Below are 72,089 nucleotides of genomic sequence, written 5' to 3'. Positions count from 1 at the left end.
ACATTAATCTCTAGAAACCCTGTCCGGTAGCATGATTGCCGAACACATGATGCAGCAACCAAGGATGCAGAAAGCTACATCACACCACGGAACTCCCAGGTGGATTACGATAACGAGTGAAATACTTGCTTTAATATTATTCCTCAGCTTGCCCTTGGAGGGGACATAGTCCTACTTTTTGCTTATCGCACTACCTGTATCATTCTGCTCTAACGCACGTTCTTAATAAACAATGCATAGCATTAAGACTATTATTGCATTCTTCTTTTTATATATATAGATGTTCATTCATGACATCCAGCACCCGTACACTCTGGTACGGCCAATATGCTAGGGGCTTAAGCATACCCCACAATACGGCGTGAGAAGTCCGGACACTTTCAACAGTGTGGCACCCCGAACTTATAGCATTATATGCATCAGCTCCGGATCATGTCTTGAGTCAATAGTTGGGTTTGCCCGGCTCCCATGTTTTGGTACCTTACGTTCCGCTATATCGGCTAAGGTAGCACTGGGAGAACTACTGCGATTGTGCCCCGGTTCTGCTGGGCTAAGCACCTCAGTAGAGAAAGCTAAAACTGACCGTCATGATAAGGCGAGAGACTGGTCGCTCTTCGAGAGGTTTTCGAGTCCTTAAAGACTTATGCCGCTTAGAGCGAGGAGTCGGCCCTGTCCGGCTTAAGGCGTGTATCGCGCCCCGAGTTCGGCCTTCCGAATACTAGGGGCTTTGCCGAAATTTAAAATTATAGAATTCTATGGCTAAGTGAGAGTGATAACACATTATAGTCCGATTGCCTTGTTCGTTGTGCTGAGCACCTCCCTCGAAGGACCCAAAAATTGGAACAAGAGTGCTCAGGTTTATCCCGAACACCCCAGCACTCGTGGCATGGGGGCAGAAGCTGACGACTAGCCATCTCTCAAATTTGATAAACAACCGAACAGAAGGTAATATTTTAAATTCAAACAAGCGTTGCATAGCGCATATGAACATGTTTTCATGAGTACAGGATTACACGAGCGGGTTTACTCAAATATTGTATCTTTGGTACACTCGTCCGCTACGAGACAGGCACCCTTCAGGACACCCTCATAGTACATATCGGGGTGGCGTTGCTCCTTGCCCTCCGGCAGCCCTTCCTTGATCAGCTTCATGGCGTCTAGCTTGGCCCATTGCACCTTCACACGGGCGAAAGCCCGGCGTGCACCTTCAATGCAGACGGACCGCTTGACGACTTCTAGCCGTGGACAGGAATCCACAAGCCGCCTCACTAGGCCGAAGTAGCTGTTTGGAAGGGCGTCGCCAGGCCACAGCCGGACTATAAAGCCCTTCATGGCCTATTCGGCCGCCTTGTGTAGCTCGACCAGCTGCTTTAGCTGGTCGCTCATAGGTACCGGGTGTTCGGTCCCGGTATATTGGGCCCAGAACAACTTCTCCGTTGAGCTTCCCTCCTCGGCCTGGTAAAACATTGCGGCATCCGACACACTCCGGGGCAAATCTGTGAATGCTCCTGGAGAGCTCCGGATTCGGGTAAGTAACAAGTAATTTACTTTCACATGCTTGCTTTGCATATAGAATGCCTTACCCGCCGCTATCTTCTTCATCGCATCAATCTCCTGGAGGGCTTTGGCCTTGGCATTCTTTGTGCTCTCGAGGGCCGCGGCAAGCTCGGACTCTCGCGTCTTCAAGTCAAGCTCCAACGCCTCGTGCTTTGTCGTGAGAGTGTGGAGCTCTTGCTGCACCACACCCACCCGTGCCTCATGCCTTTCCCGCTCGGTGCGCTCCTTGGCTGCTTTGTTTTCGGCCTCGGATAGCGCTTGCTTCAGGGTCGCCACCTCGGTCGTGGCCCCTGGCAAATTTACGATGATCCTGTCATTTTGCAATCGCATTCTTTTTATACATATCCATAGACTAGGTACTACTTACCTTTGTTCTCCTCGAGCTGCCTCTTGGCAAGGCCGAGCTCATCCTTGGACCCTTTAAGGTCTTGCTTCAGTGCGGCGACCTCCACAGTCAGTGCAGCAGAGGCCAGCAGCGAAGCCTGCATACGCATATAGATATACTTATATTAGACTCCTGCGATATTGTTTGATCCTCTGTTCGGCTTTTCTTTGTGAACACCGAACAGAGCATCAGGGGCTACTGTCTATGCGGTAATATTTTTCCCATATTTCAAAAACTGACCTCAAAGCCTGTTAGAAGGCTTGCATAGGCTTCAGTCAATCCGCTCTTGGCGGACTGAACCTTCTGGACCACCGCACTCATAATAGTGCGGTGCTCCTCGTTGATGAAAGTGCTGCGAAGCACTCCTAGCAGATTGTCCGGTGCCTCTGGATGGACAGAGGTCACCGGCACAGGCGTCTTGCCCCTCTTGGAAGGAGGCCTCCTGCCCGAGTCCGGAACCACTGGAGGTTCCGGCGTAGTGTTCGGCTGAGGGCCGAACTCGGAGCCCTCGAGGGCCTTGTTCCCTCTGCTCCCAGAGTCCGGAAGGTCGCCTTGAGGCGCCTCCGGGATTGTCTCCCCTCAACCCGGTGCCTCTTGAGACAACACCTCGGCGTTGTCCGTAGGGCAAGGGGAGGTGGCGGTCGGAAGTGGACCGCTATCCATATCCAACGAGTCCAGGGAGCCGTCCGACGAGGATACGTCGATACGGGCTCGGGACGGTCTGCATAATCACGATTTGGCATTAGGAGAAGCAGTGCGACAAAGGAATGTTATGAGTTACTCTGGTATCCGAATACTTACGACTTCGCCAGGGGCTTGGCCCTGGGCAGCCATTCGTCTTCACCTTCGGCGGCGGTGGTGGAACTGTCCGGAAGGAGAGTCCTTCCTTTCTTGGACCCTTCGCCCCCCCCCCCAGTTGGGGCGGCCTTCCTTTTCTTGTCTCCCCCGACTGGAGGGGGAGCGTCTTCATCTTCCTCCTCGTCTTTGTGGGAGGAGTGCGCCGAGGAGTCCTCGGACGATGAGTCCGATATCACCTGGCGCCGGGAACTCTTTCGGGTTCCCTTGGCCTTCTTGGTCTTCTCCGGCACCTTGTAAGGAGCTGGAGTCAGCATCTCCGTCAGGAGAGCGTCTGCTGGGCCTTTGGGCAAAGGAGCCGGACAGTAGATCTATCCGGCCGTCTCCTGCCAGTCCTGTCAAAGGTACGGGAGCTTAGATCCCGCATAGAGTCAAACTATGGAAAACAAGTACTCCCTCCATCCCGAAAAACATGTCGCGAGGGCAAATTTGCAAAAAAAACCTCTGGTTTCTCCCGACCAAACCCGCGCTCCCTCGTCCTCCTCCTCCAGACAGAAGCCGCAGCTGCGCTGCTCACCGCCGCCGCAGCTGCGCTGCTCCCCGACGCTGCAGCTGCCCTGCTCCCCCGCTCCCCCGCCGCAGCTGCCTCCTGCTCCGCCACTTCAGCTGCCGCTCGCCTGCCTCCCCAAGCTTCCCCCTTCCTCAAAAAAACCTTCGATTTCCCCAGCTACCGCCATGCTCTGCTCCGGCTGCGTCGGAACTGGCGTCGGCAAGCCCGGAGGCACTGGATCCGGACCACCACCAACAACCTAAAGGGCAACGAGGCCGACAAGCCTGACGATGACAGGAGATGCAGCAAGCTAAACGCCGATGAGCCCAACGCCGACGGCAAGCTAAAGGCCGTCGATTTGCGAGCCTGGAAGACGACGACGATAGCTCCACAAGGAATACGATCGCGGCGGCGTCTTCTTTGCTGTTTCTCTGGTGGAAGACCCGTGCCTGCGACACCGCGGCTGGGCTGTCCACGGCACAAGTGGGTCGCGCCTGCTCACTTGGCAGCAGCGGTGGCGGCTACATGTTTTCTCCACTACTGCAGATCATCTCCAGGTCCTACTGCCTGGGTCTGAACCTCTCTTCTCTACTCTATGTTTACTGAATTTACACCATGTTTACTGAATTTTCTCCACTACTCTATGTTTACCGAACCACTAGTTTCTGAACCACTTCACTGAATGTGAGATGTACCACTGAATTTCACTTCTGCTAGTACTCCAAGAAGACTATGCCAACAGCAACTAAGAGGGCTTTGTTGAGTTCGTGCAATGTTCCAATTGAGGGAGGAGGTGGTAGACTGTTTGCAGATGTGGTTGTCTTGATGAGATTCAGTTTGATCAGACCATCCCAATGTCACTTTGCAATTGTTCTGCTTCTTTTCTGAGCTTGGAGCTGACAGTTATCTGGGATGATTGCATTGTAGCTGCCATTTCTTGTGGATAGCTTGTACGCCGACCCCGAGCGCAAGGTGACAATTCAATCATTAACCCGTTCTTTAGTACCATTTCAGTGATCCCGCAATAGTATCAACAGTAATGAGAAAATGCATATGCTTATCTGATGATCAATCCACACACATAGTCTACTTCAGTGAGTGAAGAGAAGTTTGTGGTGTTCTTGGGTCTCACTGAATGACTGACGGTGAACTCGGCTTAGGATGTCTTGGGCCTGTACCATGGATTAGGCCGCACACTCTTCAGTCCAGCCAGTGTAAGCACCATCACTGCATATTTCCCTTCAGAATTCTGATCATGCAACTGTTCATTCAAAAGCCACTAAAATATTGATCCCTGCGTGCAATGAAGGCTAAAATATACTCAAGGCTCGACTCCATCAATTCAGTTAAACATGGACATGACTGCAGCCCATTTAAACTTGGACTACAAATATTGGATGGATCCATTTAAATTGATAGAAAACTGAATATTCACTGTAGTCTCAGTTAACTGAATTTTCTGGAGCCATTTTCCTACTCACAAGTTGACAGAAAACTGTTTGAAACAAATTTGACAGTAGCAATAACCTATCTTTTCAATTGCTCCACTTCTCGTTTATTTACCGTATATCTGGTTGTTATGTAAGTCATTTTATTTAGTAAAGTATAGACAGTATTATTTCTTGAAAATTATTGTGTGACTATTCTGGAGATGGTCTTTAAGTGTTCCTATCTAGACTTCTTATTTTAGGCTTTTAGCTGATCAATTCCATGAGATATGCTAGATTTTAGCATCTGTATTGATGAACCTTTGATGAAACTAAAGAAAAACTGGAAGTGTCCTTGATAGCATTAAATGGACCTCTTAACTAAATAGAAGCGATTTCTTGTCATCCACTGTCCTTTTATTTCTTGTCATCCTCTTAACTAAATAGACCATATCATCTACTGATGATATGTGATTAGCAAAGGCCTTGCTTGCCTCATTAGTTGTTGTAGTTGTCAAGCAAAAATTTCAGTCCACTAACCCAAATTAGTTCAAATAACTAAAATTAATGCAAATCAATTCAAATCATTCAAATAAATCCAAATAACCCAAATTAATTCAAATAACCCAGATAATTCAATTAATCCAAATCACCCAGATAATTCCAATAAATTCCAACAAGGAGTTGATATACAAGGATTAGACAAGGTATACATAAGGACATGACATAAGGGCATCTTTGTCCCCTCTTGACACAAGATTACACAAGACATACACAAGGAGCACCTGACTACATGACATAAGGGCCTCTTTGCCCCCTTTTGACTACATTCTTTTCCTTTCTCTGGCCACTTCTTCCCTCCCCTTCCCTTTACTTTTCTTTATTTTCCCTTCTCTAGCTAATTCTTTCCTTTCATTTTCTTTTCCTATTGCAATTTCCATTTCTTCTATAAGGGCCCTAGTATCAACAACTACCCGACTGTCGCAATATACACCGGTTATTTCCATTCCAGCATTCTGAACGCGATCCTTGTGCAAGTGGGGCAACTTATATTGATTTCCTCCCTTGTCTTTCATAACTTCAAACATAACTGCTTCTAATGTGATAAAGCTTCTGTGCAACTTGTCGGGATCGTAGTTCTCAAATTCCTCTTCCACACCCTGTACCAGTTCCTGGATGTTTGTAGGTGACCTGCAGTCAGTTAGAGACTGGAGAGAGTTATGGAAGTAGAGGTCCAAACAATTTAACTCAGGGCTATTTGGGGGCTGTTGTAGCAATCGGATGTCAAGATCAGTTTGTTCCACAGCTTCCCGGAAAGCTACATCATTGGGAAGGACATGAGGCTTTGCGTTATCCTGTTGGATGAATATTGTTGCTCCCTCATCATCGTCAGGCCACTTATCCTGAATTGTCGGGATAACCTTATTGATTAGATAATCTCTGCACACTGGCCTGGTTACTTTCACCGATGTCAACACTTTTGTTCCCTTTTTTCTGTTCTGACTTGTCCGCTTCGCCTCAGTCTCTTCGACGAATGCCCAAATGCCGATCTTCCCATCGAATGTTAGCTCCCCCTCATTGTTATATCGAGGCCTGGCAACAGCTGTTAGGAACATTACCTTCCCAATGCTGTGAGTGTTTGACACGGTGCGCTTCGGTTCAGGTTCTCCTGGAAGTACATAGTAACTATTCTTCACTCTCGTCATGCCAAACCACTTCTCATCAATGTGAACCATATTCGTCATTGGTTTTAACATAGCCCAAGAAGTTGAGATCGAATTTTCATCGACCATGGACATACAAAATTTCAATCTCGCAAGCTTGTTCTCTAGCTTGAGGTGAGGCTTCACGGTGCTTGTGATGCGGTTGAGCTCATTCAACTGGAACCTCTTATGTAGGGTCGATCGGGCCACACCTAGAGACCGTGCCAGAGATCGAATTGTTCTTCTTTTATTCAGTGGGATTGTTGAAGTCCTCTCTAGATCCAGCTCCTTTCTCTTTCGGCCAGATCTTCCTGGCTTCTTGCTTGAGACATCTACTTCTTTGCCATCGGCAATTTGCTTTTTAGCCTCTTCCCAGATTCTTTCAACAGATCGTACACTTATGTCTAACAGGTTTGAGACTAGCAGCTTGTCATCTGGTTGAACAGACCCATCTCTGAGCTCGATTACCAGCAAGGCAAAGTAAACACCATGCCTCTCCTTATCTGACAATTCTCTTCTCTTGAAGTATCCAATTCATAACTTCATCCTCTTCCTCTTGAGCTTCATCCTCTTTCCCTTCATCTTCTTGAGGCATCCAATTCATATCTTCATCGTCTTCCTCTTGAGGCATCAAGTTCAAATCCATAGCTACATTCTCTGCCACTTGAGGTTCCTCCTTTTCAGGGATCCAATTCAAATTAATACCTTCATCGTCTTCCTCTTGAGGCATCAAGTTCAAATCAATGGTTTCATGTTCTTCCTCTTGAGGCATCAAATTCAAATCCATATTCATGTGTTCCTGCCATCAATGACAAAAGATGAGTACACCATGGTACCATAACAAGAATATACACACACAAAAAGAGTATTCTAAGATCAACAACATCATTTTTCTTCAGATTTGGAGTATTCTAAGATCAACAACACCATGGTACCATCAAATTCAAGTAATAACAGCAGACAACACAAAAACAGCAGCAACAACACATGTTTTCATAGTACTCCATAAATGATTCATTTCCATACATGTACTCCATGTTCCTAATAACCACCAGCAGCAGCTCTTGGTCAAGTACTCCTCATGTTCCTAATGAGGAGTACATGCAAACCAAGATAACCAACTTACAGTGAGAATCCCAACCTTGACCATGAATATCTCCTAAACTATAAGTCCAAATCAATTGATTCTTTTTGCATTATTATTTTTATTTAATTTCCAAGTTTGGGTTTTATTTGACCTACCTAGATGTTCTAGATAGAGTTTTCTTATTTTCCTCTTTATTGAAAATCCTTTGAAAAATTATTTCCAGAGAGAAATAATTCAGGAGGTGAATACCAGGAGTTTTATGACCCTCCATTTAAAACAGGGCAAGCCACTTCATCCACTTGCTTGATGGCAATTGCAAGGCCATGGCTTCCAACTTGCAGATTCACGGTTATTTTTTCCCTTTTATTGACTTGGCTTGTTATGCTTTTATTGTTTTCCTAAGTAGAGCTTGGTAGTGAGAAATAGACATCAGTAGGGTATTTTAAGAGTTAAACTTAATTGCCTTGGTTACTTTGGAGCTAGCATTCACTATGAAACTGGTATTTACTTTTGATAACATGAATCGTAATGAATAAAACAGTAGTGACAAGGAGACCCTTAGGGGTTGCTGGTATTGGTTCAATGGCAACAGTGCGAATGCTAAATGCTCATTTAGGCACCCAGTACGACCTCCTTTGTATTTATTTTGTTGACATAATATATGACCTCCACTGTTCTCTTTTCACTCAAAGCTAGTACTGCAGTTCTAGTCAGTTTAGTGCTTCAGTTAAACAGAGCAACATCATAAGCTATGGAAGTTTGTCTAATTGGCTTCTTCTTGTGGCTGGCAACAGTTGCTTTGCACAAAACCATACTACCCATTTACTCGAACACCCGAGCAGCTACGATTACAGTAATTAATAAGTGTGTGTACTTTCTTTTCAGCCACTGGATGACTTGCTCGGAGCATCGGCGACTCCGCGGGCACCTCAACAAACTGCCCTTGCACCCAATGGCACCGCAAATCTAGTTGTCCCTTTGTCCCATGGTTGTCCAAAACCTGATGATGGTTTTAACCAGCTAACCGGGTGATACTGGACAATTTTGAAAGTTTTAACATGGTTCACATGTACGGAATGAGGCTACTGTTTTATGAATACTGCTAGTGCTACAAACATGAATTGACATCATCTGAATTTTCTAGTGCTACAAAGTTTTAACCTGGACTGATTTATGAATGCTGCTAGTGCTACAAACCTGAATTGGCATCAACTGAATTTGCTAGTGCTACAAAGTTTTAACCTGGACTGTTTTATGAATGCTGCTAGTGCTACAACAATTTGCATCCTCTGAATTTTACAGTTTCACTCTGAATTGGCATCATCTGAATTAGCATCATCTGATCTCTGAATTAATCATGCTCTATTTAATTTTCTGATCAGTAATAGTAAATCAACACTACTCTGATGAATAAGTACTGTACCTTCTACAGAGTGTAGAGGAGTAGCAGCAATAGCAGCACGAGCAGGATCAGAGGAGAAGCAGCATGGGCAGGGTCACAGGAGGAGCAGCAGCACGGGCGGGGGAGAAGGAGCAGCAGCAGCAGCACGGGCAGATCTCCACTGGCGAGCTCCTGGTCCACCGGATTGTGGAGGCAAGCTCCGGCGATGCCAGTAGGGGATCGTGGCGGCGCACACGCGGGAGCTCCAGGAGGATGCGCAGGAGCACGAGGGTGGACACACACGAGCTTGAGGAGGATGCGCAGGGGCTCCAGGAGGGAAGCGCGCGGCCTCGAGGAAGACGTGGCAGGAGATTCCGACGAAGCCCGCAGGCAGCGGGAGGAGACCACGGCGGCGCAGGTCTGGGCTGCGGCGGCAGAGGAGGTGATTGGCGAAGGCGGCGAGAGCAGGTACTTGGCTATGGAGGAGGAGCTCAGCTGGGCTCGCCGGCCCCTGGCGAATCACGCAGCTGGGCGGCGCCGGCCCCTAGCGATGGGCAGGCGACGGGCAAAGGAAGAAGACGGGGCGGAGGGACTTGTTTGAAACGCTTTTGAAACCACGGGGTTTTTTTTGCAAAATTACCAGTGAACTACGCCCACGACATGTTTTTCGGGACGGATGGAGTATCCTGTAAGAGGTAAAACAGCTTACCGTGTTGGCTTGGCGCTTTGCGCAGAATCCGTGATCCTCGGTAGTGGGAGGGGGAACCTCGGCGCCCTTGAATAGTACCTTCCAGGCATCCTCGTGTGTTGTGTCGAAGAGCCTGTTCAGAGTTTGGTGCTGGGCCGGGTCGAACTCCCACAAGTTGAAAGCCCGTTGTTGACACGGGAGGATCCGGCGGATGAGCATGACCTGGACTACGTTGACGAGTTTGAGCTTCTTGCTCACCATGTTTTGGATACATGTTTGGAGTCCGGTCAGCTCTCCCGAACTACCCCAGGACAGGCCCTTCTCTTGCCAGGAGGTGAGCCGCGTGGGGATGCCAGATCGGAACTCGGGGGTCGCTGCCCATGCAGGGTCACGCGGCTCGGTGATATAGAACCACCCCGATTGCCACCCCTTTATGGTCTCCACGAAGGAGCCCTCGATCCATGTGACGTTGGGCATCTTGCCCACCATGGCGCCTCCGCACTCCGCCTGGCGGCCGCTCACTACCTTTGGCTTGACATTGAAGGTCTTCAGCCATAAGCCGAAGTGGGGCTTGATGCGGAGGAAAGCCTCGCACACGACGATAAACGCCGAGATGTTGAGGACGAAGTTCGGGGCCCGATCATGGAAATCCAGGCCGTAGTAGAATATGAGACCCCGGACGAATGGGTGGAGAGGGAATCCCAGTCCGTGGAGGAAATGGGTAAGGAACACTACCCTCTCGTGGGGCCTGGGGATGGGGATGAGCTACCCCTCATCTGGGAGCTGGTGCGCGATGTCGTCGGGCAGGTATCCGGCTCTCCTCAGCTTCTTGATGTGTCCCTCCGTGACGGTCCCACTCCAGACATGGTTGGAGAAGGTTGAGGTGGGAAATGCGGACTTGGGCGCTGGAGCTCGAGTGTGCGAAAATGGATGAGCAAAGGAGGAAGAAGGCGTGGATGAAAAGGTGAATCCTTGTCCCTTTATATGGACGGACGAAACTATGCGTCCCCACCATCCTGGTAAAACTCGCTTATCCCCCAAGCGCCGTAATCAATGGCACAGTTGGGTTACCCACGCCCGTATTGATGAGAATCCCGTAATAAGGGGAACACGATCTCTGCTTTGACAAGACGTGTCAAGAAACCGCCTCGCGTTATGAGCGGGGCTAGTCAAAGGAAACGGTTCGAATAATCACCGGCCTATGGCATAATGTTATATTGCCAAAACGTGTCGGCAAATTAGATTTGTGGAAATATTATTCTCTCTACGGTGGTATGTGGAAATTATTTTGCAGGGTCGGACACTATCCTTGTATTCAAATTCTTCCGTGATGTATTCGGAGGAGGAACCCGCCTTGCAATGCTGAAGACAATACTGCACGCCGGACTCATCGTCATTGAAGCCTGGTTCAGGGGCTACTGAGGGAGTCCTGGATTAGGGGGTCTCCGGACAGCCGGACTATATCCTTTGGCCGGACTGTTGGACTATGAAGATACAAGATTGAAGACTTCGTCCCGTGTCCGGATAGGACTCTACTTGGCGTGGAAGGCAAGCTAGGCAGTACGAATATGGACATCTCCTCCTTTGTAACCGACCTTGTGTAACCCTAACCCTCTCCGGTGTCTATATAAACCGGAGGATTTTAGTCCGTAGGACAACAACAGTCATACCATAGGCTAGCTTCTAGGGTTTAGCCTCTCCAATATCGTGGTAGATCAACTCTTGTAATACTCATATCATCAAGAATAAATCAAGAAGGACGTAGGGTTTTACCTCCATCAAGAGGTCCCGAACCTGGGTAAAACATCGTGTCCCCTGCCTCCTATTACCATCCACCTTAGACGCACAGTTCGGGACCCCCTACCCGAGATCCGCCAGTTTTGACACCGACAATCGATTCCACCATGGAGTACATATGGAGAAAAATGAGTGAATCTACACTCTAAAATGTATCTGTATACATTTGTATGTGATAGTAGTACAGTATGTTCCTTGTAGTGAAGATGACCAGGGACATTTGCAGTGTAGAGGTCTATACGGTCGGTTGTGATGGACACTTTGAACTCTTCAGGCCTCTTTGATTCGTAGGATTTTGTAAACATAGGAATAGGATTTGTAGTGGTCTGCCCACTTGAATCCTATAATATTAGCAAGGAAATGCGGGGAGCTATGTCACCTTTGAGAGTTACACTGATATTAACACTACCGCACCTTCAATTGAAGAGAGCTGGTATCCGAAGCCTTTCTAGCCATATCGGCAATAATAGCACATATATTCCAGCAAGTTCCACTTTGCTGATTTTACTCCTGATGCTTACGGTTTTCCCGTTATATCTACACTATGATCTGTGTTGTTGCTATGTGTCGCACTAGCAGCAGTCTAGTCTTGAAGCTAAACAACACACCAATCATAAGTCCAAAGCTTACTTCTTCAAATACGAAGATATGATACTAATATTAGTTAACAGACACACATTTAATTGGTCAGGTAATGCTCCCACTTTATTTTCCAAATGCATGTGGCCACATATAGAGAGTGGGCAACCAACATTGTATGCAATGCAGCGGAACCTCAAGAATATGCTTCATCTTCTGTTCTTTAACATGTTCCTCTTTTGTTAGTCTGTATTTAGTACGTACAGTATGTTCCTTGTCCGGAAGGGGAGCAGGGACATCTGTAGTCAACAGCTGATAGAGCTGGCCTGTAATCGATAGGCTTTCAATTAGTAGCGGCAATACAACACCGTATTTTCTAGCCAGTTCCACTTTCTCGATTGATATATCGTGGTTATGGTGTAGCCCATTTATGTACACTACGATCTGCCTAGTTGTTGTGTGCTCTTGTTATCATGGTTTGGCAATAAACTCTCTATACAGTATATTATGGACCTATCATCTGCCAACTATCCTTACTTTTGGAACCTATTTTTTGTGTACTTGTGCTAGATTATATTAATGCACGCACCATATTACATCACACATGATCTCTCTCATCAAAATCCAGTGATAGCACACAAGGGTTTACAGGGGCGCCCCTATATTGGAATATCCTCTGCATTACAAAGATAGTCTCACTACTATTTATGTTTTCATGGTTCTCAGATATTATACGTAATTAGAGTGAATATCAGAATCCGGGCATCAAAAGAATATTGTGGAACACTGCAACGACTTACAAAATTGGCACCAAGGCATTGAGTGCCATTATAGATGCAATGAGACTCATATGCTCCCCACCTATAGATTCTTGTTCAAAATATGATCCTAATGACTATTCTAACCTCGAGGAGTCAAAGGCAGATGGCTTGTCCTGTTCACCCATCAAGGTGCATATTCTAATTTGACAAGGTTTTATTGATTGCGAGTATCTTGCATATGTTCTCTTGCATTTCTTCTACTTTGTTGCACCGCCATGTGCTTAGTATACTCATCATATATGTCAACATGCCATACCATCCATTATCAATACATATTCCATTTGTCATCATACCATGTTTTCCACTCAAATGTTGTTCTTGTGCATCAGACATCAAAAAGGAAGAGGGTGATTGCCGAACCTGAAGGAGCACCAGCAAAGTCCTTGAAAAACATGGTGGTGCCGGAGAAATCATACAACACCCCACTTATATTGGTTGTACAACTAGTGACACAAAACATAGGACCGACTCCAGCAGACTGTACCCATACATCACTGGCCACACCACTAGCCCCACCACATAGGACCTGCACTCCAGCTAAAGGTATGCCGATTTTAGTTGCCATAGCACCAACTGTACCACAGAAAAATCCCACTCCAGCAAAAAGTACAGCAAGTCCACCAGCCGAAGACCTATCCCAACTGCAGAGACGGCCAATTCCTGCAGATTGGAACCCCATTCCCGTTATTCCTAGTTTTAAATACATTCCTTTTAATGTTGTTAGGGACTACGTGCATATATTCCCACCATGGGAAGATTATAGTGAAGACAAACACCATTTTCACATCTTCCTGTCCCACTTACGTGTAAGTGCTATTATTCATGGTAATTATTTTCCTGTTTTCTGCTGATTGAACACATCAATGATTTACATTACATTGTTGTAAGTAGGCGAGGGTCAATCTGGATAGTCATGACGAGCAATGCTTGCTTGCGCTTTTCAAGGAAGCATTGCAGCAGTATCGGTGTTACCTGAGGAAATCACACTTTGATGGCAATTCTATAAACGAATTTCTGGTGAAGTCTCTTGTGCTAAATTTAGAAGACATTGAATGGAAAAACCTTGTTATGCACCGGTCTCGTTCCCAGGATGAGGTACTGTCTATGATATCACATGACAATTTGAATTTCTACTTTTTCGCATGTGCCTTACGGATGTTTTTTTTGTAGGAAATCAGCTTGAAGAAGAATTCCAATTTGAAAAGAACGACGGGATATCGCAAATATGCTACCCGCTGCTTTGCTCTTGTTAGTACCTGTTGTCCTGTATCACTGTACTTGCATTCATACCTGGTTCATTATGTGACAGCAGTATGCATGATAGCTTGCTTATCAATTGTTCGCTCCAAATTATCTGATCTGTATGAATGGTTACATTAGTGTAGAATATATCCAATGCCAATGATTTTTTTAGCTCTGCATTGTTCTTGTAAGTACCTGCTGTCCTTTATTAGTGTGCTTATATTGACAGGTAGTTGTTCATGTACCATCACTCTGCAGCTTATTTTCCTTTGTCCTCCATTTTCTACGCATCAGATCTATATTTACCCTTACCATAAGGTTGGATAACGCCAATGATCCTGAAGAAGTTTAGCTCTGCATTGCTCTTGGTTGTACCTTTTGCCTGTATCACTGTACTTACATTTATAGCTACTTGGTCATCTAGCATCACTCTTCATCTTATCTTAAATATTCTCCATTTTTTCTTATATTATCACATCTATATTTACTCTTAACAAAATGTAGAATAAAGGCAATGCTTATGAAGAAGATTCTGTGGTAAACTTCTTGAATTGCCCCCCCCCCATCAGCATGGACAAGGGATTTATAGAGCCTGTCTTCACCAATAATGTAAGTTTGTCCTTCTCAAGCCTTCAAACTTTGTTGTGTATATTTGGTTAGGCATGACTGCAACATCTGTTTATTTTTGGTGTTTGCGTCAAATAGCATGTTTAAAGTTTATTATGTAGTTAATAAAGAAAAGTTTGTCCTTCTCAATTTAAGTTTTCAGTTGTACAACCAAGTTCCTTCTTCATACCATGTAAATTAAACTATACATAGCAAGTGATCTTCTTTTGCACTTCATGTATGCTTCTGTTCTTGATCCATAATCCAGTGGTGTGGTGAACCTACCCACTACAACACAATGTCATATCTGCAATGTCTTAACAGTGAACAATGTCATGTCATTCTACTATTATTTAAACCATCTCTTTATTTGCCAATCTGAAATGGGATAAATTGACAGCACACTAACCATTGATACTTATGAGTTCTTGATATGTAATCTAGTGGTGTCGTGAAGCTGTCAACTCCTTCACAATGTCATTTCCTGCCATGTCTTAACTTGAACAATGCCTTATTGTGTTAATGCTATATTAAATTGTGTCACTTTATTCGTTAGTAAGAAATGTGATGAATTGTCACCACTGATACTTATATGTTCAAAACCTGTCATCTGTCTGCTTGTTTATCTTTCAGAGTGAGGAGGATATAAGTGTAAAACAAGAATAGTTTCATCAGCTTGCTCAGCTGCTTGCGCTGCAGCTCCCGAGCAGGGCTAACCTTTCATAAACTCTATTGAAGTGCTGTCGGTTTTGTATATTATTTTGTCAGCGTGATTATTTGCACTGGTGGTGATCTTTGATGACCCACAAGTATAGGGGATCTATTGTAGTCCTTACGATAAGTAAGAGTGTCGAACCCAACGAGGAGCAGAAGGAAATGATAAGGGGTTTCCAGCAAGGTATTCTCTGCAAGTACTGAAATAAGTGGTAATAGATAGTTTTGTGATAGGATAATTTGTAACGAGCAACAAGTAACAAAAGTAAATAAAGTGCAGCAAGGTGGCCCAATCCTTTTTGTAGCAAAGGACAAGCCTGGACAAACTCTTATATAGAGAAAAGAGCTCCCGAGGACACATGGGAATATTGTCAAGCTAGTTTTCATCACGCTCATATGATTCGCGTTCGGTACTTTGATAATTTGGTATGTGGGTGGACTAGTGCTTGGGTACTGCCCTTACTTGGACAAGCATACCACTAATGATTAACCTCTATTGCAAGCATCCGCAACTACAACAAAAGTATTAAGGTAAACCTAACCATAGCACGAAACATATGGATCCAAATCGGCCCCTTACGAAGCAACACATAAACTAGGGTTTAAGCTTCTGTCACTCTAGCAACCCATCATCTACTTATTACTCCCCAATGCCTCACTCTAGGCCCAAACAATGGTAAAGTGTCATGTAGTCGACGTTCACATAACACCACTAGAGGAGAGACAACATACATCTCATCAAAATATCGAACGAATACCAAATTCGCATGACTACTAATAGCAAGACTTCTCCCATGTCCTCAGTAACAAAAGTAACTAATCGCAAAGCATAAACATGTTCATAATCAGAGGGGTATTAATATGCATATAGGATCTGAACATATGATCTTCCACCAATTAAACCAACTAGCATCAACTACAAGGAGTAATTAACACTACTAGCAACTTACTAGCACCAATCCCGAACTTGGAGACAAGAATTGGATACAAGAGATGAACTAGGGTTTTGAGAGGAGATGGTGCTGATGAAGATGTTGATGGAGATTGCCCTCTCCCAATGAGAGGAGCGTTGGTGATGACGATGGCGATGATTTCCCCCTCCGGGAGGGAAGTTTCCCCAGCAGAACAGCTCCGCCAGAGCCCTAGATTGGTTCCGCCAAGGTTCCGCCTCGTGGCGGCGGAGTTTCGTCTGAGAAGATGGCTTATGATTTTTTTCCCATCGAAAGACTTCATATAGCAGAAGATGGCCACCGGAGGGCCACCAGGGGGCCCACGAGGTAGGGGGCGCGCCCAGGGGGGTAGGGCGCGCCCCCACCCTCGTGGGCAGGGTGTGGCCCCCCTGGTGAGTTTCTTCCGTTGAGTATTTTTTATATATTCTGAAAATGTCTTCTATGAATTTTCAGGACTTTTGGAGCTGTGCAGAATAGGTCTCTAATATTTGCTCCTTTTCCAGCCCAGAATCCCAGCTGCCGGCATTCTCCCTCTTCATGTAAACCTTGTAAAATAAGAGAGAATAGGCATAAGTATTGTGACATAATGTGTAATAACATCCCATAATGCAATAAATATCGATATAAAAGCATGATGCAAAATGGACGTATCAACTCCCCCAAGCTTAGACCTCGCTTGTCCTCAAGCGAAAAGCCGAAATCGAAAAATATGTCCACATGTTTAGAGATGGAGGTGTTGATAAAAATAAAATACGGACATGAGGGCATCATGATCATTCTTAGAACAGCAATTTATATAATTCTTTGTCATATGATTTCTTATGCTAGAGTAATAATTCAATCACAATTTCAAGTATGATACATAAACTTCATTGAAAACTAACAAACTATAATCTCAGTCATTGGAGCAATTGCAATTTATCATAACATAGGAAAGAGTCAATATATAAGAGCTTTTCAGCAAGTCCACATACTCAACTATCATATAATCTTTCACAATTGCTGACACTCACACAATACTTATGGGTATGGAGTTTTAATCGAACATAGAGAAAGATAGGGGCTTATAGTTTTGCCTCCCAACGTTTTACCTCAAGGGTAATGTCAACAATAATAGTTCATGAAAACTCACATCCAATTAGCCATATATACCAGGATCTTTCCAACATACTGTGCTTGCCAAAAGATAAAATGTAAAAAGGAAGGGTGAAGATCACCATGACTCTTATGCAATGTAGGAGATAAAAGTAAAAGATAAGCCCTTCGCAGAGGGAAGCAGAGGTTGTCATGCACTTTTATAGTTGGATGCATAAAATCTTAATGCGAAAGAACGTCACTTTATATTGCCACTTGTAATATGGACCTTTATTATGCAGCCTGTCGCTTTTATTTCTTCCATATCACACGATCGTATAAAGCTTATTTCTCCCACACTAATAAGTCATACATATTTAGAGAGCAATTTTTTATTGCTTGCACCGATGACAACTTACTTAGAGGATCTTACTCTATCCATAGGTAGGTATAGTGGACTCTGATGGCAAAATTGGTTTAAGGGTATTTGGACGCACAAGTAGTATCTCCACTTGGTGCGATGAATTTGGCTAGCACGAGGGGGAAAGGCAAGCTCAACCATGTCGGATGATCCATGACAATATAATTTATCTTAGATGTAAGAAAACATAACCCATTATGTTGTCTTCCTTGTCCAATGTCAGCTCTTTTAGCATGTCATATTTTAATGAGTGCTCACAATCATAAAAGATGTCCAAGATAGTATATCTATATGTGAAGACCTCTCTTTCTTTATTACTTCCTATTAATTGCAACGATGACCAAAACTATGTTTGTCAACCCTCAACAACTTTTATTCGTCATACTTTTTCTATGTGAGCTCATTACTCTCCATAAGACTCATATGATCTCTTTGTTTCTTTTTATTTCTTTCTATTTTCTATTATTCACTTAAGATCATGGCAAAATAATCAAGCCCTTGACTCAACACTAATCTTTATTATATAGCTCACAGACTCGATTACATAGAAGAATTATAATGAAAAACTCACGACTAGATCATACTAAGATATTACCAAAAGGATCAAACTAAGAAAAATGATAAAGATAAAAGATAATATTGGTTCATAGTCCTATTCTTCTTTCGTAGTCCAACAGCAATGCACCACATCCCCATAGACCTTAGGATCTGCAAGGTAATCAGCCACATAGCTTTCTCCTTCCAAATCCTGGAATGACATGTTGCTCTGTCTGCAGCAGGACAGCTCAAAACAAAGACAAGAGATATTTGCATGATACGGGAGTCAAAACCTTCGGGAGATTATATAATGAATTTTTACTGACCAAAATACGTGTCGTGTATGAAAACGGAGTCCGGAGAGCACACGAGGTGCCCACGAGGTAGGGCGCGCCCTCCACCCTCGTGTCCTTCCCGGACTACTACTTATTTTTCTATTTTTCTAAATATTCCAAAACGGAGAAATATTGCCTTAAAAACTATTTTGGAGTCGGTTTACTTACCGTACCACATACCTATTCCTTTTCGGAGTCTGAAACGTTCCGGAAAGTGTCCCTTATGTATTCCTCCGGGGTTACAGTTTCAATAATATTGGTTTCAACATTTATGGGATTACCTGAGATATAATGTTTGATTCTTTGACCGTTTACCACCTTCAGATTTGTGCCTTCGAAGTTGTTGATTTTTATGGCACCGGAACGATAGACCTCCTCGATAACGTAAGGACCTTCCCATTTAGAGAGAAGTTTTCCTGCAAAAAATCTTAAACGGGAGTTGTATAGCAATACATAATCACCTACATTAAACTCACGCTTTTGTATTCTTTTGTCATGCCATCTTTTAGCTTTTTCTTTAAACAACTTGGCATTTTCATACGCTTGGGTTCTCCATTCATCAAGTGAGCTAATATCAAATAACCTCTTCTCACCGGCAAGTTTGAAATCATAATTGAGTTCTTTAATAGCCAAATATGCCTTGTGTTCTAGTTCGAGAGGTAAGTGACATGCTTTTCCATACACCATTTTATACGGAGACATACCCATAGGATTTTTATATGCAGTTCTATAGGCCCATAATGCATCATCAAGTTTCTTGGACCAATTTTTCTAGATCTATTAACAGTCTTTTGCAAAATTAATTTGAGCTCTCTATTACTCAATTCTACTTGACCACTAGACTGAGGATAATAAGGAGATGCAATTATATGATTAACATCATATTTAGCTAGCATTTTACGGAAAGCACCATGAATAAAATGTGAACCACCATCAGTCATTAAATATCTAGGGACTCCAAATCTTGGAAAAATGACTTCTTTAAGCATTTTAATAGAAGTGTTATGATCAGCACTACTAGTTGGAATAGCTTCTACCCACTTAGTAACGTAATCAACATCAACTAAAATATGTGTATATCCATTAGAGGAAGGAAAGGGTCCCATATAGTCAAAGCCCCAAACATCAAATGGTTCAATAACGAGTGAATAGTTCATAGGCATTTCTTGACGTCTACTAATATTACCAATTCTTTGACATTCATCACAAGATAAGACAAACTTACGGGCATCCTTAAAGAGAGTAGGCCAATAAAAACCAGATTGCAATACCTTATGTGCAGTTCTATCTCCAGCATTGTGTCCTCCATAAGCTTCGGAGTGACACTTGCGTAGGATCTGTTCCTGTTCATGCTCAAGTACACAACGTCTAATAACACCATCTACTCCTTCTTTATAAAGATGTGGATCATCCCAAAATTAATGCCTCAAATCATAGAAGAACTTTTTCTTTTACTGGTATGTGAAACTAGGTGATATAAACTTAGCAACAATGTAATTAGCATAATCAGCATACCATGGAGAAGTATGAGAAGCATTTATGACATTTAATTGCTCATCAGGAAAGCTATCATCAATAGGAAGTGGGTCATCAAGCACATTTTCTAACCTAGACAAGTTGTCTGCAACGGGGTTCTCGGCTCCCTTTCTATCAACAATATGCAAATCCAATTCTTGTAGCAAGAGAACCCATCTAATAAGTCTAGGTTTAGCATCTTTCTTTTCCATAAGATATTTAATAGCAGCATGATCAGTGTGAATAGTTACTTTAGAATCAACAATACAAGGTCTGAACTTATCACAAGCAAATACAACTGCTAAGAATTCTTTTTCAGTGGTAGCATAATTTCTTTGACCATTGTCTAGGGTTTTACTAGCATATTGAATAACGTTTAATATCTTATCCACTCTTTGTCCTAGAACAACACCTACATCATAATCACTAGCATCACACATAATTTCAAAGGGTAAATTCCAATCAGGTGGCTGAACAATAGGTGCAGAGATCAATGCTTTCTTAAGTATTTCAAATGTAAGTGACAATCTTTTCTTCAAATTTAATGGGTGCAACTACTTTTACTTCTATGGGAGGATGATATTTAAACCACTTCTCCTTGGGGATATCAATGTAAGTAGCAAAAGATTCACAGAAAGAAGCTACTATCTCAGAGTCAAGTCCATATTTAGTGCTAAATTTACAGAAAACATCGGTATCCATAAAAGATTTAACACAATCAAAACCAGGTGTCATACCTGACTCCTTACCTTTGTGTAGGTCCCAATCTTCAGAGTTGCGTTTAATTCTTTCCAATAAATCCCATTTGAATTCAATAGTCTTCATCATAAAAGAGCTAGCACAAGAAGTATCAAGCATGGTACGATTGCTATCAGAAAGCCGAGCATAAAAAATTTGAATAATCATTTCTCTTGAGAGCTTGTGATTGGGCCATGAATATAACATTGATTTAAGCCTCCACCAAGCTTGAGCGATGCTTTCTCCTTCGCGAGGCCAAAAATTATATATATAATTGCGATCACGATGAACAATATGCATAGGATAAAACTTCTGATGAAATTCCAATTTCAATCGTTTGTAATTCCAAGACCCCATATCATCACATAGCCTATACCATGTCGATGCGTCTCCCTTCAAAGATAAAGGGAAGACCTTCTTCTTAACAACATCTCCGGGTACACCTTCAATCTTAAATAATCCACAAACTTCATCCACATATATTAGATGCTCATCAGGATGCTTTGTTCCGTCTCCTAAAAAGGGATTAGCTAGTAGTTTTTCTATCATACCCGAAGGAATTTCAAAGCAGACATTTTCATTTTCAGTAGGTTCAGTGGGTTGAGGAGCAACTCTTTGCTCTACTGGTCGGGGTAAAGATACCCCAAACAAGCCCCTCAGAGGATTAATTTCCATAGTAACAAGTGACAGTAAATTTCAGCACACTATATAAAATATTCCTTACCAAATTCCACCTACCAAAGGCGCTTCACTCCTCGGCAACGGCGCCAGAAAAGAGTATTGATGACCCACAAGTATAGGGGATCTATCGTAGTCCTTTTGATAAGTAAGAGTGTCGAACCCAACGAGGAGCAGAAGGAATGATAAGCGGTTTCCAGCAAGGTATTCTCTACAAGTACTGAAATAAGTGGTAACAGATAGTTTTGTGATAGGATAATTTGTAACGAGCAACAAGTAACAAAACTAAATAAAGTGTAGCAAGGTGGCCCAATCCTTTTTGTAGCAAAGGACAAGCCTGGACAAACTCTTATATAGAGAAAAGCGCTCCCGAGGACACATGGGAATATTGTCAAGCTAGTTTTCATCATGCTCATATGATTCGCGTTCGGTACTTTGATAATTTGGTATGTGGGTGGACCGGTGCTTGGGTACTGCCCTTACTTGGACAAGCATCCCACTTATGATTAACCTCTATTGCAAGCATCCACAACTACAACAAAAGTATTAAGGTAAACCTAACCATAGCATGAAACATATGGATCCAAATCAGCCCCTTACGAAGCAACGCATAAACTAATGTTTAAGCTTCTGTCACTCTAGAAACCCATCATCTACTTATTACTCCCCAATGCCTCCCTCTAGGCCCAAACAATGGTGAAGTGTCATGTAGTCGACATTCACATAACACCACTAGAGGAGACACAACATACATCTCATCAAAATATCGAACGAATACCAAATTCACATGACTACTAATAGCAAGACTTCTCCCATGTCCTCAGGAACAAAAGTAACTACACACAAAGCATAAACATGTTCATAATCAGAGGGGTACTAATATGCATATAGGATCTGAACATATGATCTTCCACCAATTAAACCAACTAGCATCAACTACAAGGAGTAATTAACACTACTAGCAACCTACTAGCACCAATCACGGACTTGGAGATAAGAATTTGGTACAAGAGATGAACTAGGGTTTTGAGAGGAGTTGGTGTTGATGAAGATGTTGATGGAGATTGCCCACTCCCGATGAGAGGAGCATTGGTGATGACGATGGCGATGATTTCCCCCTCCGGGAGGGAAGTTTCCCTGGCAGAACAGCTCCGCCAGAGCCCTAGATTGGTTCCGCCAAGGTTCCGCCTCGTGGCGGCGGAGTTTCGTCCAAGAAGATGGCTTATGATTTTTTTCCCATCGAAAGACTTCATATAGCAGAAGATGGCCACCGGAGGGCCACCAGGGGGCCCACGAAGTAGGGGGCGCGCCCAGGGGGGTAGGGCGCGCCCCCACCCTCGTGGGCAGGGTGTGGCCCCCCTGGTGAGTTTCTTCCGCTGAGTATTTTTTATATATTCTGAAAACGTCTTCCGTGAAGTTTCAGGACTTTTGGAGCTGTGCAGAAGAGGTCTCTAATATTTGCTCCTTTTCCAGCCCAGAATCCCAGCTGTCGGCATTCTCCCTCTTCATGTAAACCTTGTAAAATAAGAGAGAATAGGCATAAGTATTGTGACATAATGTGTAATAACAGCCCATAATGCAATAAATATCGATATAAAAGCATGATGCAAAATGGACGTATCAATCTTTGATGCATAGTGTATGTAATCTGCTGTCTGCTTGTGCTTTATTATCATAGTGGTGAACTTTGATGCCCAATAGATGTAATATGCTGTAATTTCTTTATTGTATAGTCTAGGTTTTTTTTCTTATTCACGATTCTGTAGTTATTTTACTGTATATATATCCTGTCTTTGCAGTAAACCGGCCAAACTGTAAAATTATGGTACATAATCGGGCCGTCATGCAAATCACTACATAATCAGTCCGTTAACATGCCTAAATGTAAACTGGCCCACTAGTAGATTTGGGCCTCTAATAGGCCGAGTAAACCACCGGCCCTATTTTCCGCAAGAAAACTCAATGGGCTTTTAGGAGGGTGAGAAGTAGGTTGGGCCTGAAACGTGCCAAACAGCTCACGGGCCGGCAGCAGGACGAAATAGACCCCGGCCCATGATTGTGCCAATCGCATCACGGGCCGTTAACAGGCCAAAATTGTCTCGGTCCTTGTTTGGCCCAATCAGATTATCGGCGGGGAGCAGGCCGGATGCAAACCGGGCCGTAGTTAGGCTCAACTATATGACGAGCTTTTAATAGGCCGAAATACATATAGGGCCGAAATGTTAAACAGGCATTTAACAGGCCGAAACTAATATGATGCCGAATTACTAAATGGGCCTTTAGCAAGTGGGCCCAAATGCATAGTGTCGAGTTGACGGGCCGAATCTGATATGGGCCATAATTTAGCCCAAAGCCTCTTAAAGGGCCGAATCTGATCTGGGCCGTAATTTGGCCCAGAACTTGGTAGGCTTTTAATGGGCTGGATCTCATATGGGCCTTTATTGGGCCCGGAACATGGCAGGCTGTTAATGGACCAGATCAATTATGGGCCGACATTTGGCCCAAAACATGACAGCCTGTTAACGGGCCGGCCCATTATTGTCCTCAAAATCTTGTGAGCCTTTAGTTGGGCCGACCCATTATGGTCGGCAAAATCTCGTGGGCCTTTAGCTGGGCCGGCCCATTATGGTTGGCGAAATCTTATGGGCCTTTAGTTAGGCTGGCCCATTTAATCTTTATGGGCCACTTTTGGGCCGTGCCACGTGTCGACCTATCATAGGCGCCTCCTGTCCAATGAATGGATGACATCTGTCCCAACGGTGAGCCAACACGTGTTTCCTCCGTCCAATGAAAATTTTACACGTGGAAAATCTTCATTGGTCCGGGCTGTTAACGAGTTATCGGATCCAAAACCGGACCCGATAGCTTAATGGCGACCCGTTACGGTGGATGCCATGTGTCGGTCACCCTTGACGAAAGAACTTCCATGATGCGCGATTTATCGTCATGGAAGTGGACACTTCCGTGATGATAATTTTGGTAATGTCATGGAACACTTCTACGACAGCACAGGTATGACTATCTTGATTCTGTCATAAATTTGTCATGGATGTAGATGCATGATAGAAAACGTGACCTACTATGACAAACACGTATCATCATGGAAGTGCCTTTTTTTGTAGTGATGAGAAGGTGTTTGCCAACTACTTCCCTTTGGCCGTCAAATCCAATGTGAGGTCTTGGCTGATGCACCTACCGGAGAACTCCATCTCGTCATGGGCCAACCTCTGCCACGAGTTCATTGGCGGTCATCAAGAACCCGACATGCCCAGCGATTTGCAGCTTCTCCAGCAGAAGGAAGGAGAAACCATCCATAAGTATTTATAAGATTCCACAAAGTTCATAGAAATATGCCAAATATCCATCCAGTAGCTGTGATAGCAGCCTTCCAGTCCAATGTGCGCAACCGCCGCATCCGTTCCAAGATGAACGTGTGGTTTCCCAAGATTGTGAATGAGCTTTACACATTAGTGGATAAGTGTGCGCGGATGGAGGAGGGAAAGAGATTGCCTGGATAGAAAGATTGCATCAATGTTGATTCAGAGGATGACGATGAATCAACTAATCAGAAGAAGAGCAAGAAGCACAGTAAGAAGCGAAGAGCTAAGGCAGTAACGAGTGTTGAAGGATCTGGTATGCCTAGTACAAGCGAGAAGGCCAAAGCTGAGGCTGCCGGCAAGGAAGTTGCCGTATGCACTAACTGCTGGGAGGCCGCTGCTACCGAGAAAGCCAGGAAAGGTGAGGGGGCATATTGCAAGATTTATCGGACCAAGGGCCACGACCTTCAAGAGTGTTACCATGTTGAGCAGCTTGTCAAGAAGTAGAAGGCAGAATATGAGAAGCGTGATAAGGAAAAAGGTCAGAATGCTACTAGCAGTAAGGGCCGAGGCGGTGAAGTAAATTGCCCGGACAAACCCTTTCGGAACCATGGAAAGCCCGCCAGAGGTCGAGAGAAGGAAATTTGTGAAGATGAGAGTGATGGAGGGGATGAAGAGGAAACCAGTGAGCAAGAGTTTCACAAGGCCATAGACACCCTGTGCATTGATGGAGGTGCATCTTTGCACGCTTCTCACCGCCAGCTCAAGCGGTGAGTGCGAGAGGTCAATGCCGTGGAGCCAGCGCCCAAAGCACGAAAGCCGCTCAAATGGTCCCGTACGCCCATCATCTTTGACAAGGAGGACCACCCTAGCGATACCACTTTGGTAGGATGTTTGCCGTTGTTGGTCTCTCCAACAATCCGCAATCTCAAGGTCACAAAGATGTTGGTGGATGGCGGGGCCGGGTTGAATCTGATTTCCCCGTTAGTCATCAGCAAACTTCAGATAGGATAAGAAGAGCTAGAGGTCACCGGCATGTTTCAAGGAGTTAATCCCGGCAGGAGCCATCCTAAGGGAAAGATCACGTTGCCGGTAACATTCGGGGGAGAACTGAACTATCAGAGTGAGAGGATAGCGTTTGATGTGGTTGATATCCCCCTGCCGTACAATGGTATTCTGGGATGCTCGGGCCTGGCTAAGTTCATGGCAGCATCTCACTATGCCTACAACACCTTGAAGATGCCCGGGCCACTGGGAGTCATCACCGTCCCATCAGATGATAAGGATGCCATTATTTACGTGGACAAGATGTATAGGGACGCTGTCACGGCAGAGGCAGCGGCAGCAACAAATCCCGCTAAGGAAAGCAAAGGAAAGGAAAGAGGCTATAAGACCTGCAGCAAAGAGTCCAGGAAGTGTGCCCCCACCGAGTGTACGACACCCGTTGATGACGTGCCGGAGTGTTCTAACAACAAGAGATCTAAGGTTGTTGCACCCCAAGTGAAGAAGGTCCCGGCAGGGCTGGCTGGCGTTGATAGAACTTTTACTATCAACGCCACCCTCGATGACAAATAGGAAAGCGCGCTCGTTGCCTTCCTGCGGGCGAATATCGACATGTTTGCCTGGCAACCATCTGATATCCCCAGTGTTCCCAGAGAGGTAATCGGGCACCACCTTGATGTCTGCCCACATGCCCGACCTGTCAAGCAGAAAATATGGAAGCAAGCTTTGGAGAGGCAACCGTTCATTGCAGAAGAGATCAAGAAACTTGAGGCCGCTGGATTGGTCAGCGGAGTACTGCATCTCACGTGGTTGGCAAATCCAGTGGTAGTCCGGAATGCTAACGGGAAATGGAGGCTTTGCATAGATTTCACATATCTCGACAAGGTATGCCCGAAAGACCCATTTCCCTAGCCGTGCATGACCAGATTGTGGACTCCACTTCAGGTTGTGATTTTCTCTCTTTTTTGGACGCATACTCTGGGTACCACCAAATTTTCATGTCCAAGGAAGATGAAGAGAAGACGTCGTTCATCACCCCATGTGGTACGTACTGGTTTGTCCGTATGCCATTCCGATTAAAGAGTGTCGGGTCCACTATTGCAAGGGCAATCCTGGTTTTGAGCCACAGTTGCACAGAAACATAGAAGCCTATATGGATGATATTGTGGTCAAGACCAAGGATAAGGCCACCCTTATTCAGGATTTGGAAGAGACATTTGATAATCTGCGCAAAATCAATCTGAAGCTTAACCCGGAGAAGTGTGTATTTGGTGTTCCCTCCGGCAAGCTGCTTGGGTTCTTTGTGTCCCACCACGGGATCCAAGCCAACCCCAACAAGATCAAAGCCATCGAGCAGATCCAAGCACCGAGGACAGTGAAGGATGTGAGGCGCCTGACGGGATGTGTTGCCGCGTTAAACAGATTCATCTCCAAGTCTGTCGAGCGCGCCCTGCCGTTCTTCAAAGTTTTGAAGAAGGCCGGCCCTATGAAATAGACCCCAGAAGCAGATACAGCTTTGCAAGAGTTGAAGGCCTACTTGTCCTCTGTGCCTACCTTGGTTGCCCCCAAACCCCAGGAGCCGTTGTTGCTATACTTGGAGGCAACCAACCAAGTGGTCAATGCGGCTTTGGTAGCACAGAGAGAAGTGGAAGAGGCAGAAAGTGAGCAGAAAACGGCAGAATCAGAGAAGGATCAGGACAACAATGAGCACGACAACGAGAGCAACCCCAAGGACGCGGCAAGGAAGAAAGTGGTGCAGCGCCCGGTCTAGTTCATCGGCTCCTTGTTACAGGGGGATAGATCTAGGTACTCTGGCATGTAAAAGTTGATCTTTTGTCTCATTATGGCCTCAAGGAAACTTCACCACTACTTCCAAGCCCATGAGGTCATAGTTGTTACTCGTTTTCCGTTGCAAAGGATACTCCAAAACCCTGAGGCTATCGGTAGGATAGTGGAGTGGGCTTTGGAGTTATCCAGCTTTGGTTTGAAGTTTGAGAGCACATCAATGATTCAGAATAGGGCGCTGGCAGAGTTTATTGCAGAATGGACGACAACCCCTGATGAGGAAGTGACAGAGACAACTATCCTTAGCAAGGAATCACTGTTGGTGTCAAAACCGGCAGATCTTGGGTAGGGGGTCCTGAACTGTGCGTCTGAGGATCGATGTTTACCCAGGTTCGATCCCTCTTAATGGAGGTAATACCCTACTTCCTGCTTGATTGACTTTGATGAGTATAGGGGTTACAAGAGTTTATCTACCTCGAGATCGTAATGGCTAAACCCTAGATGTCTAGCCTGCATGATTTTTCTTAGCCTCTACGGACTAAACCCTCCAGTTTATATAGACACCGGAGGTGCCTAGGGTTGTACAAAGTCGGTTTACAGAGAAAGGAAACTACACATCCGAACGCCAAGCTTGCCATCCACGCAAAGGAGGGTCCCATCCGGACACGGGAGAAGGCCTTTTATCTTGTATCTTCACAGCCCATTAGTCCGGCCCAGGTCACAAAGCCCGGACGCCCGAGGACCCCCTTATCCAAGATTCCCTCAGTAGCCCCCGAACTTGCCTTCAATGACGACATAGTGTCCGGCTTCATGTCTTCGACTTTGTAAGGCGAGTTCTCCATTACACATTGGATTGATGATAATTCGGCTCCACATTAAATATTGATTCTTTGCTGCCGTCGCCTTGGCTTCCACGTGCCAGATGAATGCGAACGGTCCAGGTGCTTTTTTTACAAAGAACCCCTCGACCACGCAGGGAAGGCGTCTATTTAAGGAGATTAGATCTTAGATGCCATTCCACACCACGCAGAAATCCTTAGAACTCGCCATAGAAAATTGTTCAAACATGGACGGCGCTCCTAGCTCTTCCTCACGCACCCTCGGCCCTCAAAAAGGCAACTGGGAAAGCTGCTTGGTATCCCACGCCCATGTGAATAAACTTCAAACACAGGGATATCTTCCTCCCGCGGATCTAGTCTCCATTTGGGCTGGATTAACTTCCATCAATGGCGAACCCCTGGCGGAGAATTTCCCCAGTCCTTTTAAGGACGAGCGGGTGTGCTTTGTTTCCTTCCTTTTGAGAGGCATATGATTTCCTATCCACCCTTTCCTCAGAGGTCTCCGGGAGTATTACGGCCTCCAACTGCACAATCTGACGCCAGGCTCCATCCTGCACATCGCGGGCTTTGTTGCTCTTTGTGAGCTGATCCTAGGTTGTGAGGCTCATTTCGATCTATGGAGGACATTTTTCTGCCTCGTCCCCCGCTCCCAAAAGGGATCTATATTCAAGGTGGGCGGCGCCGAAGTATGGCGCATAGCCGGGACAGGATACCTGTCCGGTACTCCGAAGAAGGCATCCGAAGAGTGGCCCTCGGAGTGGTTTTATATCGAAGACGTCATTCTTCCGGACCCAATCCGGTGCGGCCTTCCCGAATTCTCCAGTGCTCCTTTGAAGAAGCGCGCCAGCTAGCATCCCTGAAGCCTCGAGGAAGAAGATAGTGCAGAGGTCGAGAGGCTAGCAAGCAAGATCAGAGTACTTGCAAACTCCGTACTGTCTATAATCGAGGTAATGGCGATCTCAATAACGTGATGTGTTTAACCTCTCCAATCTATAGGTTTTCCTATGTGGAATTATAACGGGGATGACGATGCATCCCGTTGTCTACGCAAGGGTCCCGATAATTTTGCCGCCCTGGCCACCATCTTAGCTGACCTTTACAAAGGGGAGAAGGAAGACTTCACTTGCTTGAAATTTCGGGAAGGTTTCTCCATGTATAACCCCATCGACTGGGTGAGTTTTTTTATTATTGGCCTTACTCAACCTTTTTCCGGAGTTATGCTAGTCGAATTTAATCCAGCTACTTTTAATAGGAATGGATAAAGGTCGTCGAGGGGGTCTACAGCCCCGCTCCGCAACCAGAGGACCATGTTCGAGACCTGGATCCCAGGTATGAAGAAGATCCGGATATATTCTTAGAACTTAAGGAGGGGGTCTTCTATCAGGCGAGCTACGACGGCACAAAAGCGGCCATTATAGCCGATTACCCGGCCTTCTCCCCTCCTCTCATGTAAGTACCCAGGAGATGTCTCCTCCAAAAGAGTTTTCCCATTGCGCCTCATCCACCGCACTGTCTCATGCTCCGAAGGGTCGGCGCTCATCTCGCCAAGCTATATCAAAGGAATCCTCTAAGAAGGCGACGCCCATGCTGGGCGAGTCTTTGAAAAGAAGGGCAAATGGTGATACCACCAAGCCCCCGCCTTCACCAAAGAGGTATAGTTTTTAACATGCACTCAGTGGATAGACCGTATTGTGATGTTTTCTGCTGGGCCATTTCTTAGGAAGAGCATACGCCGGACTATATCTGGGGGCCTTGCCGGCCATCCATCGACCAATCCGGCCCCTAACCCTGCCATAAGGACTAGGGTTGATACGGGTAAAATGCCGGATTTCCATCTTCAAGAGCATTCAGATAATGTATCCCTCACCAATTCTGAAGTGGAGACCGCGATGAATCATCGGCGGTGGAAAGAGGCCATGTACGACCCAAGTTTCACCGAAGAGGCATTCAATGCCCTTAGCTCTGCGGATGTATATATCCGAGCTGCTCGGGATGGACTTGCCAGCGCTACTCACCAACTTTCAAAGGATATGTGGGTAAGAACTCTGTGTAGATTCAACAGTCATGTGCCAGTAGCCCTCGAGACTTGAAGCAGTTGGCCCAACTAATTTAAGGGTCGTTTATATTATTAGGTACTCACAGCGAAAAAGAACACACTATCCAAGGAGCTTGAAGAATGTCATACCAAGCTAGTTGTTGTCACTGCCGAACTGGAAAATTTGAAGAAATCCAAGAAGGCACCGGATGGTAAGCACAATAGTGTCCGGAAAATACGATTATGCGCTAACAATCATTTTTGAATATTCATTGTTTTGTTGACAGCAGCAGGATCGGTGGATCAGTTGGAGGAGAGGCTAAGGGCTACGCAGGCGGACAAACAACATGCCGAAGGGCAAGAAGCCGCTGGTCAACATGTATTAACACGGACCATCAATGAGAAGAACAAATTACAGGATGCCAACATTAAGCAAGCCGAAGAGCTAAAGGACATAAGAGCCCAACTGTTGGATGCCTTGAAGGAGAACAAAAAGTTGAAAGGCGGCATATTTAGTATGTCCTTGAACCTTACTTTCATAAGATCCCCTGATGGAAAGTCTTACGAGATTTTTTCCTATAGGTTTGTTAACTGGGTGGCCCGAGGGAGAAGTGTCCGGATTTCAAAGCGACTTGCTGCAAGAGCTATCCAAAGTGCATGAGCGAGCTTGGAAAGCAATGAGGAACATGGATAAGGATCTATGGCCATCCGATTCTCCTCCAGGAATGATGGGGGAGCTCGCAAATTTATTCAAGGGAGATCGTCTTCATTTTGAGCTATGGAAGGCATCATCATGTCGAGAAGGTGCATGAGAAGCCTGGGCCATGGTGAAAACGCAGTATACCGGATTTGATCCGAGTCATATGGCCCGGGTTGGACCTCGGGGACCAGACGGACAAGAAATTCTGGTTAGTTTGGTGTACGACCAAGTAAAGATAGCCGCCAAATTCTCACAACAGGACTATAAACTAGACAGCCTGATTGATGGCATAGATAAAGAGTAGGTGTGTGATTTCATGTAACAATACACTTTATCATCAAACTTATCTCTAGCCGAATTGTAAAAGATTGTCAGGGTTGGAGTGTTTCTGAATACTATACATGTGGGAAACACCATGTAACACCCACGATGCAGCTATATCTCCCACGTGTCGGAGCACGACTTAGAGGCATAACCGCATAGTAGGCATGTCGCAAGTGGGGTAATCTTTACACATCCCATGTACTGAATAAGAAAGGGATAAAGAGTTGGCTTACCATCGCCACTTCACACAATACATAAATATAGCATTACATCATCCAGAATACAATCAAGGTCCGACTACGGAACCAAATAAAGAAAGACCACCCCAAATGCTAGATCCCCGATCATCCCGACTGGGCTCCACTACTGATCAACTGCAATGAAACAACATAACGAACACGATCTTCATCGAGCTCCCACTTGAGCTCAGTTGCGTCATCTGCACTATTATCATCGGCACCTGCAACTGTTTGGAAGTATCTATGAGCCACGAGGACTCAGCAATCTCACACCCGCGAGATCAAGACTATTTAAGCTTATGGGTAGGAAAGGGTAGTGAGGTGGAGCTGCAGCAAGCACTAGCATATATGGTGGCTAACATACGCAAACGAGAGCGAGAAGAGAAGAAATGCACGGTCGTGAACTAGAAGTGATCAAGAAGTGATCCTGAAAGCTACTTACATTCAAGCATAACATGAGACCGTGTTCACTTCCCGAACTCCGCCGAAAAGAGACCATCACGGCTACACACGCGGTTGATGCATTTTAATTAAGTTAAGTTTCAAGTTCTCTACAATCGGACATTAACAAATTCCCATCTGCCCATAACCGCAGGCACGGCTTTTGAAAGTTCAAAACCCTGCAGGGGTGTCCCAACTTAGCCCGTCACAAGCTCTCATAGTCAACGAAGGATATTCCTTCTCCCAGGAAGACCCGATCAGTCTCGGAATCCCGGTTACAAGACATTTCGACAATGGTAAAACAAGACCAGCAAAGCCGCCCGAATGTGCCGACAAATCCCGATAGGAGCTGCACATATCTCGTTCTCAGGGCACACCGGATGAGCAATCCGTACAACTAAAACCAACCCTCAAGTTTCCCCGAGGTGGCGCTGCAAGGGGCTCTAGTTTGGACCAACACTCAGAGGAGCACTGGCCCGGGGGGTTAAAATAAAGATGACCCTCGGGAGCGCGACTCCCAAGGGAAAAGTAGGTGGTGGTAAAACCAAGGTTGGGCCTTGCTGGAGGAGTTTTATTCAAAGCGAACTGTCAAGGGGTTCCCATTATAACCCAACCGCATAAGGAACGCAAAATCAAGGAACATAACACCAGTATGACGGAAACTAGGGCGGCAAGAGTGGAATAAAACACCAGGCATAAGGCTGAGCCTTCCACCCTTTACCAAGTATATAGGTGCATTAATTGAAAATAAGAGATATTATGATATCCCAACAATATCCATGTTCCAACAAGGAACAAACTTCATCTTCACCTGCAACTAACAACGCTATAAGAGGGTCTGAGCAAAGCGGTAACATAGCCAAACAACGGTTTGCTAGGACAAGGTGGGTTAGAGGCTTGACATGGCAATATGGGAGGCATGATATAGCAAGTGGTAGGTATCGCAGCATAGCAAAAGAGCGAACAACTAGCAAGCAAAGATAGAAGTGATTTCGAGGGTATGGTCATCTTGCCTGAGATCCCACAAGGAAGAAGAACGGGTCCATGAAGAAGACAAACGGACGTAGCTGAACGGATCCTCACAACTCCGGAACGAAACTGAAGCTAACGAGAGAGGCAACCCGGAAAGAAGCAAGCAACATAGTAAACTACCACCACATAAGCATGTCATGATGCACAACCAAGTATGATGCATGTCCAGATTAATGAGGCATGGCATGGCAAAGTGCACAAACAACACTACAAATTAGGTGGAGCTCAATATGCAACGCGTTGCATATTGACGGAACACCACATGTCTTATTTAGTTCTCTCTCGTTTATGTACCCAACAATATTAAATGTTGTTTAGCATGGCAAGGGGTGAAGCAAAGTAAAACTACCTATCTAGGCAAGTTTAAATGAGGCCGGAACAACAAGCAACAAGTCCGGAAAATCCTCATGTGCATATTTTAGGTTTGGTAATGTTCTGCCCTAAACCATATTTTAGAGTTGTTAAACATGCAAAGTAAAGCCACCATGTTAAACTAGGCATTTTTCTACCCCATTTACATATAAAGATCATTAAGTTTGGAGCTACGGTTATTTAGTTATGAAATAAAGCACTTTAAGATGGCAATAGGAAAATTAATGCAAACAACAATTTAAACATTTTTAACATGCATGAAAGTGGCATAATATTAATCTACACAAAATTCTAAGCACTTTACATATTAAGTTTGTTTAAATCTGATGCATGGTTGTGGAGTTATTAAATGCATGAACTAGAAGGGTTTTTCTGCAAAACTACTGTCTCTGGAATAATAACTAAATCGCAGAACTGAAAAAAAAAACAGATATTGGGCCGAATCCGGCTAGCCCAACAGAGGAAAGGCCAGGGTGCTGCTCATTGGGCCTTGAGGCCTGTGCGTGGCTGGGGCGAAGAGGGAGCTGGGCCTTGGCCTAATCTAGCGGCGCGCTGGCCCAGGCGTGGTCAAAGCGAGGCGAGGCAGGCGAACGAGCTCCTGCTCGTTACTGCAGACAGAACAACGACAGCAACAGGTTCAGGCGACAGGCGGCGGGAACGTCTCCGGCGACGTGGGACTTGGCGCGAAGCTGGAGAGGAGGCCGGCTGGCGCAGGGAATCTGCAGGGCGTCGGGGCCCCCTTGGCTCTGGCACGAGCGCGCGAGGCTCGAGCAGCTGGACTCTGGTGGCCGGAGGAAGCAGGCGCGCTCCCGTGCTCATGTAGAGGAGGCAGAGGAACTGGGCGCGGTGACTCCAGGCGATGTAGGCGCGGTGGTGACAGGCCTTGGTGAAGACGCGGGAAGCGGCGGAGCTGGAGCGAGGAGGCGGCGATGTTCGATTCCTGCAGGGAGGCGAGCAAGGAGGAGCTCGGGCGGCTCAGCGACGCGGTGCCGGAGACGGCAGGGGAGTGAGGTCGCTCGGGAAATCGGGGATACGGGAGTTGCTGCTACTTGCCGGCATCGGGTGCTGGTCGGCGGCGCGGACGACGAGGCCCTGATTCGGGGGGGGTGTTCAAGTCGGCAGAGGAGGCAGCGGTGGTGGAGGTTCGGACGGGGCGTCATGGATTCCACCTGCGAGAGAGAGAGGCGGGGTGAGTGAGAGGGAGAAGAACCAGAGGAGGAAGGGAAGGAAGAGGTGGCGCGATGGGGCCGTCCTGAGGACGGGGTCGCCGGCTGGCAGGCTCGCCGAGGCGGCGCGGCATTGGAGGAGCTCGGCCTCGGGAGCGCTCAAGCGCGGCTGTGTTGGTTCCTCGGTCAGGAAGAGGGAGGATTCGAAGGGAGCCATGGGAGGGCTCTGGTTGGTGGGGATCGAATCTGGGAGGATCCCGAGAGGGGAATTGGTGGAGAGTGCGGTGGCGGGTGAAGGGACAAGCCTCCTAATTTCTAGGGTTTGACCAAAATAGGTAGAGCTTGGTCAGAAACGGAAGATGCAGGAGGTTGTTCGGGGTTGATCCGGATCCGTTGGTAACGACAGAGCGGGTCGGGTTCGGGACAATTTTAGGACGCGCGCGAGGGGCCGATGCACTGTGCAATGAGGGGTTTTCGGGCCGTGCGATCGTATCGGACGGTTCCGGATGCGAGGGGGTTTAGGTGGATGGACTAGGTGGGCTGTGGCGAGGCTGAGAAGAGAGGAGAGAGAGAGAGAGGGCCCGGCAGCAGTTTTCGCAGCGGTGCCACTATAGTTGTCCGTTGGGGCGTCAAACGGACTCCGAATGTGATGAAACTTGGCAGGCGGCCTACCTACAACATAACAAGACCGCATGCCAACTTTCAACCCATTCCGAGAACATTTTCCGGTCACTTATAAAATAATATTTCGGACGTGTCGCGGGCGCGTGCAAGTGAGACTGGGCTCAGAACGGACGACGGAAAGAACGGGGAGGCCGGGACGGATGCAAGTTTGAAAACATGATGATGCAATGCGGATGATGACATGATGAAATGCAACACGCAAGCAAATGACATGACAACGACAGCGAATAACTGGAAGACACCTGGTGCAACGGTCTCGGGGCGTCACACACCATGTATGTTCCGAAACCAGGCAATTCGGCCATAGTGCTTGAACAGACAAACTGTATCCGGAGAGTTATGTTATATTACTTTTTAACATAAGAAACATCTTCCAGAGAGAATAATTCCATTAAGGGTTCCTCTCCCTAGGCCAGCATGCTTTATGTATGCGTGCCTAACCCGTGATGCGAAAGAATTATAGGAGTCTTTGTATTTTGATAGTTTATATTGCAATGAAGGCAGTTCATCGTTTGTCCGCCGACCAATCTTTACCTAATATTAAAGGACGGGGGCTTTTATAGTTCTCTATAAGTCATACATTTATATCTGTTGATTCTATGTTAGCCATAAAGATTTGCGGCTAAGATTTAAAGGAATCTATACTACTCTGGTTCATTTTTTTCATTGTAAGGCTCATCGCATCTTTGGGCTTTGGCCCGTGTTGTCTCCTCCCCCTATTGATAGAGGCGAGGGTGTCCCAATCTTTTGATGAGATGATAACTATCGATTTGGTGGAGACGACTTTGACGATCCGACTACAAACGTGCACGACGTTGCGCCTTAGCAATCGCTAAACCAATCTCCTGAGGTTACTGACAATGCCGGAAGCACGGTCAGCCTGACCACGAAGGTCTATTCCTGCAAGCAATCGAAGAACGAGCAAGAATATGATAAAGCAATCTGAATATTGCAAATATATATGAGGTATTGATAATGGTGGGGATCCGTAAGCGGTCATGGTCTGGTCGTTGGACACAAACGAAGTACACGAAGTTGCAATGGCTAACTTTTAACTAAACAAATCCCAAGGAAAAAGCTACTAGATGGATCTACTTATATAGGAGCAAGGGGTGGCGGCCAAGGAGGTGGGAGGACGTCCCAAGGCAGCCTAAAACTAACCCTAGGTCGTACAAGGCTCATGGGCCCAAGTGGAGGTGATGCAACACCTTTGGGCTTGTAGTTTGACTCGGATTCTGCTGCAACGTCAGATTGTTTCGTCCGTAACTCAACGCTCCGGACGAATTTGAAGGTGAATCCAATTGGGTTGGAAAGAGCACGAATCTAGTTTCCAACAAAAAAAGAATCACCCAATTCGGAGTCCGTACGAAAAAGTTGTTGGCGTTTTGAGTCAGGTATGTCTGTGCAGTCCGAATCTGAATCCAGAACGTGAGAGACTTGGACTCTATCTTCTCTTGGCCCAAAAGTGACGTGAGAGGACTTTTTGAACACAACCTAAACTTCTCCTTTTCCCTTATCTTCATATGTGGATTGTACAAATGTCCCATACACCTGCAATTAGACAAAACACAAAAGTGTGTGAAGTATTTTTGTTCTGGATAACATAAATAGATTATTGAATAGTTTGCATTAGAAATCACCTGACAAATATGCATGTATGCAATATTTTTGGTCGTATCCAAGGTATTCATGTCCTCATCATCCTCCCCTTTTTGAAAACAAAGCCGTCCTCGGCGTTGCTTAATCTGAAATATGGCTAACAAAAGAGACAAGGTGTACATGTTGTATATGTATATGTCATCCAGTTTAACTTCCCTTGATTTTTGCACGTATGACACATGTATACATGAGTAACTTTCATAGTTCATAAAAACTAAAGCCAAAAAATTATCACAAGAAGTAGAAGGCATGAAAATATTAGAACTCAGTTTGCACATATAAGTGAAGCTCTTATTCATTTCAAAAGATTCGCAATGTTCATCCTTAAACCATCCCAACTTTGGTGAATAAACCTTACTTGCATCAAATTTACATGCTACAAAATGCTTAAATAAGCAAACATGCAATAAGTCATTGGACACAAAATCATCACCAAGATTGGAGGCCATATCAAAATGATTAAACATTAGTTCTTTTGCATCAACAATTAATTCAATGGGTGCACTCAAAATTGTTGATATTTCAGTTGTTTGATCACTCTCTAAAATAGGTGGTGTGCTCAAATCAACAGGTAACTCAATACATGACGCATTCAAGTTAACTAGGCATGCATCTATCTCATGTGAAGTTATATCATCAATATCTTTACTGTTACCTTGTGGCAAAGATGTAGCTGATGTAGGTACAGACGTTGACAATGTACCATACCCTTGAGATGATACCGCGCTCATAATCCGAGGTGCAATGATGGAGGAACCCACCGGCGGTGGTGAGCATGAACTGGAATAGTAGTTGTTGTAGTCACCTAATGCATCCTCCTGTATCTGTCTCTCAAAGGTACAAGCACGGACATACATACCAGTAATGCAACGAGGAATATACTGAAATCTTGCCTGAATATCATGGTTCAAACCACCAAAAAATCTATTCATTGTATCATTCTCAGATTCTTCTATGTCACAATGATGCATATAAGATTTGAACTCTTGGTAGTAAGCATGAACAGTGTTGTTGCCTTGTTTAAATTGTTCAAATTTGCGAAGCAATTCACGACGATAATAAGAAGGGAAAAATTGTTGTCTCATTACAGCTTTCAAAACTTTCCAAGTTGTGGGTTGGTTATCAATGTTTTTCTTACAATGTACACTCCACCAAACAGAAGCAAAATCAGTAAATGCTCTAGTGGCTGCTCGCACTCGCTCAAGTTCAGAAAAGTCATGGTGACTAAAAACTTGTTCTACTTCAAGCTCCCAAGCTAGATAAGTAGTAGGATTAAATCTACCCTCAAATGACGGTAAAAAGATAACCTGACCATATGCTTGTGTGTGTTGTCCCAACTCTCGTGATGGTGAAGATGTGTCCGTCGTCCAAGAACTTCTATCTTCGGAACCTGTCATGATTAGTAGAAACAAGAAACAAAATTCAAGAATAATGTTCCTATGAACTACTAGGGTGTGGTGGTAAAGCGCTCACAGTAAAGCAAATATCAATATCTTACAAGTTCTTACCAAGCAGCAGGTGGTGACAGGCAACCAGCGGTGTCAAATAACTCTGAAGATTGTGTAAAGCGATTGCCAGGGGAACGTACGTATACACGGTGTAGAAATATGTGGAGCTGGGTTGGCTATATATGGTAGCAAAAGATTAGCAATAATCAATTCAGAGATGCGATGTTGAATAAACGCTCAACGACGGTACTGTGCTGGTCCTAGGCTAGACCAAACTAGAGACGCGAGCCTAGAACACTAATGAGGTCACGTCTTAGCACAACTAGCATCAATGAAGGATACTAAGTAGCTCTGGACAGCAAGATATAAGTGAAGATCACAACGGTAGTAAAGATAATGAGGTGAAACAACAGCCAAGCAGGATATATCAACAACTTTGTCTCCAACTTTCCTCTGAAAAAGTTTGTGCCGATTTTTTTGTTTTTTTTTCTCTCTTTTTTTTCCTCACACTTTTTTTCTTTCTCTCCTTTTTTTTTCTCTGACTTTTTTTTCTCCTTTTTTTTCTCTCGTTTTTTTTCTCTCTTTTTTTCTCCCTCTTTCCAAAACAAACTAGATAAGATGCAGATTGGATCAAGTGAAGATGTGAACGATCTCAACTATTATTATGACATAGAATGGTGGGTAGCACGTGGTGGAAATTGATGGATGGGTGGTGGACAGCGGAAGAGATAATGATGCAGCGGTGCCGTGACTAATGTGAACAGAACTCGAAACTCTAAACGAACTAGACACTAAGACCAGCAACTCGACACGACGATGCAACCGATAATTCAACTATGCAAGCAATGAAAAGAAAATTGCAAAGGCTCAGACTGGCTTGGACCAAGGATGAATAGATCTAACTCTTTTTTGTGGCTTTTTCTTGGACAATAGGTAAGAAAATAAATCTAATCTAGGAAAACTGGAAATTCTCACCGAGCAACCTGAAAACTGATACCACTTGATAGAGGCGAGGGTGTCCCGATCTTTCGATGAGATGATAACTATCAATTTGGTGGAGACGACTTTGACGATCCGACTACAAACGTGCACGACGTTGCGCCTTAGCAATCGCTAAACCAATCTCCTGAGGTTACTGACAATGCCGGAAGCACGGTCAGCCTGACCACGAAGGTCTATTCCTGCAAGCAATCGAAGAACGAGCAAGAATATGATAAAGCAATCTGAATATTGCAAATATATATGAGGTATTGATAATGGTGGGGATCCGTAAGCGGTCTTGGTCTGGTCGTTGGACACAAACGAAGTACACGAAGTTGCAATGGCTAACTTTTAACTAAACAAATCCCAAGGAAAAAGCTACTAGATGGATCTACTTATATAGGAGCAAGGGGTGGCGGCCAAGGAGGTGGGAGGACGTCCCAAGGCAGCCTAAAACTAACCCTAGGTCGTACAAGGCTCATGGGCCCAAGTGGAGGTGATGCAACACCTTTGGGCTTGTAGTTTGACTCGGATTCTGCTGCAACGTCAGATTGTTTCGTCCGTAACTCAACGCTCCGGACGAATTTGAAGGTGAATCCAATTGGGTTGGAAAGAGCACGAATCTAGTTTCCAACAAAAAAAGAATCACCCAATTCGGAGTCCGTACGAAAAAGTTGTTGGCGTTTTGAGTCAGGTATGTCTGTGCAGTCCGAATCTGAATCCAGAACGTGAGAGACTTGGACTCTATCTTCTCTTGGCCCAAAAGTGACGTGAGAGGACTTTTTGAACACAACCTAAACTTCTCCTTTTCCCTTATCTTCATATGTGGATTGTACAAATGTCCCATACACCTGCAATTAGACAAAACACAAAAGTGTGTGAAGTATTTTTGTTCTGGATAACATAAATAGATTATTGAATAGTTTGCATTAGAAATCACCTGACAAATATGCATGTATGCAATATTTTTGGTCGTATCCAAGGTATTCATGTCCTCATCACCTATTCTGTGTACCAATACAACACGAGCGCTCTAAAAAAGGTACCAACATAAATCTGTACAAAGGTGCTTCTTCGATCTAAACATGCTGCTGGTCGATCGAGAGAGAGAGAACCTCCTGGATGCGGCAAGGAGATTGTGAGGCCGAGTGTGGCGAAGCGGGCTGGGTCCCCGATGCGGTGAAGAATCTCTGTGCAACGGCAGCCGGTGCTCATGTTGACATGTGAGAGGAGTTGTGTGGCACCTTGGGTGCTCGCAGCCAGGGCTTGCGGCGGCAACAAATATGGTGCGCCACGGCGGGGCCAGCTAGGATGTACGACTACAGCGGAGCGCGCTAGGTTGCGTGGCGGCTGCGTGGCCGAGTGCGTCATTTTAGGCGCAGCGATCGGCCGGCGTGCCGTGCGTGAGTGATGTTGTCAGCGTGTTCTGCATGACTGTTGGCTGCAAGAGGACGCGGCTAACCGGTGCGCAGGGTGTGCAGCGTGCAGCTGCCGACAAGTTTGTTTGTTCATGTTGGCTGCTAGTGTGATGATAGTGAGTATGGCTAGCCGGCATGCTGTTTCTCTTCTGCTTGAATGAAACCCGGTGGAGGCTCAAGCTTTAGATTATTAGACAATGAATTGAACAGGTGTTCCATTACCTTATTTAGAACATTCACAGTTAAAATAGGTAAGAAACTATATATATCTAACAGGGTATCACTCAAGGCGAGGGCAAAGTCCAGGAATTAGAAAATACCGCATTACATTATATATTCACAATAGTTGTTATGTGTATTTTTATTTCCTTCTAGAAGGCGCTATTTTATCAATCTTATTTGCTACAGTGATTCTTATATATATATATTATATGTATATATGACAAAGTGTAATAAGAGTTTTTTGTGGTTTATATTTCGCTAGGGAATATGCTCATGTATTACCTGAAAGGTAATCAACATAAAGCTTACGTGCTCCTTCCTTGAATATATTCAGAGATGGCATAAAGGCATGTGAATATTATGCACGTACATATGGACAATTGATATTATAGTATCCTGTTTTGAAAAATCATTCTGTGAATATTATCAACCGGCCAAGAAACTGATGTGACCAACATGAAAGGGTGAGGTGCGGCTTGACACGAAAGGGAAAGGCGTCGCTAGGGAGGAGTTTGGATGGAGGTGTTGGTGTACAAAAGTAGGGGCCCTTTTGTACCCCTTTACTTGTGCACGTGCAGTCGTAGCCACACATGCGGCCGGGCTCGGCGGGGCAGAGGAAGCAAAGATTCAAAGCTTCCGAGGCAGGACCCAAGCCAGAAGCATAAAGAGCGAAGGGACAAGATTGGCTTCCCCCGGCAAGAGCCTTGCCGGGGTGACCTACCTGGCCCCGACAAAAGCCTTGCCGGGCAACTTGCCCAACACCAGCAAGGCCGCCACCTGTGAGCCTGAGAGTTATGACGGCATCGACAAGCGTCAAGACTGAGGCTCGGGAGCGCCTGCATGGTGGCATGCAGATCTTTGTGGAGACTGAAGCTTGCAAGATTAGATGAGAACCGAAAGACAAAGGCCCCCCAGCAAGACCCTTCCCGGGGACGCCCACAAGACCCTGGCAAGATCCTTGCCGGGGACATCTGCGGGGCCACAACCAGTCCCGCACTTACCAAAGTTTCGCTGCCCCATGGTCATTCTAGCGCAGCAGCCAGCCTGCCAACTAGGCACGCACCCATGTGGCAGCATGCAGCTTCTAGGCCAACCAGGCAAGCACCTACGTGGTGGCATGCAGATCTTCACGAAGACCCTGCCACCACACCAGCTCAGCAGCCAGCCAGCCAGCATGGTGCTGCCTGCCTCATCACCCTAGATGCATGTCGAAGCAAGGCGAGGCGGCGACGGACGGACGGAACAAGGTTCTCTGGCGTCCTTGATAAAGCAAGAGGACACATAGGCGGCACATTAAGTGTGTTTGTCCTATGATGTCAGGAGATAAACTTGTAGACTGTAGACACATTCCACCTCCTGTGTGCCATTGTGGCAGTCCCTTTGACATATAAAAGGAGGCCCGAGGCATACCGAGGAAGGATGGGGACTCTTTGGACTAGGCATGTGTAACGCCCCGAGACAAATGCTTTAGTTGCCTTCCATTTATTTTAGTTGTTGTCGTGTGTTTAATTTTTTTTGTTGCATTATCATAATTATTTTGCATATTTCATTCCTCTATGTTGATGCCATGGCCATGTCGAGTGCCTTGTCATATTTTGCTTCTTGCTTTATGATCATCATTGTTTACATTGCATTGTGCCTCTTGTCATTTTGCATTTCATCTTAATTACCATGTGCATTGCATTCTTCATGATGTTGTCTTGCTCTATTCATGTTGTATGTATCAACCCCTTTGCTATCTCTCTCAAACCTAGCCATGCACTGTCACCTTCTTCTTCCTCTTCTTTTACTCCTTTATGCATGTGAGTTCTTCCCTGCCCCCATTAATGTTCATTCTTTTCCTAATGCTAGTGCACCATGCCTACACCCTCTCTGCCAATTTTAGGCTCATTTAAATATGTTTAGGTTGGGTTTAAAAATGGCTCAAGTTTGAATTTAATTCAAACTTGAATTATTTTTCTATCTCTAAAATTGCCCAAAACAATCCAGGAGATCATGTATATTTTCACTTTCTTCTCACTCTTTCTGTAACACCATGTCCTTTTCATTTTCTTCATCTGAGATTTTGAATCTATAGATTTTTTTTTAAAAAAAGGAAAAGGCCTCCCTGCAGCCATCGCAGCTCGGCTGGGCCTCCCCTCCTCCAGGCCGGCCCAACTCCCTCTCCCTCACGGCCACCTGTTCCTTTCCTAACGCCGTCGTCCTCCTCCAGAGACAGAGCGCTCGCGTCGTTGCCGTGAGCTTCACGGATGCCGAGGCCGTGCCGTCTGCCCCTACCCTATATAACGCCCTCAGCGTCCGCACCCACCCTAGGGTTTCCTCATCGCCGCCACCACCTAGGGGCCTCTCCCCTGCCCTCCTTCCTCGTGAGCACCCAAGCGAAACAGAGAGCGCCAGCTTGTCGCTAGCATGCTCTCGGTCAAGTCCAGCCCCAGCCTAGGTGCCAATGTAACGTCCCAAGACCGGAGCTTCAGATGCCTTCTAGGGTTTCCGGGTTTCGTTGTGTGAATTGTTTGGTTCTTTGCATTCATCCTTGCATTTTTGTATTGCATCATGTCATCATGCCATTAATATTGCAACCGTTTCAAAACTCTTTTAAATAAACCGTATAGATCTTCGATCCATTTAAACCGAGGGAATTCAGATGGTGAGTTCTCTTTATAACATAACCTCCCAATATTAGGGAGCTATGATAAATAATCCATTCTTATGGAATCACCTAAACCACACTTGCAAAATTTCCCCATGCCTTTGTTATCTCGCTTCTTGACCTTGAACTTTGTTTGTAAATTCTTTCGTCATTTTTCGGAGCTCCACCAAAAATCCAAACATTTTTGGACCTTCCTAACCCTCACTTCCTATTCGAACCATTTGATTTTAAATCAAATGAGTTTGAATTTAAACTTTGAAAAATGCCCACTCCATTTTTCTTGGATCGTACACATTTTTGCGAGTCCAGGAAATTTATCCCCGTGCCCAAACTCCTTCTCTACCCTTTTCTTTCCTTCCCTTTTCTTTCTCTTTTTCTGCTGTTTTGAATAGAGTAAATATAGGAGAGAGAGAAGAGCCCGGCTGGGCCTCCTAGCCCAGTTGCAACCTGCCCGGCATCCAAGCCGCTGCTTCCCCGTGGCCCATTTGGCCAAGGCCTCCCGCGCCAGCCCACCTACAGCTAACCCTAGAGACCGACCTCCTCCTCTCGTTCTCTCCCTCCCATGGCGCCGCCAGCCTCCCTCGTCCTTCTCTCGATCGCATCGAGCCAGGAGAGCCCTGCGCTCGATCTTTCTCTCGCTCGCTGCACACCTCCTACTCGATCTCCCTCACTCCCTCGTCTCCTTCCCCTGCTCGTGCGCCAGAGAGGAGCGAGAGCCTCTTGCTTGATCCCGCACGCAGGAGCCGTGCGCCCGATCCCCACCATCGCCAGCGCGCCCGGTCGCTGGACCACCGCTGGCCTGCTTCCCCTCCTGCAACCTCGTCCCCGAGGCCAGCCGGAGCCCCCGCCACCATCTTGCTTCGTCGCCCGCGACCTCCTCCTCCTGGCTCTGCTCCGACCCCTGGATCCCCCTCGCCCGTTCGCCTCCTCCCTCAACCAAGCCGGCCACCGGAGCCGTTGCCGGCTACTTCCCTCCATCGCGCCATCCATCCGTCCATCTCCCTGTGCCGCGCCTCGACAACACGGAGGCCCGAGCTTCGGCTGGGAGTAGCCGCAGCTACGTGGCACCCCGCCACCAAGCAGTCGTGCATCAACGGCCATCTCTCCTCCACCATCAGTGCCCGTCGACTCCGTTCCGTGCCTTGCTGCTGCTGCTGGCCATGAGCTCTCCGGCTACCGCTGGAACGCCATGGTCAAGACCATCTCCGCGAGGAATGCAAGACGCATCCTCCATGCACCCTCGCTTGTGGCTGTTAAAGTCAAGACCATCTCGGTTTTCGCCAAGCACCACCACCGGCAAGTACAACTACACCACGTTGATACAAATCCCACTACCGTCGCCTCCGAAAGCCTCGGATCCGTCAAGTCCCTTGACGACAAGTGCATGACTATGCGGATTGTACCAAGTACCCCCTTCGAGTTGACGGGATCGGCAAGTGTGAAACACCAAGTACCACGACGACCATCGACATGTACCCCTACACCACACGGAAACGGCAAGTACCCCTCATGTCGGCAAGACCCGCAAGTCGGACCCCGAACGATCGACGACTCGTGGACCGTGTACAACTACTGTCGCCCCGAGGACGTTGGATTCGTTAAGTACCTCTCCGAAAATGAAACATATACCGCTACCATCCCAAGAATGGAGACCGACAAGTCCGAAGATGCAAGTACCACTCCGAAGCATGTACGATGACCGTCGCCGAAGACCCGTGTAACGCAAACGTCAAGTTCAACTACCGTCGCGTTAACCTCTACTTCCCACGACGACCCCGTGAACAAATACTTCCCCGTCGACACGTGTACCCCTATCGCCGAACTCGATCCGTTCCGATAATGCACGCTTCGAAGGTATAACTCCTAGACGACCATCCGAGAACAAATGCTTGTGTTGTATGAGATGCATGTTTGGATGTTGTATCCTCCCGTGAACGTTAGTTGTTTCCCCCGCTTAGCACCATCGTCGACATGTGGGAACCCGGTATACGGGAGCACCTCACCATCCTTGCATGACACGCTCCCGTCACACTTCCTTTGCACCAATATCTCCATGAGTTACCGGAACCGTCATGTTGTCGTGGCATCATTTTCAGAATCGTTGTCGTGGCACCCCCTTCGTTTTTGCCACAATGACAAATGCCTCATATCTTTTCATGTCAACATTTTCTTAAAATTGCATAAACTTGAATATGACATCCGCATCATGATAACAACATTTAATATGTTTAAAAATTGTTGTTGCATTAAATTGCTAATGCACATGAGGATATAGTGGAATAGTTGTTGTAGTTTTTGGCCTCATTTAAAATGCCTAGCTGTGTATTTTCACTCACGTTTCACCTCTTGCCATGTTAACCAACCTTTAATATTGTTGAGTACCTAATCGGGAGTGAACTAAATAATTGATGTGGTGTTCCGTCAATATGCAACTCGTTGCATATTGAGCTCAACTTAATTTGTAGGATTGCTTGTGCACTTTGCCATGCCAAGCCTATTTAAACCGGACATGCATCATACTTGGTTGTGCATCATGCTATGTTTATGTGATGGTTGTTTACCATGTTGTTTGCTTCTTTCCGGTGTTGTTTCTTCGGTTTAGTTCCGATAACGTCGTGTTTGTGAGGATCCGTTCGACTACGTCTGTTTGTCTTCTTCATGGACTCGTTCTTCTTCCTTGCGGGATCTCAGGCAAGATGACCATACCCTTGAAATCACTTCTATCTTTGCTTGCTAGTTGTTCGCTCTTTTGCTAGGCCGCGATACCTACCACTTGCTATATCATGCCTCTGAAATTGCCATGTCCAGCCTCTAACCAACCTTTCCTAGCAAACCGTTGTTTGGCTATGTTACCGCTTTGCTCAGCCCCTCTTATAGCGTTGTTAGTTGCAGGTGAAGATGGAGTTCGTTCCATGTTAGAACATGGATTTTGTTTGGGATATCACAATATCTCTTATTTAATTAACGCATCTATATACTTGGTAAGGGTGGAAGGCTCGGCCTTATGCCTGGTGTTTTGTTCCACTCTTGCCGCTCTAGTTTCTGTCATACCGGTGTTATGTTCCTTGATTTTGCGTTCTTTACGCGGTTGGGTTATAATGGGAACCCCTTGACGGTTCGCCTTGAATAAAACTCCTCCAGCAAGGCCCAACCTTGATTTTACCATTTGCCACCTAAGCCTTTTTCCCTTGGGTTCTGCAGACTCAAGGGTCATCTTTATTTTAAACCCCCGGGCTAGTGCTCCTCTGAGTGTTGGACCAACCTGTCAGCCGCCGGTGGCCACCAGGGGCAACTCTGAGTTGGCCTACCGGAATCTTGGACAATCCGGTGTGCCGTGAGAACGAGATATGTGCAGCTCCTATCGGGATTTGTCGGCACATTCGGGCGGCTTTGCTGGTCTTGTTTTACCATTGTCGAAATGTCTTGTAACCGGGATTCCGAGTCTGATCGGGTCTTCCTGGGAGAAGGAATATCCTTCGTTGACCGTGAGAGCTTGTGATGGGCTAAGTTGGGACACCCCTGCAGGGTTTTGAATTTTTGAAAGCCGTGCCCGCGGTTATGGGCAGATGGGAATTTTTTAATATCCGGTTGTAGAGAACCTGACACTTAACGTAATTAAAATGCATCAACCGCGTGTGTAGCCGTGATGGTCTCTTCTCGTCGGAGTCCGGGAAGTGAACACGGTTCTTGTGTTATGTTTGAACGTAAGTAGTTTCAGGATCACCTCTTGATCACTTCTAGTTCACGACCGTGCTTTGCTTCTCTTCTCGCTCCCATTTGCGTAAGTTAACCACCATATATGCTAGTGCTTGTTGCAGCTCTACCGCACTATCTTTTCCTACCCATAAGCTTAAATAGTCTTGATCTCGCGGGTGTGAGATTGCTGAGTCCCCGTGACTCACGGATTACTTCAAACAGTTGCAGGTGCCGATGATAACCGTGCAGGTGACGCAACCGAGCTCAAGGACGAGCTCGATGAAGATCGTGTTCGTTGTGTTGTTTCATTTTCCTTTCGATCAGTAGTAGAGCCCAGTTGGGGCGATCGGGAATCTAGCATTAGGGGTGGTCTTCTTTTATTTTGGTTCCGTAGTCGGACCGTGATTGTATTATGGATGTTGTAATGCTATATTTATGTATTGTATGAAGTGGCGATTGTAACCCAACTCTTTATCCCTTTCTTATTCAGTACATGGGATGTGTAAATATTACCCCTCTTACGACATGCCTATAATGCGGTTATGCCTTTAAGTCGTGCTCTGATACGTGGGAGATATGGCCGCATCATGGGTGTTACAAGATGGTAATTAGAGCCTTCCCCGACTTAGGAGCCCCTGCTTGATCGAATCGTTGGCGTTGTTGAGTCTAGAAAAATGTTTTGAGTCTTTTAGGATTATATATATATCGGTGAGTAGGATTCTTTTTACTCCTCAGTCCCTTTGTCGCTCTGGTGATGCCTCCTGACGTAGAGTTTTGACTCTTCTCTCCTAAAATTTCACGAAATTTTTTTAGGATCACGCGGATATCTTGGAATCGTTCCAATGGTTTTGTGACGAGAACATTGTTCTTGGTGCCTCCTGACATTTAGGGGTTGTGGCAGTGTCCCGGGGAGTTGAGCTCCGAGGTGTTGTCATCACAATTTTATCGTTGTAGTTCTGGAATACTTGAGTTTCGCCGACATCGAAAATCTCTTTTATGTAGTTGTTGGTGAGATAACCTCAACGCCACCCAGTACTGGGGCGGGAGTTCGGGTGTATTGACATAACTTGTATAACGGATGCTTTTCAAAGGTTGAGGTAAACAATTTCCGAAGGTTTCTTGGTTATGTGTTGAAGGATGGATACAGCTGGATGTAGGATTTGTTAGTTTTGGGTGAGATATTATGCTTCCCCTGTATCCCCAACACCTGATTGCATAACCGGGAAGTTTCGGGGGTTTATAAGTGGGAATTCAAGTAGCTCCTAGGATATCTTTCCGACAGATGTATGATATGAAATTGGTGTTCGACGTCTAGTGGTCCGCCTATCCACGGTTGGTTTTATAGTGGTCTCGTTGTGTCTTAAAGAGTCCTTGGCTATGCTGACTCGGGGACGCTTCGTATGTCATGTGCACTGCCTTGTACATGATGGTGCTGTATGATCGAGCCCGTGTGGGTCCCACCACTAAAACTTCGGATGAAATCTCTATCATATGTTTGTTCCGGCTTATTCTGCAAGCCAATCCTTTGTTTTGTTTTGAGTTGTGGTATTGGAGTTGCTTCGAAGTAAAGTGTTGATTCCATACCTTTCCGAAGCGGTGTTCTCATACTCCTATGTGAATACCAATCCTTCATGATAATCGATATTGTCATGTCAATCCTTTTCAACCGGTGTGGTTCTCTTCAAGATGATCCTATCATTTTTTCCATCCGCAAGATCAACTCAAGTCTTCTCAATGTTGTTTGTTTCATCCGTCCCAAGTTGCCTTTTGTTTTCCTGCCCTCCCACCCTTGTTTCTTCAAGGACTCAGATTTCTGAATTAAGTATCATTTTATGGATGTGAAGTCTCTCCATTCTTTTCCGACAATTTTCTTATCCGGTGATTCTCAGGAAGATGCTAACGGAGCTTCAAGTTAATCATTCTTCGTTCTTTTTCTTCTCCGGTGGATTCAATTCAGGCTTTTTCGATCATATCCTTTCCTTCTTTCAAATGGTTTCCAGTGCCGGTGCACCTCTTAATCATCCACCTCTTGCTATTTTTGTATTCGGAGTGCTGAGGATATCTCAGAAGATTTGTGTCTCCATTATCAATCCATTCAAGATATCTTGAGGTTGTTATCTCATTCAAGCCATTTAATTCAACCGGTGCAATATCTCTTTTCAAGCAATCGTTCAACGGTGTTTCTTTTGAGTGGGCCCTAACCCACAGGTCTTTTCCTAGGATCTTACCTAGCTCTTCTAATTCTTTCTGGAGTTATTCTCAAATTCATTTCAAAGTTCTGACGTAAGAATGAATTATCATCAGTCATATGTGTTTCTCCAAGATCTTTCAATTTTTTTCTTTGTTGATTCAACCTTTATATTCTTCATTATTCCGGAGTGTCTCAACAATTCATGATGGTCTTTCTCATCATCATTCTCAACATTTGAAGACCGAAGAAGAGTTTTTCCTCCAAATCTTATCCGTTCTCTCAAAGATTCGTGATTCTAGCTTGGTGCCATCCTCTCATAATTATTTTTGATTGTGAGAATTCTTTTCACCCATCCGGACCAATGAATGGTTCTTTTCAGTTTGATTCCCTGGAGCCCATCATCTCATAATTATCCATTCCCGCTTTCAGCTCTCGTTCTCCAAATCTTACCGGTGCATCAGTCAAGTATTCTCTAATCAGCTCAGGATCTATTTGTTCTCATGTATCTAAATCCTAGCAAGTATCTTCTTTCATTTTCAAATTCTTCCCGATGAATTGTGCCTTTGCTACTTTCATTTTCAATCCTTATGGTGGTTCGTTCAAGATTTCTCTTCTTTTGTTATCATATCAATTCATTCGTTCTTTCCAATCCTACCGGTGGTCCATTGAGTTTACCCTATATCTCTCCTTAATCCCTTTTTCAAGAAGAATAATTAGTATGCCAAATCCGTTGCTTGTCATCAATTTAATTGATGAAGGATAAGCATAATGTAATTCTTATTCTTGTTTCATCGAGTGAATTCAATTCCTTATTCCGGAGGTTCATTAAAATTCTTTATTTCATTGTTCCATTTTTTCTTTCCCGGAGTTCCAAGCTCTCGCAATTATATCACCACGGAGATCCATCTAAATCACTATAAGGCTTCACCTTGTGTTGTCAACTTCACTTCTTTTTATCATCCTTTTATTACCGGAGTTCTTCATGGAGGCGCCACATGATGGTTCATCAAGGATCTAATTCCTTCTCGAAGTGTTCATTGAGATTCTTTTCAGAGGAGTTCAAGCATTCTTCAACTTGCAATCCGGAGTACAATTCTTTCAACCTTATCTATGAGGTGGTATTATGTCATTCTTGATAATTTCCCTTCGTGTTTCATGATTCACAAGTTTTCAAGAGTGACATATCTAAATTCCATCATTTTCGCTTCGTTCAAGACATCTTTTCATTAAATCAATCTCTTCTTTGGAATTATCTTGGGTTATATTTCACCTAAAGCTTTCCCTAAGGATTGTTGCTAATTATGGTGCTTATTAATGATCCTAGTTCTTCACTTATCCTCCCAGTGAAATAAGTTTCTCGTCTTCTTGTTGATATCAATCCAATCTATTGATTCCATTAGTGGAAGAATTTCACCTCATAGTTTTGAGATGTTTTTCCATAAGCCCACAACAACCTTATTCTTTTGTTTTTTAATTTTCAACAACTCCATTCAATCCTTCTTTCTAAGGACGCTTTCAAATTCATTCGACGTAGAAGATGTTGTTTTCTTCTTTGTTACTTTCAGTCCGTTCTATCTTTTGTTCCGGAGGCATTGTGATGTTGCTCTCTTCAACCCATCATCTTGTTTGTCAAGATCTTATTCAATTCCTTCCATTTACAGTCGAAGTGCTGTCCAAATTATATCAGTCTTATTCCTTCTCTATCTTGTTTTAACTGGAGTGTTGTGTCTATCATTCCTCTTCTAACCGGAGTCTCATCCAAGTGCTTTCATATTGCAGAGCTCATATTCTTTACCTTCCATTTCCAACCGGAGTGTTGCCACAATTGATCTTTATCATTCCTTGTACATCTCGTGTCAACCGAGGTGCTTGCATCTACTTCTTGTCCATTGTAACCTTTTCTTATGTCTTTCAACCCATAAGGTTCTCGTAATGTTCCTTGTTCCTCTTTTCCAACGGAGTGTTTTCAACTTCGTTCATCTCCATTGTATTCTTTTCTCAAAATGGCTTAACTTTTCAAGGTTCTTTGGTTTCACTCGTTTGTCAAAGAAGCAACTTAGTTTTACCTCTTATCTTCCTCTTCCTTTTCCCTCCGGTGCCATCCTAGATCTCGGGACGAGATCCTCTCATAGTGGTGGAGTGTTGTAACGCCCCAAGACAGGAGCTTCAGATGCCTTCCAGGGTTTCCGGGTTTCGTCGTGTGAATTGTTTGGTTCTTTGCATTCATCCTTGCATTTTTTCATTGCATCATGTCATCATGCCATTAATATTGCAACCGTTTCAAAACTCTTATAAATAAACTGTATGGATCTTCGATCCATTTAAACCGAGGGAATTCACATGGTGAGTTCTCTTTATAACATACCCTCCCAATATTAGGGAGCTATGATAAATAATCCATTCTTATGGAATCACCTAAAACACACTTGCAAAATTTCCCCATGCCTTTGTTATCTCGCTTCTTGACCTCGAACTTTGTCCATAAATTCTTTCGTCATTTTTCGGAGCTCCACCAAAAATCTGAACATTTTTGGACCTTCCTAACCCTCACTTCCTATTCGAACCATTTGATTTTAAATCAAATGAGTTTGAATTTAAACTTTGAAAAATGCCCACTCCATTTTTCTTGGATCGTACACATTTTTGCGAGTCCGGGAAATTTATCCCCGTGCCCAAACTCTTTCTCTACCCTTTTCTTTCCTTCCCTTTTCTTTCTCTTTTTCTGCTGTTTTGAATAGAGTAAATATAGGAGAGAGAAGAGCCTGGCTGGGCCTCCCAGCCTAGTTGCAACCTGCCCAGCATCCAGGCCGCTGCTTCCCCGTGGCCCATTTGGCCAAGGCCTCCCGTGCCAGCCCACCTACAGCTAACCCTAGTGCCCGACCTCCTCCTCTCGTTCTCTCCCTCCCACGGCGCCACCAGCCTCCCTCATCCTTCTCTCAATCGCATCGAGCCAGGAGAGCCCTGCGCTCGATCTTTCTCTCGCTCGCTGCCCACCTCCTGCTCGATCTCCATCACTCCCTCGTCTCCTTCCCCTACTCGTGCGCTAGAGAGAAGCGAGAGCCTCTCGCTCGATCCTGCACGTAGGAGCCGTGCGCCCGATCCCCACCATCGCCAGCGCGCCCGGTCGCTGGACCACCGCTGGCCTGCTTCCCCTCCTGCAACCTCGTCCCCGACGCCAGCCGGAGCCCCCGCCACCACCTTGCTTTGTCGCCCGCGGCCTCCTCCTCCTGGCACTGCTCCGACCCTTGGATCCCCCTCGCCCGTTCGCCTCCTCCCTCAACCACGCCGTCCACTGGAGCCGTTACCGGCTGCTGCCCTCCGTCGCGCCATCCATCCGTCCATCTCCCTGTGCCACGCCTCGACAACACGGAGGCCCGAGCTTCGGCTAGGAGCAGCTGTAGCTACGTGGTGCCCTGCCACCAAGCAGTTGTGCATCAACGGCCATCTCTCCTCCACCATCAGTGCCCGGCGACTCCGTTCCGTGCCATCGCAAGAATCAAGACCGACAAGTCCGAAGATGCAAGTACCACTCCGAACCATGTACGACGACCGTCGCCGAAGACCCGTGTAACGCAAACTTCAAGTTCAACTACCGTCGCGTGAACCTCTACTTCCCACGACGACCCCGTGAACAACTACTTCCCCTTCGACACGTGTACCCCTACCGCCGAACTCGATCCGTTCCGATAATGCATGCTTCGAAGGTATAACTCCGAGACGACCGTCCGAGAACAAATGCTTGTGTTGTATGAGATGCTTGTTTGAATGTTGTATCCTCCCGCGAACGTTAGTCGTTTCCCCCGCTTGGCACCGTCGTCGACATGTGGGAACCCGGTATCCGGGAGCACCCCACCATCCTTGCATGACACGCTCCCGTCACATTTCCTTTGCACCGATATCTCCATGAGCTACCGGAACCGTTATGTTGCCGTGGCATCATTTTTGGAATCGTTGCCATGGCACCCCCTTCGTTTCCGCCACGATGACAAATGCCTCATATCTTTTCATGTCAACATTTTCTTAAAATTGCATAAACTTGAACATGACATCCGCATCATGATAACAACATTTAATATGTTTAAAAATTGTTGTTGCATTAAATTGCTAACGCACATGAGGATATAGTGGAATTGCTGTTGTTTTTTTCGGCCTCATTTAAAATGCCTAGCTGTGTATTTTCACTCACGTTTCACCTCTTGCCATGTTAACCAACCTTTAATATTGTTGAGTACCTAACCGGGAGTGAACTAAATAATTGATGTGGTGTTCCGTCAATATGCAACTCGTTGCATATTGAGCTCCACTTAATTTGTAGGATTGCTTGTGCACTTTGCCATACCATGCCTATTTAAACCGGACATGCATCATACTTGGTTGTGCATCATGCCATGTTTATGTGATGGTTGTTTACCATGTTGTTTGCTTCTTTCCGGTGTTGTTTCTTCGGGTTAGTTCCGATAACGTCGCGTTTGTGAGGCTCCATTCGACTACGTCTGTTTGTCTTCTTCATGGACGCGTTCTTCTTCCTTGCGGGATCTTAGTCAAGATGACCATACCCTCAAAATCACTTCTATCTTTGCTTGCTAGTTGTTCGCTCTTTTGCTATGCCGCGATACCTACCACTTGCTATATCATGCCTCCCATATTGCCATGTCCAGCCTCTAACCAACATTTCCTAGCAAACTGTTGTTTGGCTATGTTACCGCTTTGCTCAGCCCCTCTTATAGCGTTGCTAGTTGCAGGTGAAGATGGAGTTCGTTCCATGTTGGAACATGGATTTTGTTTGGGATATCACAATATCTCTTATTTAATTAACGCATCTATATACTTGGTAAACGGTGGAAGGCTCGGCCTTATGCCTGGTGTTTTGTTCCACTCTTGCCGCCCTAGTTTCCGTCATACCGGTGTTATGTTCCTTCATTTTGCGTTCTTTACGCGGTTGGGTTATAATGGGAACCCCTTGACGGTTCGCCTTGAATAAAACTCCTCCAGCAAGGCCCAACCTTGATTTTACCATTTGCCACCTAAGCCTTTTTCCCTTGGGTTCTGCAGACTCAAGGGTCATCTTTATTTTAAACCCCCAGGCTAGTGCTCCTCTGAGTGTTGGTCCAACCTGTCAGCCGCCGGTGGCCACCAGGGGCAACTTTGGGTTGGCCTACCGGAATCTTGGACAATCTGGTGTGCCCTGAGAATGAGATATGTGCAGCTCCTATCGGGATTTGTCGGCACATTCGGGCGGCTTTGCTGGTCTTGTTTTACCATTGTCGAAATGTCTTATAACCGGGATTCCGAGTCTGACCGGGTCTTCCTCGGAGAAGGAATATCCTTCGTTGACCGTGAGAGCTTGTGATGGGCTAAGTTGGGACACCCCTGCAGGGTTTTGAACTTTCAAAAGCCGTGCCCGCGGTTATGGGCAGATGGGAATTTCTTAATATCCGGTTGTAGAGAACCTGACACTTAACGTAATTAAAATGCATCAACCGCGTGTGTAGCCGTGATGGTCTCTTCTCAGCGGAGTTCGGGAAGTGAACACAGTTCTTGTGTTATGCTTGAACGTAAGTAGTTTGAGGATCACTTCTTGATCACTTCTAGTTCACGGCCGTGCTTTGCTCCTCTTCTTGCTCTCATTTGCGTAAGTTAGCCACCATATATGCTAGTGCTTGCTGCAGCTCCACCTCACTATCTTTTCCTACCCATAAGCTTAAATAGTCTTGATCTCGCGGGTGTGAGATTGCTGAGTCCCCGTGACTCACAGATTACTTCAAACAGTTGCAGGTGCCGATGATAACCGTGCAGGTGACACAACCAAGCTCAAGGAGGAGCTCGATGAAGATCGTGTTCGTTGTGTTGTTTCGTTTTCCTTTCGATCAGTAGTGGAGCCCAGTTGGGGCGATCAGGGATATAGCATTAGGGGTGGTCTTCTTTTATTTTGGTTCCATAGTCGGACCGTGATTGTATTCTGGATGTTGTAATGCTATATTTATGTATTGTATGAAGTGGCGATTGTAAGACAACTCTTTATCCCTTTCGTATTCAGTACATGGGATGTGTAAAGATTACCCCTCTTGCGACATGCCTACAATGCGGTTGTGCCTCTAAGTCGTGCTCCGACATGTGGGAGATATAGCCGCATCGTGGATGTTACAGCCAAGGAGTTTCGCCAAGTTCCTCTTCATCCCCGACGTCCTCTGCATCGCCGCGGGACGTCAAGGCCACGACGCCTGCATCCTCTTCTCCCTCTGCTTCGTCTTCTTCAGGGACCGTGCACCGTCTCCTCGATCAGTGCATCCGCCGTGTCCCCTTTGTCGCGTCCCCGAGCTCGATCGAGTCCTGCGAGCCCCTCTACGTGAGCAGCCATGTTTCCCATATCCTTTTCCCTGCGGATTGCATCCTCAATCGTTGATTGCTCGCATGCCCGACAGTTCTCCCGCCACGACCACGTCGCCGGCCTCGTTCAGTGACCTCTGGTTCGTCCTTTTGCATCTTTAAATTCGTGCCGGTGAGGTTCCGTCTGTGTTTCGTAGAATACGTAGCACCTATAGGCTCGATCCATCCACACTCGACGCACGTCTCCGCCGCTGCTCGTCGACGGCGTCGTCTCCGTCGACGTCCGGAGATGGATGGCACATGCGGAGGTGCGGTTTCACACGATGGGCACATCACGCACACCCTTGCATCTCGAGCACGCCGGGAGGTAATTCCGGCGAGGCCTCTGCCATCATTTTGGCCATCGACAAGGTTGCTCCGCTCCCTCTGCGCACGCGCACGTGCAAGCTACCGCAGCTCCACGCACTCACGCCCTTCATGAATAATTACACATGTCCCACCACGGCCACCGCAAGCATTTTCCGCACTCCTGTCAGCGCTTGATGGCCGCAGCAGTTGCCGCTGCTTGTTCCCTTCGCCGGCGAGGGATAGTCGTCTGCCATGTAGAAGAAAGGCTCGTCCTCCTTCCGATTGTCTAAGTCTGAATCCCTACTTGTATTGCAGTTCTATAGCTGCGCAGTGGCTAGCGCACCACGAATATGTCCAGGGGATCTTGGGTTCAAATCCCAGGCGCCCCTATAATCCTTTTTGTTTTGCTATTTGTTCGTGATTCTTCAGTTCAGATCAGTCCCAGAGGACGTGCCATCTAGTGCTGAACCCATCTTACATCACACTTGCATCCTAGTTCAATTTGTTGACCATGGTGTCAAACCTGCAGGAGATCCTAGGTTCGAAACCCACTGCCCTTTGTTTTCCATTTTTTTTCTTTTGCCCGCACAGACCCACAGCCACTCAGGCCTCATTCGCTTCTGGGCTGCTGCACTATTCTGCAATCCGGCCCGTGCATATTTTTTCCCTCCGTGTATTTTAGCATTTTCCAGTGCATTCTTATTTACAGAAATACCATCATTTTGAATTGTGAATAAATAAATATCCACGCATCCAAATAGTTTATGTCATATATGTAAAATGCTCAGGTTTTCCTAAACTTTCATAATCTGCAACTTTCATCCATATTGAAAAATTTTAAATGGCTCTTTGCATTAATTTGCATAAAGGACATGCTAAAATGCTTTATTTCATAACTAAATAACTATAGCCCCGAATTTAATAATATTTATATGTAAATGGGGTAGAAAAATGCATAGATTAACATGGTGTACTTACTTTGCATGTTTAACAAATCTAAAATTATGTTTAGGGAGAACAGTAGCTAATTCAAAATATGCATATGAGGATTTTTCCGGACTTGTTGCTTATTGTTCCGGCCACATTTAAACTTGCCTAGATAGGTAGTTTTATTATGCTTCACATCTTGCCATGTTTAATAATATTTAATATTGTTGGGTGCATAAACGAGAATGAACTAAATGATTGAATGTGGTATTTCGTCAATATGCAACTCATTGCATATTGAGCTCCACTTAATTGTAGTATTGTTTGTGCACTTTTCCATGCCATGCCTCATTAAACCGGACATGCATCATACTTGGTTGTGCATCATGCCATGATTATGTGATGGTTGTTTACTATGTTGCTTGCTTCTTTCCGGGTTTCTTCTCTCGTTAGCTTCGGTTTTGTTCTGAGTTGTGAGGATTCGTTCGACTATGTCTATTTGTCTTCTTCATGGACTTGTTCTTCTTCCTTGCGGGATCTCAGGCAAGATGACCATACCCTCAAAATCACTTCTATCTTTGCTTGCTAGTTGTTCGTTCTATCGCTATGTTGCGCTACCTTCTACTTGTTATATCCTGCCTCCCATATTGCCATGTCAAGCCTCTAACCCACCTTCATAGCAAACCGTTGTTTGGCTAAGTTACCGCTTTTGCTCAGCCCCTCTTATAGTGTTGTTAGTTGCAGGTGAAGTTGAAGACTGTTCCAAGTTGGGACATGGATTTGTTGGGATATCACAATATCTCTTATTTTAATTAATGCATCTATGTACTTGGTAAAGGGTGGAAGGCTAGGCCTTATGCCTGGTGTTTTGTTCCACTCTTGCCGCCTTAGTTTCCGTCATACCGATGTTATGTTCCTTGATTTTGCGTTCCTTACGCGGTTGGGTGTTATGGGAACCCCTTGACAGTTCGCTTTGAATAAAACTCCTCCAGCAAGGCCCAACCTTGGTTTTACATTTTCCTAACAACCTATACCTTTCCCTTGGGAGTAATTAACCCGAGGGTCATCTTTATTTTTACCCCCGGGCCAGTGCTTCTCTAAGTGTTGGTCCGAACTGAGTAGACTACAGGGCCACCTCGGGGAAACTTGAGGTTTGGTTTTACTCGTAGGATGTCTCATCCGGTGTGCCCTGAGAATGAGATATGTGCAGCTCCTATCGGGATTTGTCGGCACAGTCGGGTGGTCTTGCTGGTCTTGTTTTACCATTGTCAAAATGTCTTGTAACCAGGATTCCGAGACTGATCGGGTTTTTCCGGGAGAAGGAATATCCTTCGTTGACCGTGAGAGCTTGTGATGGGCTAAGTTGGGACACCCCTACAGGGTATGAACTTTCGAGAGCCATGCCCGCGGTTATGTGGCAGATGGGAATTTGTTAATGTCCGCTTGTAGAGAACTTGACACCTGACTCAATTAAAATGCATCAACCACGTGTGTAGCCGTGATGGTCTCTTTTCGGCGGAGTCCGGGAAGTGAACACGGTTCTTATGTTATGGTTGTGCGTAAGTAGTTTCAGGATCACTTCTTGACCACTTCTAGCTTCATGACTATTGCGTTGCTTCTCTTCTCACTCTTATTTGCATATGTTAGCCATCATATTTGCTTAGTGCTTGCTGCAGCTCCACCTCATTACCATATCCTACCCATAAGCTTAAATAGTCTTGATCTCGCAGGTGTGAGATTGTTGAGTCCTCGTGACTCACAGATACTTCCAAAACAGTTGCAGGTGCCGATGATACCAGTGAAGGTGGCGCAGCGGAGCTCAAGTGGGAGCTCGATGAAGATCTTGGTCATTGTTTTGTGTATTTTCCATATGATCAGTAGTGGTGCCCAGTTGGGACGATCGGGGATCTAGCATTTGGGGTTGTCTTCTTTTATTTTGGTTCTGTAGTCGGACCTTTGATTGTACTCTGGATATTGTATGTTCAACTTGTTATTTGTGTGAAGTGGCGATTGTAAGCCAACTCTTTATCCCTTTCTTATTTAGTACATGAGATTGTGTGAAGATTACCCCACTTGCAACTAAACCACCATGCGGTTATGCCTCTAAGTCGCGCCTCGACACGTGGGAGATATAGCCGCATCGTGGGTGTTACAAGTTGGTAATCAGAGCCATCCCCGACTTAGGAGCCCCCTGCTTGATCGAATCGCTGACGTTGTTGAGTCTAGAAATTTTTTTTGAGTCTTAGGATTATATATATCGGAGAGTAGGATTCTTTTTACTCCTCAGTCCCTTCGTCGCTCTGGTGAGGCCTCCTGACGTAGAAGTTTTGACTTTTCTCTCCTCAAAATTTCACGATTTTTTTAGGATCACGCGGGTATCTTGGAATCGTTCCGATAGTCTTGTGATGAGAACATTGTTCTTGGTGCCTCCTGACATTTAGGGGTTGTGGCAGTGTCCTGGGGAGTTGAGCTCCGAGGTGTTGTCATCACAATTTTATCATTGTAGTTCTGGAATACCTGAGTTCGCCTACATCGAAAATCTCTTTTATGCAGTTGTTGGTGAGATAACCTCGACGCCACCTAGTACTGGGGCAGGAGTTCAGGAGTATTGCCATAACTCGTATAACGGATGCTTTTCGAAGGTTGAGGTACATGATTTCCGAAGGATGGATACAGCTGGATGTAGGAATTGTTAGTTTGGGTGAGATATTATGCTTACCCTGTATCCCCAATACCTGATTGCGTAACTAGAAATTTCAGGAGTTTTTAGGTGGGAATTCAAGTATCTCATAGGATATGCTTCCAACAGACACATGATACGATATGGGATCTATCATATGTTTGTTCCAGCTTATTCTGCAAGCCAAATCCTTTGTTTTGTTTTGAATTGTGGTATTCGAGTTGCTTCGAAGTCAAGTGTTGATTCCATACCCTTTTTTTCAAACGGCGCTCTCATATTTCTATGGGAGTGCTAATCGTTCTTGATCATCGAGATGGTCATGCCAATTCTTTTCAAACCGGCGTGTTTCTCTTCAAGTGGATCCGATCATTTCAACATTCGCAAGATCACCCCTCAATTTTTTTCCAACGTCGTTTGTCCCCAAGTTTCCTTTGTTTTTCCAACCCTCCCACCCTTTTTCTTCAAGGACTCGGATTTCTTAATCCGTTATCCATTTAATTGATGTGAAGTCTCTCCATTCTTTTCCGCCAATATTCTTATTCGGTGATTCTCAGGAAGATACTAACGGAGCTTCAAGTTAATCATTATTCGTTCTTTTCCTTCTTCGGTGGATTCAATTCAAGCTTTTTTGATCATATCCTTTCCTCGTTTCAAATGCTTTCTCATGCCGATGCACCTCTTAATCATTCACTTCTCGCTATTCATTTGTTCTGGAGTGCTGAAGATATCTCAGAAGGCTCGTCCTTTCATTCAAGATCCGTTCAAACTATTTGGAGATTATTATCTCATTCAAGCCATTTAATTCAACCAGCGCAATCCCTCTTTTAATTGTTCAACCATGTTTCTTTTGAGTGGGCCCTAACCCATAGGCCTTTTCCCAGGATCTTACCTGACTCTTCTAATTTTCTCGGAGTTACTCTCAAATTCTTTTCCAAGTTTGACGTAAGAATGAATTGTCATCAGTCATATATCTTTCTCCAAGATCTTTCAAATTCTTTTCATCGTTGGTTCAACCTTTATATTCTTCATTCCGGAGTGTCTCAACAATTCATGGTGGTGTTTCTCGTCATCATTCTCAGATTTTGAAGACTGAAGAAGAGTTTCTCCTCCAAATCCTTACCCGTTCATCCAAAGATGCAAAGTTCAAGATTGTTGCCATCCTCTCATAATTGTTTTCGATTGTAAGAATTCTTTTCACCCATCCGGAGCAATTTAGGAGTCTTTTCAGTTTGATTCTCTGGAGGCCATCATCTCGGAATTATTCATTCTCAGCTTTCAGCTCTCATTCTCCAAATCTTGCCGGTGCATCATTCAAGTATTCCCTAATCAGTCCGCGATCTCTTCGTTCTCTTGCATCTTGATTCTCTCAAGTATCTTCGTTCATTTTCTAATTCTCCCCGGTGTTTCTTTATCTTTTCTCCATTCATTTTCCACCGCAGCTAGTTCGATATCTCAAGAACACCAAATATACACCAAAGTAGGACTAGGGTATTACGCATTGCTTGCGGCACGAACCTAGATAAAATCCCCCCCCCCGTGTTGATCTTCTAAATCCGCTCTTTCCATAGCCCCGCACCCTGTCAACCCTAGTAGGGATTCCTTGTGATCCCATAGGTGTCATTTTCCCCGGCATCTTTGGCGTGCCAGGTAGGGGCGCAAACTGTGAAATCCAGTTCTGAAGTCAACTCATCAACCCCTTTGTCGCGATGGCTCAAGAGAAGAAGGCGACGTCAATTAGCCACGCTCTGGCGCCGTCAGCCAGGCGAGGCGATGCTATCTGCAGCCGCAACAGCCATCCGCGTGGCAACGAAAAAGCTAAGTCACGCAAAACCTTGAGCAATTCCTTTTTAATATAAGGTTATTCTCCTCGAAAAATCTTGCCCCTTGTATGGAAAATATGTATGTGATGGAACCCTTCCGCTATTGGCAACACCCTTGTTCTATTTCGAGTCCGATCAACAGTTCAAGCGGCTGCGCTAAGAATGGCAGGGTGGCTTGCCCGGCAGCAAGCGCCCCCCCGGCTGGCTGCTAAGGATCTGTCCTTCAAAGTTCCATAGCATGGGCTTACGCGCCGGCAAACCTATCCAACTAGGCGTAGGGTGTGTACATACAAGAAAAGATCGAATAGGAAGATAGCATGCTTCATTTCAAAGTACTGCAGGGTTATGTTACATGAATAGTTGATGTGGTTCTAACTTAAGATAAAATTGTCTTGGTAATGAACTCGCAGCGGCGATGAGAAACGGGGTGCCTAGTCCCGGCACTGGCCCTCCACCCTCTTGACTCCATCGACGCAGCTGATGATGGGCTTGATACACTCTTCGAGCGCCATGAGTTCGTACCCTTCGGCAAGCTCTCCAGCGCATCGGCGAAGTCAACGCTGGGGTTCCAGAACGCCACCTTGGTGAGCACCTTCGTCAGGGCACTCCGGCAGAGCCTCCGGGACTCATTCGCCAGATAAACTGCTTGATTGGAGTGGAGCTGCTCCAAGGCGTCAGAGGATGCCCTCGAAGAACAGGGTCAGCCTGGCATCAGGGCTCACGTTTGGCTCCTGGGCGTACTTGACATTTGACATGCCCATGATGGCTAGCTTCGCGGTGATCCTCCCGGCGATGTTGACGAGGTGGCTGATCCAGAGGTTTATGCTCTTTGCGTAATCGTTGTGCTCGGTGGCATCATCGCTCCGCAGCCGCTTCTCGTCCTCTAGGGCCTTGTTCAGGGTCTCCTCACGAGCCCCGACCTCCGAAAGCTTCCCCTCCAAGCCGCCTAGCTTCAGCTTCAGGTCGTTGATGGAGTTGTTGGCCTCGGAGAGCAGCCAGGCCTTATCGGAGATGGCGACCTGCGCATCCGCCAGAGTGCGGATGGCCCTGTCCCTTTCCTCCATCACCCCCAAGATCTTCTTCAGCTCCTCCCGCTCCAGCTCCAGCTCCTTCACCTTGCCGGCGTGGTCCAAAGCCAGAGCACGGAGTGTGTCCTTGTGCTTCTGCTCCAGCTCCTGGGTCCACTGCGCAACAATCTTCCCAACCTCCTCGTCCTTGCCGCGGAGCTGGTGGCAAGTTTGTGCTCACGCACAACAAGGTCTTCCTCTTGGCTGTCCAGCAGAGCTTGCTGCTGCTACCGGGCGACTTCACCCTTGGAGGCCTACTCCTTCGCCGCCTCTTGGACCTTCTCGATGTCGGCCTGCTTCAGGAGGTGCTCTCGCTTGCGCTCATCCAGCTCATCCTGGGTAGTCCTCAGCTCTTCCCAGGCCTCGGCGAACCAGACCTACGTCTGGGCGACGCGCTCCCCAAAATTCACCTCCGCCTTGTCCACCGCTGCCATCCTAGACTTCACCTTTTCCTGGCGGGCACGGTGGAGCACTTGGAGCTTCTGGAAGTTGGCGCTCATGGCCCGAAGAAGCTGCTCCTCATGGGAATCACCGTCGCTGGTGCTCGGTTCATCGACAACCTGGAGCTCGACAGTGGCGAGCACCTCATCATCGAACACCTCCCCTTCGGCTGGCACTCTGGTGCTCATCGTCCCCGGGAGGCAAACGAACAGGTCATCGCCCACTCTCAGGTACTTGCCCCGGGCAGGGGCTGCAGGGGAGGAAGGTTGGTCATTGGCCACCTGCTCCTCGGTGGCCTTCCTGGCAGGCCCCTTGCTGCCCTCCTCGGCAGCGGCCTTGTCATCCTCCCCGGCAGCGGTCCCACCAGTCTCCTCGGCAGGCCCCTTGCCGACCCTCGGTGCCGGACTTGGCGGCTCCCTCATCCGCGATCTTGGATGCCTTAGCTTCGGCGTCCTTGGCGACCTCCCCAATGACAGTGTCGATGTCCTCATGGTCCATCGAGGGAGGGTCTAAAAACCAGAAGGGAGTACGAAACGAGGCCAAGATCAAGGTTGAGGAAAAAAAGGGGGACGTGAGGCAGGCTGCTTACCCGTGCCAAGCTGAGAAGCGATTCCCTCCCCGCCAACATTCGTTGCCAGGACGGAGCCGCCAGCACCCAAGTTTGCCTCCTCCTCCTCCATGTGCATGGGCTCGGCGGAGGTTGCCCTTGTCGGGGATGCCCCTTTGGGTGGCGTGGTCGATGGAGGCGGCATGCTGGGAGTGGCCCTCAGTGGCTCTTCCTGCTGCTGCTTGAAGGAAATATGCCCTAGAGGCAATAATAAAGTTGTTATTTATATTTTCTTATATCATGATAAATGTTTATTATTCATGCTAGAATTGTATGAACCGGAAACTTAGTACATGTGTGAATACATAGACAAATAGAGTGTCCCTAGTATGCCTCTACTTGACTAGCTCGTTAATCAAAGATGGTTAAGTTTCCTAGCCATGGACATGTGTTGTCATTTGATGAATGGGATCACATCATTAGAGAATGATGTGATGGACTAGACCCATCCGCTAGCTTAGCACTATGATCATTTAGTTTATTGCTATTGCTTTCTTCATGACTTATACATGTTCCTATGACTATGAGATTATGCAACTCCCGGATACTGGAGGAACACTTAGTGTGCTATCAAACATCACAATGTAACTGGGTGATTATAAAGATGCTCTACAGGTGTCACTACTCGGAAAATGCTTATAGGTAGAATTTTACCAGTAGCGCCTGTTTTTGACCCCACGCTATTGGTATTTACCAGTAGCGCTGGGTAGAAAACACGCTACTACTACTAAATAACAGCAACGTTTGTTAGCTTGGGCCGCACTGTTGTTACATGGGCTGCAGGGCAAAAACGGTAGCCCACTTACCTGTAGTGTTTGTTTCAAACGGGCGCTACAGCTGGTGGGCTTAGCAGTAGTGCCGGCCTCTACCCAGCGCTACTACTAGGGGAAAAGAAAACCTGCCTGAGCGCCCCCCGCACCCCCTCACTCTCACAATCGATCCCCTCCGCCCGCCGCCGCCGTCGCGGTTAGGGTTCCTCCCCGACTGCCTCACCCCCGTCGAAGGCGCCATGCGCCGCCACCACGCGCGGTCTCCTCTCGCCTCCTCCGACGCTCCAGCCCCGTAAGTCCCCCTCGATCTTCTCCTCCCTGCGTGCGCCACCACTAGCTAGGCTCCAATCGATTCGCCGCGGCGGCTCAGCATGTTTTTGGATTTCGCGTGGGGGAAAGGGATTTAGGGATTGCACGGTGACTCCTCACTTCAATGCGACGTGTTCCAGGCTTGTTTCCTCGCATGATTGGGGAGAGAGTAGAGAGAGGGGTTATGTGAGTGAGAAGTAGAGGCTTTTTGTTGCTCACCGAAACTTGGGTTTCAATTCTTGATTAGCAGTTTAGCACATATAATTGAAACCTGGGTTTCAATTCTTGGCTGATGTCCCTGGAGCAGTGGTGGAGGCGGCGGTGCTTAGTGTTCTAGGGTTTAGAGGGGGGTTCTATCCTCGTGATGAGCTACCCTATGTGTGAATTTGATCCACTAGCTTCTTTGTTGATGCATATAAAGATATGACCAAGAAGCCCTCACTGTTATGTGGTTTCATGGAAAAATCAATGCTTGATTCGATACTCTTTCAGGTTGAAGAGAGTGTCTGTATGTGGTGATGCTCAAATTGCCAAGTTGTTATGGTGCAAATTTGAATATATGCTAACACCCATTTCGAAAAACAAATGCTAACTGATTTGTCTCATGTCTCTGTTTTCTTGAATGAGAAAACTGACTTTGCTATGTTAATTAGGACATGTTGATGCTATCTTTTGTCTATGTGTGCGATTGTTCTTCCCTTGTATTACCTCTTAGTCTGGTGCTTATATTTTGTAGTAGAAAATGTTGGCTACATTTTCACTCACTTGTGAATTCTGTATTAGGCTCTGTTTGGGTTACATGATCTCTATTAGGTTATTGTCTAAACTGAACTACAATTTAGTTGTTATTTTGCTTGCCATGTGAACCTCATGTGTATTCTCTATGATGTGAACCTGATGTGTATATTATTCAAAACCTGATGTGTGTATTGAAAACTTTATGTTTACTTTTTAGATTGTTAATTCTCTAATCATATTGCTTTAGGGAAATGGCACCACCACCACCACCATGTCGACGTTGCAAGTCAAGGTGTGCCAGCACCCTTGCAACTAGCACGCTGTTCGGCATCTACTTCGAGTCTAGTTTTCTTCATGCGACCGTAATAAATTATATGAAACTAGTAACCACTATTTTGTTTTTAGTGTTATTGGCATTAATGCATAGTGTATATATCATTTTGCTTTTTGTACACAGATCGTCCCATGCAATGTGAGGTCAGAATTCAACAAGCTGACCGGAGACTCTATGACCTTTGAGGTTCCTAGGGGCCCCTACACTATGGAGGTCGAGAAAGGACGAAATATGACGTAGGTGGGAGGAGATGGATGGGTCCGTTTCATCGCCCACATGCGTATCATCGGTGGTGAGTTGATCAGCTTCGCCTTCAGAGCAGAAAGACCCAAGCTGGCCATGATTTATGTCAACAAAGAAGAAGATGATGAAGATGATGAGGATGATGAGGATGATGATGACCCACTTAGTGAAGCCATCGTAGCTCAAAGAATGAGGTTGAGCGAGGAGGAGGTGTGCAACCTATGGGACATCATTCCGCCACGTGCTGACTTCATCGGGGTGCCATTCGTGACCCGCCTGACAAGTACCATGGTTGATCGGCATATCATGGTATGTTGCATTTACTGTAGTAATTTGATGATATGCTTTATTGTTATACTTAGTGTAGAGTCCGATGATATATGCTTAGTGAATCTTATATGTTTTATTGTTATACTTAGTGTAGAGTCCGATGATATATATGCTTAGTGAATCTTATATGCTTAGTAAATCCGATGATCTATATGCTTAGTGAATCTGATGATATATATGCTTTAGTGTTATACTTAGTGTAGAGTCCGATGATATATATGCTTAGTGAATCTTATATGCTTAGTGAATCCGATGATCTATATGCTTAGTGAATCCGATGATATATATGCATGCTTCGTGTAGAATCCAAAGAACTGTTAATAGTGTAGAATCCATATATACTTATTAGTAGAATTCATGCTTAGCAGAAATGTAGTACTGTCTTTTGATAGTGTAGAATGTGTGAGGCTACTTATTAATTGATATGTTTTTCTTCTTCGGAAATTGCCAAAGAGCCTATCTGAGAGTTGTGGTATCAAGCCTGATGAAGAAGGCTCTATTGGAATACGCCTTACAGTGAGGGGCTCTGTCACAACTTGTGTGTACGGCGTGGACATGGACGGTCGCACACACTTCAACTCGGTTGGGTGGAAGAGCTTCCTCGTCGGCAAGAATCTTCATGTTGGACAGGCAATCCTAATTACTATTAGGAACACCCACCGCCCAGGCTTGAGGATGATGGTCGTCATCGATATCATCTAGAACTACATATGCATGCGTGTGGCTGCTGAACCATATATATGCTAGTATGACTACCTAGTAGACTGATCAACTATGATCTATCCATGCATTGTTGACTACTATATATATGAGTTTGTGAGATTGTGTGGTTACATTAAATGTGGTATTGTCGTTAATGTTTGTGAGATGGTTCTGTGAACTTAGTTTATTTGCACTGGACTTATCCTGATTTCCATGAATATTGCATCTGACTTCTATTTTTATTTTTATTTCTATTTACCTAGTTGTAGCGTGGGTAGAAAATAGGGCGCTACTACTACATGATGATAGTAGTAGTGTTGTCGGGGAAAGAGGCGCTACTACTAAGTATTTTAGCTGCATCGCTTGTTTAGAAACACGCTACTGTTAAATAATAGCTGTAGCGCCCTAGCAGTAGCGCGGGTGCCCGCGCTACTGGTATGTAAAAAACCAGCACCACTAGTAAGGTTTTCTCTAGTAGTGTGTCTCCAATGGTGTTTGTTGAGTTGGCATAGGTCGAGATTAGGATTTGTCACTCCAATTGTTGGAGAGGTATCTCTGGGCCCTCTCGGTAATGCACATCACTATAAGCCTTGCAAGCAATGTGACTAATGAGTTAGTTGCGGGATGATGCATTACGGAACGAGTAAAGAGACTTGCCGGTAATGAGATTGAACTAGGTATGATGATACCGACGATCGAATCTCGGGCAAGTAACATACTAATGACAAAGGGAACAACGTATGTTGTTATGCGGTTTGACCGATAAAGATCTTCATAGAATATGTAGGAACCAATATGAGCATCCAGGTTCCTCTATTGGTTATTGACCAGAAATGAGTCTCGGTCATGTATACATAGTTCTCGAACCCGTAGGGTCCGCACGCTTAACATTCGATGATGATCGGTATTATAAGTTTATGTGTTTTGATGTACCGAAGGTAGTTCGGAGTCCCGGATGTGATCACGAACATGACAATGAGTCTTGAAATGGTCGAGACATGAAGATTAATATATTGGAAGGTTATGTTTGGATACCGGAATGGTTTCGGATGAGTTTGGGCTTTACCGAAGTACCGAGAGGTTACTGGAACCCCCCGGGGGCTTAATGGGCCTACATGGGCTTTAGTGGAAGAGAGAGGAGAAGGCCAAGAGGAGGGGAGCCCCCCCAAGCCCAATCCGAATTGGGAGGGGGGCTAGCCCCCTTTCCTTCCTCCCCTCCCTCCCTTCCTTCCCCCTCCTAGTAAGACTAGGAAAGGGGGGAACCTACACCTAGTAGGAGTAGGATTCCCCCCTTGGGGGCGCGCCCAAGGTTGTCGGCCGGCCCCCTCCTCCATCCCTTTATATACGGGGGAGGGGGGCACCCCATACACACACGAGATGACTATTTAGCCGTGTGCGGTGCCCCCTCCATAGAATTCCACCTCGGTCATATCGTTGTAGTGCTTAGGCAAAGCCCTACATTGGTAACTTCATCATCACCATCATCACACCGTTGTGCTGACGAAACTCTCCCTCGGCCTCAGCTGGATCAAGAGTACGAGGGACGTCACCGAGCTAAACGTGTGAAGATCATGGAGGTGTCGTGCGTTTGGTACTTGATCGATTGGATCGCGAAGACGTTCGACTACATCAACCGCGTTTCATAACGCTTCCGCTTTCGGTCTATGAGGGTACGTAGACATACTCTCCGCATCTCGTTGCTATGCATCTTCTAGATAGATCTTGCGTGATCATAGTAATTTTTTTGAAATACTGTGTTCCCCAACAGTGGCATCAGAGCCAGGTCTATGCGTAGATGTTATATGCACGAGTAGAACACAAAGGAGTAGTGGGCGTGGGTATATACATATTGCTTGCCGTCACTAATTGTTTCTTAATTCAGTGGTATTTTTGGATGAAGCGGCCCGGACCGACATTACATGACCACGTTCATGAGACTGGTTCTACCGACGTGCTTTGCACACAGGTGGCTGGCGGGTGTTAGTTTCTCCAACTTTAGTTGAATCGGATTCAATGAACAGGGTTCTTTCTGAAGATCAAAAAGCAATCACTATACCGCATTGTGGTTTTTGATGCGTAGGTAAGAATGGTTCTTGCTAAAGCCCATAGCAGCCACGTAAAACTTGCACAACAAAGTAGAGGACGTCTAACTTGTTTTTGCAGGGCGTGTTGTGATGTGATATGGTCAAGACGAGATTATATAAGTTTTTCTATGAGATGATCATGTTTTGTAACACGGTTATCGGCAACTGGCAGGAGCCGTATGGTTGTTGCTTTATTGTATGAAATGCAATCGCCATGTAATTGATTTACTTTATCACTAAGCGGTAGCGATAGTCGTGGAAGCAATAGTTGGCAAGACGAGAATGATGCTACAATGGAGATGAAGGTGTCAAGCCGGTGACGATGGTGATCATGATGGTGCTTTGGAGATGGAGATCAAAGGCACAAGATGATGATGGCTATATCATATCACTTATATTGATTGCATGTGATGTTTATCCTTTATGCATCTTATTTTGCTTAGTACGGCGGTAGCATTATAAGATGATCCCTCACTAAATTTCAAGGTATACGTGTTCTCCCTGAGTATGCACCGTTGCTACAGTTCATCGTGCCGAGACACCACGTGATGATCGGGTGTGCTAAGCTCTACGTTCACATACAACGGGTGCAAGCCAGTTTTGCACATGTAGAATACTCGGGTTAAACTTGACGAGCCTAGCATATGCAGATATGGCCTCGGAACACTGAGACCGAATGGTCAAGCGTGAATCATATAGTAGATATGATCAACATAGTGATGTTCACCATTGAAAACTACTCCATCTCACGTGATGATCGGACATGGTTTAGTTGATATGGGTCACGTGATCACTTAGATGATTAGAGGGATGTCTATCTAAGTGGGAGTTTGTCGGTGTTCTGGGAACGGGGGTCCCCAGACTTGCCTGCCTGCGGCGTGGCTGAAGTGGGGGCTCAGCGCGGCCCATCTTCATCAGCTCAAGCTCAAGACCCTCGCGAGGGGCTAAGCCTCGCGGGGCGGATGACAGAAAGCTTCCTCAGAGGCGGCCTCATCAGACATGCTCGCGAGGAGGCGGAGAGATCAAGGCAGGAGTACCTCGCGAGGAACCCGTGACGCAAGCCATGATGATCGAGACCAGGCGGGCGCCGGCCTGCGCAGTGTCCTTGTTTCCCCTTTGGTGCAAAGGGGGCAAGCACAGGCCAAGGCATTGGGCAAAGGTTACCATTCCGGTGCGACGAGACCAAGACCAGCAGAGTGGCAGGACGGAGGTCACCGTGGAGCCCAAGACGGCGTCATCACCAGTACTTTTGGCAACCGAAGACCACCTTTGGTCAGGATAACTTGTACTATATGTTCCCCTTCAAAATGGCCAATTGTTAGCGCCCTTCCCGCTCATTATTTGGGGAGAGGCCCAGGGCCTCTATAAGTAGAACTAGCTACACAGAGTAGAGGGGATCCAGAAATCTGGTAGAGCCCTAGCAGAGAGAGAGAGAGAGAGGCGACTGAACTCACCCTAGCAGTTCATCGCACCAGCTCAAGAACACCTCTCGTGAGGCTGTTCTTCCTTTGTACTGTTCATCATCAGCCCCCTGAGGCAATCCACCACACCACACACTGGAGTAGGGTATTACACCACAACGGTGGCCCGAACCAGTATAAACCTTGCGTCCCTTGTGTTGTTCGTTGTTTCTAGTTTAGATCACGCGAGGAGATTGGACGTAGATCGGTAGGGGAGAGATCTCCGTGCGCACCCAAGTGTTCGAACCTCAAGGGTCTGCCGGAACCCGAAATCCGACATTTGGCACGCCAGGTAGGGGTGTGCCGGAGTGCTTCCTCCTGACGACCCGCTCTCCCCCAACATCGCATCCCGCCCTCATGGCGGACAACGCGCCGCCCGCTCCAGCAACGGATGTCGACACTGGGGCCTGGGGGCTCCTGGCCTTGGCCCCCGCCTGGCGACAAGTGCAGTGGTCGTGCAAGTTCAGGCCCGAGACACCGCCGCGCTACGACGGCGCGACGGACCTGGTGATTTTCCTGCTGGCATACGAGGAGGCCGTCCTCAGAGCCGGGGGCGACGACCGGGTGATGGCCAACTGGTTACCCATGGCCCTCACCGGCATCCCGTGCGCGTGGCTCCTCCACCTGCCGACGGCCTCTGTCACCTCCTGGGAAGAGCTGCGTGACCTCTTCCTTGCTCATTTCGCCGAACCAGCGCCGCCCATCATCGCAGCTCTCCTGGGTGGCGCCCGAGGCCGATCTAACCTTCGACTCGGAGGACCACCGCTTCAACCCCATTGCTTCGGGCGCGCTCCCGATGCTGTGTACCCCCACCATCTACCAAGTGGCCATCACCAGGACCCTCATCGCCGGTGGTGTCGGCCTCAACGTGCTCTCGGTGGAGGCCTTCAGCCTCCTCCACGTGCTGCTGGAGCTGCTCCAACCCAGCAGGCCTTTCTCGGGCGTCGGAGCCGGTTCCACCGCCTCCTTGGGATAGATCCGCCTCCCAGTGACCTCCGGCACCTGCGACAACTTCCGCACGGAGCTGATCGACTTCGACATCACCCCCATTGGCCTCCCCTACAACGCCATCCTCGGCTATCCGGCCTTGGCTCGGTTCATGGCAGCAACTCACCCGGCGT

The 72,089-nt window shown here is 46.2% G+C and overlaps 1 protein-coding gene and 2 pseudogenes across 1 annotated transcript; 2 read left to right on the top strand and 1 right to left on the bottom strand.

The window, feature by feature from the left end:
* Positions 1-5,538: 5,538 nt before the first annotated feature.
* On the bottom strand, positions 5,539-6,465 carry LOC147979859 (uncharacterized). Its single transcript, XM_087515370.1, has one exon. The coding sequence runs from the start codon at positions 6,457-6,459 to the stop codon at positions 5,539-5,541; it is 921 nt and encodes a 306-aa protein (XP_087371496.1). The 5' UTR covers positions 6,460-6,465.
* Positions 6,466-8,990: 2,525 nt separating this feature from the next.
* Positions 8,991-9,577, top strand: LOC147979858 (uncharacterized; annotated as a pseudogene).
* Positions 9,578-44,456: 34,879 nt separating this feature from the next.
* LOC147979857 (uncharacterized) lies at positions 44,457-62,524 on the top strand (annotated as a pseudogene).
* The last annotated feature ends 9,565 nt before the right edge of the window (positions 62,525-72,089 follow it).

Source organism: Triticum urartu, chromosome 3A (assembly GCF_056163025.1).
Source record: "Triticum urartu cultivar PI428250 chromosome 3A, HENAU_Tu73, whole genome shotgun sequence".
Taxonomy (NCBI): Eukaryota; Viridiplantae; Streptophyta; class Magnoliopsida; order Poales; family Poaceae; genus Triticum; species Triticum urartu.
This window is presented reverse-complemented; position numbering and strand designations above follow the sequence as displayed.

Coding starts and splice junctions, on each gene's coding strand:
- LOC147979859 (XM_087515370.1), bottom strand. CDS start 6,459: ATGACGAATATGGTTCACATTGATGAGAAGTGGTTTGGCATGACGAGA.